Here is a 72,089-nt window from a genome sequence, read left to right as displayed (position 1 = left end):
TTGGTATATTGTGGTATAATAGGGTTCACCTTTTTTTCTTCAACTAGTTAACCAATTTCCTTGATGGTGTTTACTAAGTAGCCTAACTAGCTTTTCCTTTCTTTGTGATGCTAGCTTTATTGCACAGCTTGTACACATGTATGAAATCTATTTCTTTGCTTGCGATTCTGAGCTCTCATATTTCATTGCCCTGGTTTTTCTGTTACCCAGAGGGAGTAACAGTCCTTAATTAATAACTTTGTAGTTTGGAAATATATCTTAGTTGTTGATTGCATAAGTCATCTGCATTTTTTACTTAGTTGAAAAAATAGCTTTTGTGGGATTTACTTTTATAAAATTATAAATTTAGTATCTCTGTTGCCTTCACAATTAATTCCAAAATAGATCACCAAACTCTATTCAAAGGCTGAAAGGAAAGTTTAAATCCTAGAACTGGAGAGATGGCTCAGTGGGTGAAGGCTGCCGTGCAAACATGAGGACCTGGATTTCAACTCCTGTCACCAGGTCAAAAACTAGGCATTGCGGTATGCACTTGTAATCTCAGGGTTAGGGGAGGCAGAGGAAAGAGGCTCCTTGGAGCTCCGTATCAGTCAGTATAGCCAAAATGGTGAGCTCAAGGCTTAATGAGAGATTCTGTCTCAAAAGAGAAGGTGGAGGAGTGATTGGAGAAGGCACTTAATATTGACTTAATCTTACCTATATATGCACACGCACACACGCAAACACATGCAAACACACACACACACACACACACCATTTAAGATTTGCTCATTAAAGACATCAATAACAAACTAAGGGAAGAACCACAGGAACTGCAAAATAGATACCTGAAAAGGAATGGAATTTAAGATATGCAAAGAAAGCCTAGTTTTAATAATAAAGAGCAAACAACCTTTAAAATGGGACATATTTGGAAAGATTCAGTTATCAAGATGCACCTGGAAAATGCTCTATATAATGATTCATCAGGGAAATGCAAATTCAAAGTACAGCCATCAGAATGGCCAGAATTAGGATAATTGACTATAAAAATATCAGTTAGGATGTTGACCAGCTGTGGACTGTTGGTGGTAAAATAAACCATTCTAGAAACTCTCTGACAGTTTCTCATAAACCAAGTTTCCAACCAAATGTTTAATCCTATAATATAGCAGTTTAACTCCTAAGTATTCACACAAAATTACTTGAAATGTACCTTCACAGGAAGACTTACAAAAATGTCCAAACTGCAAATGGCATAAATGACCCCATGGGTATGAGAATTGGTAGTGAGACTGAGATGTTTTTGTATAACAGAATACTGTTGAACAATAAAAAGGAACAAGTTATGTATATAAACACAATAAGGATAATTATAAGAGCATTATTAAAAGAATTTTTGTACTGTAACATGTATATGGCACACTTCTGTTTATATAGTTCTAGAATGTGCAAACATTCTCCACAGCAGGAAAATATCAGGCAGTGATTAGTAGTGGTAAAGGGAAGCGTTGGCTAAAATGCATCATATTCTTATCTTAATAAAGGTTTGAAATGCAAACACATATGTCTTTGTCAAGCTTGGTTGTTTTGCTTTTAAAATTTGCGCATTTCATTACGTGCATAAAACATACACATATTTATTTTTGCCCCCATGGAAAATCTCTGAAAATCAATAATAATAAGTCTATCAATAAGTCTAGTTAATAATATGCATGCTGCTGTATTAACAGGGTGGGGGAATTGCAAAGATGTTTGCAGCTTACTTTGAAATACAGTGCAAAAGTAAGACAAGTTGATGGATGGAGAACTTTGGATAGATCATCTGATAGAATGACTTTAGTCCAATGTCCGTGGCAGGAGCTAGGTGGAGATTCTATGGGTACTTGCTGTACTTCCATTATGGTATTGTAAGCATTTATTTCTCTTGAATTTTCTGTGAAATTGATAATATAATTTCCAAATAATGGATGCCTATCTTCTCCTCTCCCTGTCTCAGAGCACCAGCAACACAGTGTTAAACAATGGCAAATCAGCAGGTGTGGTGGATGCTCTGCATTCGCTTGTAGAGCGTCTCTCCCAGCCTCATTCTTGCATGTTCATTTGGGGAGTGCACCAAGTTAATCAGGCATTCTGCTGGTGCAGACTGTAGAAGAGAAGAGAGATAGCCTGGTCAGAAGGTCACTGTGGATGCAGGGGTTCCTGCTTCAGCGGGTGCTTTGTAGGTCATTGTTATCTCTCCTCTCATTTAGCCGAAAAAGTTGTTACCTGATAGTTGATATGAACAAAATGATAAGTTGTTTTGAAAAGACTCATTTTATTTTTATTTCTGTGCATCTGTGTTTGTCGGTGTGTCTGCACATACATTTGCAGGTACTCGTGGAAACCAAAAGGCAGTATCTCCCCTTGAGCTGAGTTCCAGGAGGTTATGAGCAGCCTGATATAGGTTCTAAGAACCAACTTGGGTCCTCTATAAGATCAGCAAATGCACTTAACTCCTGAGCTGACTCTCCAGACTCAACAAAATAATAAATGTGTTGTATATTATAGAAGTCATGGATGTGTAAGAAATTAACCATGGGGAGGGGAGAAGCAGGGAGGGGAGCAGAGAAAAATGTAGAGCTCAATAAAAATCAATTAAAAGAAAAAGAAATTAACCACTAACCATTTGTCCTATACCCACAGCCCAATGTAAGAATTAGAATTGTTTATATATTTTTATATTGTGTGTGTGTGTATATATATATATATACATATATATAGTTCAATTTTTCATATAAAATTTCTTGCTGGGTTTTATTATTAATATTTTCCCAGAGCTAAAACTCAGCATCTTTTGTATGCTAAGCCAGTGCTTTGCTATCAGCTATATTCCCAGTCCCTTTACTTATTTTATTGATGCCATTCTAGTCCATGTGGATATTTGATTATTCCTGGAATTAAATAATTGATATATTTGTGTGCTCTGTTGCTTTCATTCAGTGCATCTGAATGTATCTTTCTGTGTTCAGCCTCCTAGTTATTTCTTTTATTTTCAACATTGTTTCAGAGATTCATTACTGCATATACCTATAGTTCACCAACTGTTTTTGAGACTATCATTATGTAGACCAGGGTGGTCTTGAACACTTGACTTTCCTGAGTGCTGAGATAGTTATTTGTTTTAGGAATTCTTTTCTGTCATTGGATCCTAAAGATATTCTGTGAGTACAAACATCGTTTTCACATTTCCTCTCAGTTTGGGTGGCAAAGTTATTCTGCCTTCACAGAATGCCGGAGAATCACACTTCGTCTTTTAGCCTCTGGGAGAGGCTGTGTAGTTTAGAACAATATGTTCTTTGAAAATCTGAGAGAACCCTACTGAAAAAGACCTTGCCTCTGGGAACATTTTTAATCACTGTCTCTGCTTCCTCAACACAGGTACTGTTTCCTCCTGAATCAAAATTATTATATTTTTCAGGGAAATTATTATTTTTTTCTGTTGTCAAATTCATTAGCATACAAATTGTTCATAACATCATTGTTTTATCTCTTTGGAATTTATCCTTGTATCTTTATTTCGATTTCTAATATTGTTTATTCGAGTCCCCTCCTTTGCTTGGAGTTTGTCTGTTGGCGCGTTGATATTGATCATCTTTCTACCGCTCTATTTTGTCTTCTTCTGTTACATTTTAGTTGTTTTGTTGTGTTCTTTGAAATGTCTGAGTCAGACATGCAGCAAAATTAATTCCTAGCACCACCCTGTGCATGGCAGCAACGTTTAAAGTGGGAATTCTGGCCCAGTAGGATGGCTCACAGCACAAAAAGCCCCCAGGATTCCATGGTGGGAGAAGCAGTGGACTCCCTCCACCACATGCACGCGCAATGGAAGCCCTCCACCACACGCACGCCTCTCGTGCATGCTCTTTCACAGATGGTCAGAGAGTTTCAGTTCTTTACTGTTCCAAGCTTTCAAGCTATATAGTCCTCTGTAATGCCTGCTTTTGCAGTTTGCTGCAAATTTAGTAGATTTTCACATTCCAGATTCTCACTGTGTGTGTAAAGAGCAGATAAAGTCCTCGGTGATTTTTGGAAGAGCCCTGGAAACACTCCTATTTCCTCACCTCCACAGTGGGTTGGCAACAGTTAAGGCGTTCAGTTCTGGCAGGCTTCAGCTCTTGCATACATTTCAAAGGTCAGGGTCAGGTACATTCCAGGAGGTCTTTCGAACTGCCTTCCAGGTTGGGCAAAGCATACAAGTGCTGTTTCTTGTATCCCCCGTGGCTGCGGCTTCAAAGCATCGTCTGCAACCTCCGATTTCTGTTTTGGAGGTGACCGGTCACAGTGACAAGCATGAAGATTAAAATCACAACAGGACACAGCAGAAAGAAACACAGGGCCCTGCTTATGTCATAAGGATGCAGGTCCTATTCGTTCTGGATTTTCTTCTCTTTAAGAGGGCTGCATACATCCTTTTCCAATTTCCATTGCCAAATACAGTTCTCAACTGTGAGCATTGGCAGAGTACATCACTCTAAGGCCAGCCCAAGGGGTCCACTAGCTTAGAAGATCACAGCAGTGGCCATTCCAGGGTCCCAGGATGTGGTGTGAACTAGACTATGCTCAGAAAAACACTCAGTGTGGACACATAGATGGTTTTTCTATGACCTTTTCCTTCAGGCCTTCTAGAAGGTCAGGTCCCTTTACTGGGGTGAAGGTTAGAGTTTGAACTGAGAGTGCCCGGTGTGGGAAATCCTTCTGTATATGTGTTGCTTTTATTAGTTAATGACTAAAGAATATGCCTTGGCCTGTGATCAAATGGAATAGAGCTAAGCAGGGAAAACTAAATTGAATGCTGGGAAAAAGAAGGCAGAGTCAGAGAAATGCCATGTAGCCACCAGAGGGGAAAGACATGATCTGCCAGCTGGAACGTTGCCAGTTGGCCACAAGCATCGTGGTAAAATATAAAATAATGAAAATGGGTTAAATTAAGATGTAAAAGCTAGCCCATAAGAAGCTAGAGCCAATAGACCAAGCAGTGATTTAATTAATACAGTTTCTGTGTGGTTATTTCGGGAGTCTGGGCAGCTGGGAAACAAACAAGCAGCCTCATACTATAAATACCTGAAAATCCTACAAGAGCAGAAGTCACCTTGCAAAGAAAAACAGGGCTGGGCATTGAGACACACACCTACGAAGGTAGCACTGGAGAGCTGGAGATCAGAAGATCAGGAGTTCAAGGCCATCTTGGCAACACTGTGAATCTGAGGCCAACCTAGGCTGCATGAAAGTCTGTTTCAGTAAAGAAAACGAGCACGAGAACTGATTGACACATGACAGTTTGAACTCTTGTCCCACCCCTCAAGGTGAGGTTGCACCTGAGCATGTCTGAGCACCCATGGGTGGCCTTGTGATGGAGGAAGGTCATTGGCTAATAGAGGCACTGCCCTGGCCCATTTTATTGGTTAGAGGATAGGTGGGAGGAGAAAAACAGGACAGAACGCTGGGAGGAAGAGGAAGTGAGGTCAGAGACTCCACAGCTCTGCTCTCTCGGGAGCAGATGCCTGAGAGAGAGACGCCATGCCCCGCTCCCGGGATGAAGCTCTGACCCAGGATGGACTAGGCTAGAATCTTCCCGGTAAGACCGGTGCTCACAGATTATTAGAGATGGGTTGATCGGGATGTGAGAATTAGCCTGTAAGGGCTAGGGCTAAAGGGCCAAGCAGTGATTAAAAGAATACAGTGTCTGTGTAATTATTTCGGGGCATAAGCTAGCCGGGAAGGCGGCTGGGGTGTTGGGGACGCAGCCCCGCCGCCGCCCTTATTACTTCAGCCTTGGAGAAAGCCAATGGGCAATTTTGATTGGCTAACCCTCAGGATATTTTAATTTTGGTCCCCTGTAATTTCCTGTTTGCTCATGTCTAAGCAATGGTAGTTCAGCTCCCATGAATGAAGGAACTTACATACACAGCCGTAACTGAAGACTTCACTGTCTTTTCTGTGTGAGAAACGGTTGTGCTCATCCTGTTGGCTGGAATTATGTATGCTACTGTTTCCTTGCAGTCATCCTGTCAATAAAACAGCGGTCTCCATCTTTCAAGGGGAGCGAGAGTGCTAGCATTGATTTCTAAATAAAAGAGAGAAATGTATGAAAGCTTTCTAAGTAAAAATCCTCCAGACATCTAAATATGAAGAGTGAGGTTTCCAAATTTATCTCTTTATGGACGGTGGTTAAAAGGGGGCAAGGGCAAACCTCTCTGTTCGTTAAAAGGAACAGAAGAAATACTGAATGAGAATGTATTTCTCTGCGGCCTGCTCACACTGCAGCAGGCTGATTTGGGGGGCACGGAAATCCTCTGTCACTCCCATGACCACTAATTGCGACGTTATTGCGCTGCCCCTCAAAGATAGAATCTAGAGACTACAGTTTAATCCTTCGACACTCTTTCTGTTGAGAACTGTTCCTACCCAACTCTGACCAAATTCTAGGTTAGTGAGCAGAATGTAATTTTTTTAATAATTAAAAGTTACTTGAAACAATTATTATGAGTTGGTGTGTGGGTAGAAACAAACAACTGGAATATTGCCCTTAGTAGAATGTGGAGGAAAGAAAGTTGTGCTAGTGTAGGTTCTATAGAAAGGCACTGGGGGTGCTCGGGGGAGGACACACCAGTCAGTACAGTGTTTGCCTTTCAAGGAACACATAAGCTCAATCTCCAGACCCTATGTAAAAATGTCAGGTATGGTGGTATGTGCTTGTGATCCCAGCACTTGGGAGAGAGACAGTCAGATCACTGGGGCTCTCTGACTGGCTACCCTGCCTCCGTGGCAAATTCCAGGCTAGTGAGAGACCCTGTCTCAAAGAAAAAAGGATGGAATGCGCCTGAGGCATAACAGCTGAAGCTGACTTCTGGTTCGCACACATGTACACACACACACATACACACACACCACAAAAACACCCAATATACACACAGACCTTGGGGATTTCTCTTCGCTCTTGCTTTGGCATTATTGTGTGGCCCTTCTGCTCATTGATCCAGCCCGCAGTCAGCTTACACCTAGATGTGTGAGGCCATTCTAGATCAAGCTGCCCCACCTCTTGATCACTAATGCATGAGCAAGCTGGTGAAGAGCATCAAGCTGGCCCAGACTAGAGCATTTTGGGAGTTTCTCCAACTGCAGCAGTAGTGGTCTCTATCACTACTGGCTTGTGGAGAAATGAGAGGAAACACCACCAAGCCCATCTTTCCCCATTTTATAACAAGTTAGAAACAATTGTCAACCATCACACATGACTGTTAGGGAGTTAGCATTAATGACTTTGAAGCATATATAAAGAGAGATGACACATTAAGAAAAAATATATTTTGGGATAGTGCCTTGAAGTGTTAACTGAAAATAACTACCGATTCAAGAGTAACATTTTAAAATAGAATATGCAGGGCTGGAGAGATGGCTTAGACAGTAAAGTGTTGGCTATGTAAGCATGAGAACCTGAGCTTGATTGCTAGAATCCATGTAAAAATGTGAGGCTCAGTGACCCATGAAGTTCTGGGGAGATGGGGGACCCCTGGGATTCACTGACCAGATAGTCTATATTCTCCAAGTTGGTGAAGTGGGAGACCCCATCTCAAAGAAAAAAGGGTGAATGGCACCCTTGGAAAAAGTTGGATGACACCAGAAGATATACCCAAGGTTGTCTCTTGTCATACAAACACATGTACACACACACACAAACACACACACACACACACACACACACACATCGTCACACATATAAACATGCACTCAAGAATAAACAGACAAGGATACACTGAAGGTGAGTGAATTAAGGCTATATGCATATATATAAAAAATCTCTTGTTGAAAAGAAAACAATGGCTCAAGTAACAACTGAAATGCTTTCTTTTTAGGCACTGGATGTTTCTCAGCACAGGGTTATGGACTGGACACTGATGTTTGCTAAGCTGCTCAGAAAGAAGTGACCACAGACATTATTCGGTGCTCATCCCAGGCTCTATCAGTTATACATGATCTATCCCAAGACAAAGCCCACAACCACTGATCTTCATTTGAGACTTTAGGAAGAGTGAGTGCTCTGAAGGGCAGTACAGAGCAGGTGTACTTTGTGAAGTTGTCAGAGGAAAGGTAACAATGATTTTAAAAGCAGACTTGACAGCATCTGCTCACCAGTGTTCACTACTTTTAAGGGGTGGTGCAAGGAGTGCTTCCTGTCATATGGGACAGGTAGAGCAAGCTCGTTCTGATTGGTTTTTCCTAAAAACTGATCTGCTTGGAGGCTTAGCTATTTCTGTTTACTTATTTGTTTGCTTTGTTTATTTATTGAGTGTGGTGGTTTGACAGAAAGCGTCACCCAAAGGGAGTGACACTATTAGGAGGGGTGGCCTTGTTAGAGGAAGTGTGTCACTGTGGGGGGTCTACTTTGCTCAAGCTTCACTCAGTGTGACAGTCATGCCATTCATTCTGTTGCCTGAAGGATGGAGGACTCTCGGCTCCTTCTCCAGCACCATGTCTGCCTGCATGGCACCAGGTCCCACCATGATGAGAATGGACTAAACCTCTGAAACTGTAAGTTTCACCCCAATGAAAGGTTTTCCTTATAAGAATTGTCATGGTCATAGTGTCTCTTCACAGCAATAGAAACCCAAACTAAAATAGGTAGGTAGGTAGGTAGTTAGTTAGTTTTCTGAGGCAGGGTTTCTCTGTGTAGCTCAGGCTGGCCTTGAACTCACAGAGATCCTCCTGCCTCTGCCTCCCAAGTGCTAGGATTAAAGGTGTGTACCACTACACCTGGGGACTTAGCTGGCTTTAAAGCTTTCCTTTTGGTGACGCAACTCCCATGTGACTTGGATGCTCTGCCGTGGCCCAGGGTAGGAACTTGATTCATAGCACTAGCTTTCCCTCTTTTGCTGGATCACAGCTCTTTGAAAGATTGATCAAAAATTTGTGGTAGGGAAGATGGTTCCACGGGCAAAAGAGCTGCTGAGCTATTCTGAGGACCTGAGCTTGGATTCCCCAAATCCACATGAAGCTGAGCATGGTAGCGTGTGTCTACAATCTCCGTTTCTACACCAAGTGGGGAGGAAGAGGCAGAAAATCCTTAGAAGTTCATGCACACAGCACTAAACAACACAGAGACCCTGCTCACAATAGAAGCCAAGAATGTACCAGCTAGCCTGGTGTGCACAGCAATGAACAACATAGACTCCAGTCATGGTGGAATGCAAGGGCCAACATGCAAGGTTATCCTCTGGCCTTCCCAAGCATACCATGGCATGCGCATGACCATACTCATACACATGAACATTTAGATACACACACACACAAATACACACAAATCCAAATAAAAATGTGCAAGTGTTTATATGGCAATAATATCTCCACTTAATGAATCACCTTGCATAACAAGCTGCTGTGTTTTCATTCTGGTCAACAATGGGGTGTATTGTATGTAGGTATCTCAGTGATGCAAGACTTCAGCTTTTTTTTTTCAGTTTTAAGAAACAGGAAAGGAAAGCAAACACCCAGAATTTGGTCATAACAAAGACTTCCAGAAGATTTATTTGTTACATTACTAATGTATGTGGTCCCCTGTTTCCATGCGCTCAGGGATGGCATGTAGGAGATTATTTATTTTCTCTCTGTCAGGTCTCGGGGGCACTGAAATGCCATAGGGTATGCACCTAATTATTTGAATATGTCCTGAAGTCTGCATTCTGGGGACATCTACAGAGCTTAGAGATGCATCCTTGTCTACTGATGAGCCATTTCTGACACTGACCTTTGAGTATTTATGGGCATGGGCCTGTGTGTGGTGCCTGTGGGGACTAACGATGAACCTGGGCATCATTTCTTGGAACCATCCACCTTGGTTTTAAGCCAGGCCAATTCTATGAGGCTGACCACTGGCAAGACTAAGATCATCCTGGCTCTGTCTCTCCTATGCTGGATTATAAGACTATGCCCACTTCTTCCAGCTTCTAGCTGGGTGCTGGGCATCAAACTAATGTTCAGAAACTTGTGCAGCAAGCACTTTATCAAATTGCCTGTCTTCTTCTTGGCCTGAGACTGTGAACTTCCCTGGGGCAGACAGGGAGGGACTTCAAGGACTGCAATCACTTCCTATCAGGGAGTTTCACACTGGGGAACCAGTCTACCTCTTCTGGTCTTCTTGCACCTCTGCCCTCTGATGGGGTGCTGCACCAGACTCTGCTGTGCAGCTGACTGTGGCTGTAGGTCAGAGGTAAAACTTCCTTCTCTGCAGGTCAGCTCTTCCTGTCCAGCGGTGTTTGCATCTCTCTCCTCTAGCCTGGGGCTTAGATCAGTGATGAGTTTTGGTCAATAGGAAGCCATCAAGCGTGTCACAAGCTCAGGGTGATTTGTATGGTTGGATTGATTCTTTAGTTCTTTGGTTATTGAAGAACTTGTCGAGATGGCCTCTGTCTGGTTCAGAACTGCAATTGACCTACTCATGTCTACAGCCCAGCTACCTGAGATGATGGTTCACACCCTTGAGAGAGAAACATAAATGTTTAAATATCACCTAAAGGCTAGTGGAAACAGCCCAGCCTGACTAATATAAATTTCAAGTTGGAAAACTCAGAGCCGTGCAGTTTCATGCAGTACATAGTATGAGAAAGTTTGGTAAATCCCTTCAACAAATAATTATGACCTATCTATCTTACAGTTTTGAAATAGGTTGACAATATCTGGTAGATCTTGCAGGTTTCCAATTTCCTCTCATAATACAGCTTTTAAAGAAATGAACATTTGGGTCTTTCTTTTGATGGAGTCTGGCATTCTGTTTCTCTCTGATTTTCAAGAGGTAATTTCCAAAAGGGCCACAGGAAAACTCCTGTCCAGATTTGGAGTGAGTGTGTGCCAACCATTCAGCCAGCTTACTAATGTGCAAACAAGTCAGCTAGTGACATGACTTCAGGGCCACAGGAAGGGCGGTTCCTTCTAGCCATTACCAAGAGGAAAGTTAAAGAAGGACTATTAGGATGTTTGCGAAACTGAATAGCGTTCCACAGAAAAATACAAACAAGCTTGGGGGGGGGGCTCTTCTCTGCTGGACTGGGGGATAAAGTGGAAAGCAACCAAATGGGGACAGCTATTGCTGCTCACAGCCTACGACTGTCACTTACAGGTTGAAGCCTGCTCAGGACAGGAGAAGGGGGAAAGAGACCCTTTGGGTATGGCACAGGGAAGCTGTGGACGGCCTATTAGGAAGCGAGGTCTTCCCTGTAATTGGTTAGGGGCATACATTTGAGTTTCTCCCATTGGCTGTACTTGGATCTGTCAGTGACTGATCTCCATTGCTGAGCAGTCATGGGGTTGTTGTTTGGCTTCCTGGATTGTTACCCCAGACAGTGGTCTAGTTTCCTAGAAATCAGCTTGGCTGTATGTCTGAAGCAGGCTGGCCTCCAGGGCTGGACACTCTAGATAATGGGTTGCTTTACTGAACTGATCTCTGCAGGGTCTGGGTCAGAGTAACATTTTTCTACATGGCCTGGCAAACATACATTTGCATATCCCATCTGTCAGTGGTTAGCTCCACCAATTGACAGGAAACTCCAGTGCTTGAGTTCCATTCAAATAAGTGGCAAGCCAAGTACATATTCCAAGGGAAAAGAAATAACCCTCTATATAGATATAGCCAACACTATGAGATATTGAAAAGATGCCCAGCTTCCTCCCTACACTGTTTCTAAGTTCTGTGTAATTTTAAAACACCTCTGTATTAGGAAAGGATAGAAACAGGAAACTGGGAACAATATGTACAATTTCGGACAAAGTAGTAATCGCACAAGACACAGCCTTTCAGTCATGTCAACAACAATTGAATCCAGCAGGAAAGAGCAGGACTCCTAGGGTCTATGCTGGATGCAGGCTGAAGAACACTTTCTAATCTGCTCTACCAAGCATGACATTTGTAGTTTTAAGTCTTTGTCTCATTGACTCCTGCTGTCTGTTTCTCAGTTGGTTCTCGATTGAAAAGTCAGAGAAACAGATCTTGTCTGTTTCTTTCTGCTCGCCTCTTAACACTAATTACTTCTTACAAGATATCATTCAACAAACGGAGAGATAGGATCTATATCCCAGGCTCTTGTGATCATTGAAACAAGAGAGACCGACGCACAGACCTCTTTTGATTCTAAATGCCTTGATTCTTCCCTTGTCAGAGTAGGATCTAGAACAACCATTTCCTGCTCTTAAAATTTTATTTTGAGCAAATGTCTCAAAATCCTCAATTTCGTTATAGTAGATGTCCAAATGTATTGGTAGATGTCCCAGATGTCTTTTCCCAAATCGTAGATGGTAGAATCACATAGCTACTTTTGAGTGTCTTAGAGGTGGTATTACTGTTCTATCTACACTACATACAATGTTGTTAACTTTGGTGGATATCTAATTATGAATCAGTATTTTATAAGATGGCAGGATAGTAGTTACATTTTATATTTATTTTTATTTTATGTGTATGAGTGTTTGCCTTTGTGCATACAGGTATCATATGCATGCAATGCCATCAGAGGAAGAAGAGGGCTGCAGATCCCTCTGGAACTGGATTTACAGATGGTTGGTTGTGCCTGGAACAGAACCTGGGTCCTCTGTAAGAGCAGTCAGTGATCTTATCCAATGTGCATCTCCAGCCCCCGAGATGCTATTTTAACGTGAAAAGTCTCTAAAATATACTACTGACTTCAACATATTTGGATAAACCGGTTTTGATCATAAGACAACAACAAATTCATATTTATGTTTGAAATGTTATTTCTCCTGTACTTTTTCAAGAGTAATTATTAGGTATTTACTGAATTCTGCAGTGACATTTAAGGCCAAATGTCAGCCATAAGGTTGTCCACTAGATGGCACTGCATTCCCACATTGAAAGGATGCCTTTGGCATCCATCTGGTGACAAAAAAAACTGTTCAGGTTACTAGGACAATGTCCCCAAGGATGTTCCCATACAAGAATACCCAGAATTTTTTATCCATGCAAGACAGGCTCAAATTGCTTTGGTCATTGACAGGTGGATGCCCAGAGGCTCTTCATTTCCATAATTTCTTGTTTACCCCTCATTAAGCACGGCAGCTCCTACAGAATGGGTGCAGATAATCAATGCTGTGTTGTACTTTGTTAAGTTAATGGCATAGAATGGAACTCAATGCCAAGGCCATCTGACACACCAATGAATGGGGCTCTTAATCACGTGTTTCATGTTTAATGGCCCCACTGTCAACTGTTGAACATCCAATGACTATCGCCAGATTGTCCTCAATGTTCTAGACTATCAGCCTCTGGAACTCAATGGTAGCCTCAAAATATATTTTAGTGTGTATAAAAGGTGATGCAGAGGGCCTGCCTGGAAAAAGGGAGACACGGAAAGCAAAGGCCAGTGTAAGTGTGTGTGCCCAGAGAGAAAGGAGGCCTTGCACAAGGAGCAGGCCCTGCCCTATGGAAAGCCAATCTTTTGTGCTAGAGGAGAATTCTCAGCTGCTGCTTCTCCTGGGTAAACAGCAATGGGGAAGCTCCACAAAATGCTCCCTGGGTCCTAAGGGAGACCAACCTCAGGCCCTTCAATAGAGACATGATAGTGCTGAAAGTCAAGTCTCCTGTCCCCCAGGAGAGGTTGGCAGTGTGGCAGAACTCTAGATCTAGGGTTCTAGGGTTGTCTCCTAAGGATCACCAGTCTCTTTCTTCCTATCCATGCTTACTCCCCCTCCTGTAGCAAATTTATAGTGTCTTCTCTTAAGACTACAGGAAAGGTTGGAGGAGGGACTAAAACTGAGGCAGGCAGGCACAACATATTCCTAAGAGAACAGTTAGAAGATGGGAAGTTAGCAGCTTGGGCAGTCCCTGGAAGAATACTGGGAGTGTTTCCTGAGTCTTCAGTCAAAGGGCTTAGGATGCAATTGACCCACATTACCTCACCTGGTAGGGTTCTTTCACCAGTCTGAGGTGCAAAGTAAATTCACTTCAAAATGGTTTCTTGAGGCTATAATATATGGATATAAAACTGAACATATAAATGTACCGCTTGATGAACTATCCCAGCATGTGCCCCTTTTATCTCCTAAATATAACAAACATTCATAACCAACCAAATAACCAAAGAACATCTATATCCCCCAACTCTTGAGAACGTGTTTTCTCCAAACTGTTTCCTGCTGTCTGTGGACAAAGTATCTTTAGGGTCCTGAGAAAATTTGAGATAATTGCCAAGTCCTAGAAAGACTTATAATCCATAGCCTCTTGTTTCCTGTGAAAACAAAAGCAAAATCACTTCTACAAAGCAATGTATCTTTTAAGTTCCATTTTACAAATATATATTTTAACTTTTGTTTTAAAGGAGACATTTTTAAAATATTTAGGTTCATATATTTTATCAGTATCTTTTAAAATCGCGTGTCTCTCAGCAGCTGTCTTTTGTTTTTCAGCAACAAAAATGCAAAATCCACACAATACTATCCAGGATCGGCCTCCCCCTGTGTATTTCCCATCTTTATGTGGCTTCTTAAATATTACTTTTACTGTGTCTTTAAAGACTTTATTTTATTTTTAAAGCTATTTCTTTCTTTTGATAACTGCCTATACCCATTTTCTTTCTTTCTTAAGCCTACATACACTTTTTAAACACACGGTGACCCACTTAGAGGTTTCTTTTTGCCTGAATTTATCTTTATTGCATATCTGTAATCTTTTTTTGTCACTGTTTTAAACTGGAAGGCAGGTGTGGCTAGGACCAAAGCGCTTTGGCTGTTGGCTCCACCCAACTTTCCAACACGACCGAGGTACACTTACCACCAACTCTGAGAGCCATGTTTGTCACCCCAAGTTTGAGAAACAGTGGGTCCATGCTGCCACCGAGCAGCTTGTAGCATGCTGCCCACAAACCTTTTCGGTCTGGATGAGTTAAAGCGAAATCTGCCTTGCAGTGTGCTGTGTGACTTGGGGACACCTTTGTGTACTGTAACAGGAATCCACCATGCTGCGCTCAAACTCTTTTTCAAGCTTTCTTCAGTCTTATGTGGAAAGCTGAGAGCTCCATGTTGGGCACCAAATGGAACTGCAAGTTTTCTGTGTCTTGCCCGGTCCCACTGGACCTGTTTCTCTTCCATTCGCTGATCCCCCCGCAACAGCTTATAAAATAATCATTCAGAGGCTTAATATTAATTATAATTGCTTGGCCAACGGCTCAGGCTATGACTGGATAGCTCTTACATATAAATCAACCCATTTTTAATAATCAGAGTATCACTATGTGACTTCACGACATTACCTGGTCTCTAGAACATCTTATTGCTCCAGGGGACTCACTGGCTTCTTCCTAACTCTGCCTTCTTTCTCCCTGTATCTCTGCTTGGATTTCAAATCTAGCTATATTCTGCCTTGCCATAGGCTAAAGCACTTAATCAATCAACCGAGAAGAGCAACACATATTCAGAGCATGCAGAAATGGAGAAGGACATCTCACATAAGAGTCCTTTTTTTTTCTGTGTAACAGCTCCGGGTGTCCTGGAACTCACTCTGTAGACCAGACTGGCCTCAAACTCACAGAGATCCCTCTGTCTCTATCTCCCAAGTGCTGGGATTAAAGGTGCACTACCACCACCCGGCAGACAAATAAGGGTCTTATATTGTCTCCAACTTTGTTGCTGGCTGCTGCTTGAGGTGTCATCTACTGCCATGCATTATACCTGCTTCCTGGCTAAGGTCAAGTAGGAAGCCCCTAGGTTCCCTCTCAAGTATCAAAGAATAAAAGCAAAAAAAGAAAAGAGGAGCCTGGAGCTCTAACCCTAGCAAATTGTTTCTGGTAGTTTCCAGTGTTGGGATGGTGGGTGGTGTGAGTGTGGCGAGCTAGAGGGAGGCAACTCACACATTGTTCTTTATTCTTAGTCATTTTTCAAATGCTCAAAATGTTCTGGGACATACCATTGTGGCATAAAAATGATTCTGAACGACATTTGAAATTCAAGACAGGCAGAATGAAGAAGCTGTGTCTGGTACAGCACCCAGACCTTGACCTTGCCTGTCTAAAGAATGCAATGCTGCCTGAAGGGATTGCATCCCTGCTGAAGGGATGTGCCTCCAGCTGGGAGTTGGGGACAAGAGGGGCAAGGGAGGCTCTGCCATGAGAGATGGCACTTAACACCAACACGAACTAGCCTCCCACTCTCTCTGACCAATTTGTTCTCCCCAAGGTCATTCATTTTTCCAGAAGCATCTTTTCTCTTCCTAAGATGGTAGATGAACATCATAGTCTAGCTGCATTTTCGAGCCTCGTGTTCTGTGAGATAAACCTGACTCTGTGGATGAACCCTGGCTTTTCCCCAGGAAATCTGCCTCTTTGTGTGATGCGTAGGCTCCCAGTTACAGAGCAATAGCAAGTTGAAGACAAGTGTTTCATCTCAGACATTACCTGATTTTTTCTGCCTATTTCAACTGAATAAATAAAGGGTAAGAGGAAAAGTAGACTCTGGTTAACAAAGGTACAGAGTGTCTCATTCAGAACAAGCCAAAGTAAAACAAGAATGGGTTCTCTGCAGATCTGTTGCCCTGTGGGAACTGACAGCTTATTTCTAGTTCCTTACAGCTTGCTTGCAGCTCCTGTCCTCACAGGCTGTAGGTTGTAACATGTGCGTGCCCTCACACTGAGCTCTGTGGCTCCAGGATGCTAAAGTGCTTGTCACACAAGCATAAGACCCGACTTCTCCCTCAGAATGAGCCTGAGAAAGCCAGGTGTGGTAACATATGCTTGAAATACCAATGCCGGTGTGTGTGTGTGTGTGTGTGTGTGTGTGTGTGTGTGTGCAGAAGTGGATCCCTAGAGCTTAACTGCCTTGCCACTCTAGCTCACATGTGAAGGCAGATGCTAAAAAGTAATCCCACACTATCTCGGAATTGAGTATAATAAAGGGTGATTTATTTAGGGGTAGACTCACAGATCACAGTCCACTACACACTCCGCCCATAATCTCTTCTATGTCATGTTTGCCTCGATCTCTTAACTCTTGGTACAGATTAGTGAATTCAAGATTGATAACGTTCAAATGTTTAACCCCCCACCCCAAAGGTGCGTTTTACCAGTGGTGGTGGTGGTGGGTAGAATGAGGAAGGGCCTCCAGTAAAGAGATGAAGGGGAACTCTTGATGTGGGAGTGCCCTCTGTGTGTTGCTTGTATTTGTTAATGAATAAAGAAACTGCCTTGGCCTGATGGGCGGCTGGGACAAACAAGCCCCTCCTCCTACAAAACCTGGTAATCTGTGCCCTGTTCTAGTATCTTCCATGTGACAGTGATGTCACCATTCTGGGCTATGACTTTTTCTTTAGGGCAGTTGTTTCTCCAAAAGTTGAGAGATTATCAGGATCAAAATCTCCCAGGAAAGTTGGTATACCATCTCCACCCTCATATGCCAATCAATAAATCAATACCTTTATGAAACTTACATAGTTAAGTATAAGAAACTAAAATAGAAGTCTAGTCTTCCAAAATAAAAAAAAAAACTGTAGGGGAATAAAGCCAATGTGCTTGAGTCTGGCCACACTGACCGCAATCCTGAGGCCGCCATGCCATGCCAATCTGCATTGTCTACTTCTATAAATACAGTTTCATGCAAGCCAAGGCAGATCCATTGGTTTCCACATCATTCATGGTTGCTTCTGTGTATTGACTGCAGACTTCAAATTGATGGCAGACAGTGTAGCAAGATTTCCCTTCTGGAGTCCTGGAGTTGGCTCAGTGGTAGTGTACTTGTTGCCTGTGATGAGGAACTGAGTTTGGATGCCCAACCCATACATGGCAAGTTGATAGAACCACAGCACAGGAAAGGTGGGTTTAGGTAACTCCCTGAAGCCAGGTGAATCTGTGACCTCCCAGATCAAAGAAAGACTCAGACTCAAACAATCTGGTGAGAGCATGACAGAGGAAGACATCTAACATCAGCCTGTGGCCTCAACAAGCTCACCCACATATATTCAAGCATCAGAGGCACACACACACGTGCACCCATGCACACACACACACTGTGCTCTTATAGAAAAAGCACACCAACAATTGATAAAACTACAAATGAACATAAATATTTCAAGTGCTGTTAGATTTTTCCAGACTTCATCTTCAATGGGATAAATTCGATGGGCATAAAGGATTGCAAACACATTTTAAACTTTATTTTGTTGAATTGCTGTTGTTATGCATATTGGCACAGTTATCTTAAAAGCATTTTACATCTATAGGATGGGAAATTGGATAAGTCATTATGGCAATGTCATTAGGAACCTGGATCATCAGCATGAGGAAGCAAAGACATGAAAAGCAAAGGAGTCAAGGCCCAGTGCAGTGGCTCGGGAGACTGAAGCACGGGGCATGGCACTTAATTTCAAAGCCATTCAGGGTTAGAGTGTGAGACTTTGTCTTAAAAAACAAAACAAAGCAAGGGTTCAGGTAGTCAAACCCATAGGCACAGTGCTTTCTACGTAAGCACGAAAGCCTGAGTTAAGCTCCCACTCCTCACACAATCATCTGGGGTAGGGCTGCAGGATTGGCGAGCTGCCCCAAAACTAATGTGGAAAGCAGTGGAGGAAGAGCACCCTTCATCCTCCATGTGTACATGGATGCATACAGTCAAAGTCCAAGTAAGCGAGTAAATAGAATCAAGGAAGTGAAAGCACTACAAAGTTACTATTTTTCTTACTAACAATGCATTTGCTGTGAGTGTTTTCTGATTAGTCCAATAGTGCTTGGGCTCTAGCATCCCAAGACCTAGGAGAGCAGTTTCTAGGGGTCTCATCACATGAACCAGACCTTGAAAGACGGATTCATCCTCTATTTGGTGTGAACGAAAGGAGCCTGCTGTGTTCTGATGAGTTGTCACTCAGAGAAGAGTATCCAAGGCAAAGATGACCCTGTCAAAGGCCATTGCAATACAAGGTGACAGGTTTTTATTTTTTCAGACAAAGGTAAGAATATTTTTTAAGCATGAGAATGCAAATAAACTAAATTTAAAAATTAAAAAAAAAAACATTTTGGCCCCTGTTAGAAGATAGCAAGGTCAACAGCACCTTAACCTAGTAATTGATAGTCATAGGAAAATTGTCCATATGGTTCATATTTTTGGAAGAAATCCATTGTAGTTACCAAGAAAAAGTTGTTTATTAGAAAACTTGCTAGTACATCGAATACAATATTAGCATTTAAAAAAAAATACTACTACTAGCTCTTTATGAAGTAGCATCTGTACTGGTTGGCTTTAACTATCAATTTGACACAGTTTAAAGTCATCTGAGAGGAGAGTCTTAACTGAAAGGTTACCTGGATTGGATTGACCTGTGGGCATGTCTCTAGAGGACTGTCCTGATTGTTCATTGATGGGGAGGGACCAGCCCACTATGTGGCCTTCCATCCTCAGGTAGACATTTTGAACCATGTAAGAAAGCCAGCTGTGGTGGAGCCAGATGTGAGACCCCAGCACACAGCATCCTCTGTGGCTCCTGCTCTGTGTCTTTGGCTGTGAAGTGAATTGTGTGGTCTGCAGCAATGCTGCCTTTGGGGTTCTGCTTTGAGTTCCTGTCTTTGGGAAGGAACTGTGATTTGTAATTGTTCAATGAACTATTCCCCAAATTGTTTTTGGTAAGGTGTTTTACCACAGCAACAGAAAGGAGACTAGATAGTGCCTAAATCCCTGGAAGACGTAATAGCAGGACTGTTGGCATCAGAAACTCCCCAGGGTCTTGTTGGCAGCAGAAGTGCAATCACAGGTCCTCCTAGGCCAACTCATACAATGCCTGCGGAGTGCACAGAGTCAGCTGTAGACTGGTTACAATGAGTGTACACCAGCCCTCCATCCAAACCAGAGTTTTCCCAAAGCATTAGGGACAGAAGAACAAGTTCATGGCATGACATGAACGTGAACATCCCACAAGGAAGCTTGAGTAGTTTCTTACAAGTCAACTGCTTGGGCCTGCCTCAGTCAGTAAAGTGACTGTCCTGAGCAAATGAGGACTTGAGTTTGACTCCCAGAACCTATGTAAAAAAAATCCACGTGTCATAAATGTTCATGTAATCCCAACACTGAGGAAGTAGGACACAGGTGGATTGTGAGGTCCTCTGTCCAGTAAGGTTAGCCTTCTTGCAGAATTCCAGGTGAGTGAGAGACCATGTCTCAAAAAGAAAATCAAGATGGATAGATAGTGCCTGAGGAAAGAGAGTCCAGGCTTTCCTCTGCTCACCCCACCGATGCGTGCACACATGTGCACACACACACACACCATCAAAGGCATGAAGAAATGCAGCAACTATCAACTGGCAGAAGAATGACAGAATAGAGACAATGTACCACATTATTTGGGGCTTAATCTGGACAAACTATTTACAAAGTTACCTCTGTGATAATTAGGGAGATTTAGATGGATCAGGTGTTTGGTAACAGTGGGAAGAATTGCTAGTTTTGTTAGGATGACAATTAGTGATGAACTATCCAAAAATCATCTTTATGTAACAGAGCTGTTTATGGAAATAGCTCAGTGACAGAGATCCTCCCCAAATCAACAAAATAAAGAAAGGAGGGCATAAGTTCAACAAAATATTGATAATTATAAAATGTGACAGTTGGGCATGTAGGCGTTCATTATACCATTTTCTCTATTTTTATAAACTGTCATTATAAGAAGTTACAAAATTGCCTGATCCCAACAATCAAACTCCTGGGCATAAGCAGTACAGAAATTGCCACTGAGAAAGAGATCTGTTTGTTGATTGCAGCCTGGTTTGGAGTGATTTGTAGTATGGAGGAGTAGGACACAATCTCCTTGTCCATCCCTGGGAGAATGGAAAAGTAAAAGGTGATAAACATATGCTCAGAGGATTATACTAAGTTGCAATTGGAAGCAACAGATTTCACAGGATATGCCCACAGGCAATCTGGCTAGAGCTTCAGGAATAATAAATAGTCTGCTGAGGAACAAAAGGGAAGAAGCAGGAAAATCTTTGTGACATCTTTTGACTATTGGTGTTATATAATATGCATTATACGTTGAACATACTGCATTGTTACTATATTTAAAGATTTATTTTATTATTTATTTGTGTGTGTGTGTGTGTGTGTGTGTGTGTGTGTGTGTGTGGTAGCTGGAAAGAGAATGGATCCCATTGGTTTACATATTTGAATACTCAGTCCCCAGTTGGTGGAACTGTTTGGGAAGGATTAGATGAGGGGTCTTGGAGGAAGTGTGTGAAGGGTAGGCTTAGGTTTCAAAACCCCACTCATTGCCAGTTAGCTCCCTCTGCCCCATATTTGTGTCTCAATATACAAACTCTCAGGTACAGCTCTAATGCCATGTCTACTTGCCTGCTTCCACACTCCCTGCCATTATGGTCATGGACTCTAACCCTCTGAAACTATGAGCCCCAATAAACTCTTCTATGAATTTCCTTGTTACGATGTCTTAGCACAGTAATAGAAAAGTAACTAAGGTGGTGTTTGTCTGTGTGTGCATTTGCCTGTGTGTGTGTGTCTGATACCCCTAGTGACCAGAAGGATGCATTACATCCCCTGGACCTAGAATTATAAGAAGTTGATGTAGGTATCCTGAAAACTGATCTTGGGTCCTCTGCAAAAGCATCAAGAGCTCTTAACTGCTGAAACTCTCCATCCTCTACATTGCTATTTATAACATATAACTTATATACAAATTTACACGAGACATTTTCCAAAGAAAGATAACTTAAAATTCTAGACTACATATCACATGTTGAAGTTGTTGCTTCTGGCAGCAAAAGAGGAAGAAACCAGAAACAGGACTGAGACAGAATCATTGAATGAAACAGAGAAATGTCTTTCCAATTAAAGAACACATCACTGATGCTGCAGCCCAACTGAGCTGCATTATCATCAAAAGACAGAACATCCTGCCATGGCTTTCTGAATAATGGGACATAGGAATGCTGTCATATTGGAGGTTATGGTGGGCACCTCTGGAGGGATTCTAGGTTCTTGAGTCCTAGAACAGGGAACTGGACAGAGACACACAGATAGCAGTGACTGATACTAGGGAATTTATTAACAAAGCACACACTTGGAAGGGAGGCAAGGGGCTAGTGCAGACTGTGTTCAGTAGCTCAAATGGCCCCACTTCACAAAGAATTAGGGCCTTATGGTACATAGTGTGGGACTTTGGAACTTTGTATAGCATGGCCTTTCTTTGGCATGCTTGTTACATGTAGCTCTACACACAACTTTGTATGTATCATATCTCTTGGGCACCTTAAATCTCTGCTGGGGCTGTGTGTTTTAGGACAATATAAGTTGCCTTCTGGCAGGTTGGAATTGTTCCAGTAGGTAGATTTAATAAGTTTGCTTAGATCACAGACCCTCTAGCTGTGTCTTTCTTTTTGTTCCCTGAAATCAAGCCAGGCCCCTTACAGTCTGTCCCTAGGGCAAAGAACTGACTGATGCCTACTGTGACTATTAAAGCACTCAGACATTAAGGGGGAGGGAAGTGAGGCCAGCCCCCTCCCACTAATAACCTGTGTCTCTCCATTCCCAGCTCCCAAACTCTGGCCACTTAGGACTAACACACCTCCGAACTATGTCCCTAGTGTTTTACTATCCTTGATGCTTGGCACATAGGCAAGGCCAGATGAGGTCATATGAGGTAGATGCCCGTGATGCCTGTAAACCTCTAAGAGTTAGAAACTCCATTTGTTCTCCAGATTTGAAGGGGAGGCTCTTTCTCCCTCCAAGGCCCCATTATGGATGGCCATGTTCATGATGCTGTATCTCTCCTCCATCATGTGGACATAGTGGCTGTCTTTTCTAATACAGCCTGGCTGTCCATATTACAAGGCTTTCTCTCCTAATAACATCTCACCTTAAAGGCTATTTATGTGTAGTTACTTTCAATAAACCCAAGTCATTTTTTTTGGTTGTTTGTTTAGTTTTGAGATAAGACCTCACTGTGTAGCCCTGGCTGGCCTAGAACTCTCTATTTGGAGTAGGCTAGCCTCAAACTTACAGAGATTCACAAGCCTCTGACTTCTGAGTGCTGGGTGCTGAAGTCATGCAATAGCACATGGAGGAATTTTGGATAAGTTTTAGCCTGGGATTTTCCAGTCTTTCTCTTCAGCAGCCTCACTTTCTCCATGTAGAAGCCTGTGTGCCTTCCTGCCCCAGAAAGAGTATAATTCTCCATTTTTAAAAGTCCTCTGAAATGATTCAAAGACTAAACAACTGATGTGTCTTAAAGCCACCTGCTCCAGGGACCAGAACAGCAGAATATAAACTCTGCCAAAGAAAACAGAATAGAAGGTAGTTTAAAATGAGCCAAATATAAATGACCATGGTCCAGGAATGAATTCAGGTTGCTTTGAGTGACATATTCTACTGTGGAAGGTGTGACATGAACCTTTGTAGTAAGAGAACAAAATGAAGTTCAAAGAACCAACATGTTTAACAAATAAATGAATAGAGGCAGGCAGTTCATGACTGCGTAGGAAAAATGATCTTTTTACAGTTTTCAAACGCAATGTGAATGCCTGCTTTGGTGAAAATGGGGGTCTGCTAAAGCTGTAGAATCTGAAAGTCTTCCTGTTAGGACCCTTGGAGGCCATTGAGGAGGGACCTCAGAATCAAATTTGGATACCATAGTGGTATCCCTAGCAACATTAGAAAGGGAAACATCAGCTGTGTTCCTCCGGAAAGTTTAAAATATCACCTGAGAAGGGAGAGGTAAGAATAGAATCTGAGTCCCACCTCTGGCCCTGGGTGGAGGTATGACACTCTAATCTACCCCCAGCATTACATGCTACTGTCTCCTTCCTGAAGAGCCAATCCAATTTGGCCTGTCAATCACCTGGTCGGGAGACTGTCCCTTAGGCAGACTGCAGTCACCTGATTCTGTTGCTGATGTGCTAAGGATATGGGAGGAATAATCATCCCCTTCATGAGATGTTGTCCTTGTAGCTAGCTCCTCCCTTCCCTGAAGCAGGTGCTTGCAGATCCTCTCACTGAGAAACCTGCTCACATCTCTCAATTCTAACTCAAAGGAGCATAACTGGTTTTTCTTTCTTTCCATCTTTTTCCCAGATGCCAGCTACAAACGTAAGCATGCTTTCCCTGACCCCTGTTCATCTTGCCTTTTTCTGAATCCTCAACCCCGAGGCAGCTCCTTGCTGTCCGGCATGCTGACCTTGCTTGCTTTCTTGGACCCTAACTCCAAAGGTACAGATAACACTCTTCTCCATCCCCCTCCTTCTAATGGCTGCTGGGATTTTTTTTTTTTGCCTTGCCTTCCATTGTTATCTCTCAAACTATAATGAGATGGTCCTTGAACTTCCTTCTAAGTCTATTTCTAAATTTTCTCATCAGTAAGACAGACAACCCACCTCAGAAAAATCTCAAGTCCCTGGTAATATTTCCCAAGAGCCACAAAAATTCTAGGACAGCTGCAGGCTGGTCATAAAGGCAATATTTTGTGTGTCCACAGTTGCTGAATTATAGTCATTCTGTCATCCACAGAATCTTTGACACAGGGGCAGCTTTTTCAGATAACTTCTGTTCACAGCTCCCAGGAAGGACCTGCACGATTTCAAATTTTTGTTTGTGAACAAATGTGAGTTAGTTAAGGCTGTATTACCTCTGAGAGGGAGAGCTATATAAATGCTAATTACCCCTGGGCAAAGTTAATCTCCTATTTACCACTTAGGGAATTTCCTTTTCAATCTATCTGTAAGGGAGAGGAAGGAGCCTATTGTTATTCTGACCTATGTTAATTGTAATGAGTTAGACAAAACACAAAATTGAAAGAAGGAAAAATGAGGTGCCATGTTGTTGGGGGGCTGGGGAAATAGACAGTCCCTAGGTGATGAGAGTAGAAATGGGCATGGCCAGCATCATACCTCTAAATCCCCTATACAGGATTTATCCTCCAGAAACACAATGCCAGGTCTTGAATAAGTACAGAGAAGAGGTTATAGAAACTGGCCAGGCAGTTCAGGAGAGTTAAAAACATTCTTGGGCAGAGATCAGAAAAGCCAGGAAGGCACTCTGGTTCCTGCCCTGCTTTCTTAATATCTTTCTTTTTCTTCTCATTCAGATTCAACAGCCTCCCTCCCAGAAGTGGCAAGCAAGGCTGTGGCCAATACTGAGAGGCACCTGGCTAACTCATGGGTGGGCTGGTGGGATTGACAACCTTCTTCCCCATTTCCCACCCATGTTTCTCCATCAGTCCTATGAAAAAGCCCTGAACTCACGGCTCCGTGGCATACCATTTTCGAGATCTGTTTCTGCTATATAGAAGCCTTGCTTCTTGTTCTCTTATGTTTGTGCCTATAACCATATAATAATATTTCTAGTTAGAGAGAAGGCTCAGCGGTTCAGGGATTATACTGCTCTTGCAGAAGTCCTAAGATTGGTTCCCATTGCTAATCACCCCTGATCTGAGGGATCTGTCATTTCTGGTTTCCATGGACACCTACTTGTATATACTCACACATAAAAAAAATAAAATAAATATTTAAAGCCTCCTTCCAAATTCACTTTTCTATCATTTACTTTTTGAGTCCAAAAGACAAAGGACCCAGAAATTGATGACTTGGGTCGTTCTGGTTGTTATGATCTGCTGGGTGGTCTGTTACCTGGGTACATTGTCCTTTTAAGAGACAAGCCCCGCCCACTCCCTCCCTTCCACCAAGGCAAGCGGATCTTCCTTCTGCTTCTAGCCTGTGAGCTCCCTCTTTTCCATCTCTCTCCTAAAGAGGTAGCTTCTCTCCTCTCCCCCCGCCATTTCTCTCTCTCTCTCTCTGCTCTTTCCCCTTCTCCCTTCCCCCTTTCCCTAACCCACTAAATAAATATCTAACCTCACTCTGCATAGTGTGACTATTCATCTTTATCTCTCACCTGCTGCAGTTTCTTGTGGGACTGGTTGATCATCCAAGGTCTCTCATCCACCACAAGGCTCCATGCCTGGGACCTGCTGCCCTCATGACCAAATGCTCCTCGTGGCCAACTGTCCCTTGAGGCCTACTGCCTGTTCCCACCCCTCAAGGAATAGCAACTTTTTTTTTTTTACCATTATATTGGTGCCTGTGACTCGTCCAGACTCTCTCCACATTCCCACCTGCCCACAGGCAGACTGGCTGAGGATACATGGAACCCTGTACTTGGGAACCAGGTTTCTTTACAACAGCCCCATGTTCTATTCGCCTGAGTGCCAAACTCTATGTATACCAGCAGCTTTGATGGTGAGTTTTCCGCTTCTGTCAGCTAAACTGTTTCTCTGAACCCAAGGAATTGATTGTTGAGCTCCTGGCAATCCTATGGTGTTTCTAGAAACAAGGGGATTGCCCCCACCCACAGCCTTCATGACTACAGTTGAGCCCTTCACTGACATTCATCTCTGGTTGCTTCCCATAGCTAAAAATGTGATCAGACGTCCCAGGGTTAGTCCTTCTGCACTAATGCTGCACACACTGAGCAGTGTGTTTGCTTTGGGACTTGGGGTCCCTCAGATTTTTCTTTCTCTTATCTTTTGGACTGCTCTCAAGTTGTCCACACTATGAGAGACTGTCCAGGATGGTCTAGAGGCTTCATTAACACCCTGCCTACAGAGAGAAGACGTTCTTCTACAGGCCTTGTAATGTTCATTTGCTTTTTCACAGGTTTTCATGTTTTCAGCTAAAGAATATACACCCTCAAACTATCAGCCAACTGCCTATGAACACTCGGCCGGTGTCCCACCAGCTCTGCTTTTTCTCAAACTATCCCTGCCACTGCTACTGTTGGTCCCATAGAAACCAACAAAATTAGTCAGATCCATGAGGCAACTGTTTTCAATTCCAGCCTTTGTTCCCTGCAACTGCTTGCAGTGGCCTGGTGACAGAGTAGATCATGCCTCTAGGTGTTATTATGTTTACAATTCTGGCAACTTAAAAAACGTGGCTTCTTCATATAACACGTGACCGCTGCCATTTTGATTGAGGTCAGGTGACCTTACTGCCATCTTAACTGAGGTCAGGTAACTTCACCACCATCTTGACTGAGGGCCAGATCAGGTGATCAAGTCCCACCATCTTTACTGAGGTATTCCTTGCCTGGGCCCTAGTCTGACTTCATTGCATGTGTGTTTTGTGCAGTGGCATGCCTTTGGTAGGGTCCACCAAAAGCATCCACTTCGTCCAATTCCTGTTCGCTCTGTGTGTGTGTGTGTGTGTGTGTGTATACATGTAACTTAAATGTACCTGTGTTTACTGTTAAATGTTATGATTGTCTGGTCATTGTATCTTATTCCAGACTTATAAAAAGAATAAGTCTCATATTTTAATTGGTATGTACTTTTAAGTCTTTTACAAAATATGATATAATATATATTAAGCTGTTCTCTACTATTGTCAGTTCTGCTATTAACCTTCTATTGCAAGCAGTTTTTTCTTCTTTCTGTCTTTTTACAAGTATAAATCTTATTTCTTAAGTTGAGAGTCAGTACAGTCAAGCTCAGACCCAGCTCTCCAGGCAGGTATAACTGTAGTTATACCTGATAAACAGCCCTCAATTGCTCAGAGATCTGGGTAATGTGGTATTTAAATATTTAATTATTGAAAGACTTTTCATAACAAAAAGAGACAGGTAGGCTCCTAGCAGAAGCACTCTCTTTCCTCCAAAAAAGATAGAAAACAGAAGTCAGATGAGCACAAAGCAACATACATCCATAATTTGCTTCAACTGCCAAGTGCTGATCATGGAGCAAAACTGCCTTTCATCTAAACTGAAAATTCCCAGACAGTGGACAGAATCACTGGAACTGATAGTTTAGCTGCTCAGGTCAAGATTGTCTTGTCTTCCTACATATTTCTTAGCCCACAGTATCTTCTGGAGCCTGGCAGGCCCTGCACTAAACAGCAAAAGAAAAATACCACCCTCAGAAATCATGGAGAACCCTGAAGAGGGGCTCTAGGTCCCAACCAAGTTAGTTCTCTGTCATTTATTAGTCAATAACTCAAGTAAAATTTTATTCTTCTCAAAGATCTCTGATGTAGTTTGACAGCTGACAGGTTTTGTCAGTTTAAAAGGACAACCTCACCAAACAATACAAATACAATAAAATATAAATACAAGTTATTAAGGGGTACCTGCAAGTTATAAAGGTGTGAGGACAAATGCAAGTTATCAAATTTCTTTCTCACACTGCCTTCCATGGTCTTAAATATACTTTTCATTGTGCAAAAACATCTGTCACAGTCATGATGACATAAATATGCTACTGTTTATACAATATATATGTCTAAAACTTATGTTTTCACAAACCCAAAGAATTCTTGTGAGTTCCAGGGAGCTGAATTAGAGAATCCAGCTTAAACAGGTCAGATATACCCTTCTCAACTCCCTGGTCCTGAATTTTTTTTCCTAAACTTAACTTTGTCCTCTGTTCTACCAATATCTTAAACAGGTATAAGAGGCACCAGACATTTCCATACCACAAATGCCAGACAGGAGCAAAGAGACCAGCTATGTCAGGATGTGACCAGCACCTAGCTTCCTCAGGTTCCCCTCCCACAAGATGATGCCCACAAATAAGCAGGAAGCCATCTTGAGAATCCACTGTCCCAATTTCTTTAACCTTTTGTGCCTAACCTCCTGCCTTTTTATTATAAAAAAGAGATGGGAATGTTATGATCTGCTTGCCTGGTCTGTCACCTGGGTATATTGTCCCTTTAAGAGACAAGTCCCGTCCACTTTCCTCCCTTTCCACCAAGGCAAATGGACCTTCCTTCCACTTCCAGCCTACGGTCTCTCTTTTCTGTCTTTTTCTCTGAAGAGGTCACTTCTCTCCTCTCCCTCTTTCTGTTTCTGTTTCTCTTTCTCTGCCCCTCTCTGTACTTCCCCCCTCTCCCCTTTCCCCTTTTCCTTTCTCCTCCATAACTTACTAAATAAATATCCAACCTCACTCTGCACGGCGTGCCTATCCATCTATCTCTGTCTCTCACCCACCTCAGCTCCTTGTGGGACCGGCTGACCCACCAAGGTCTCTCACCTGCCATGTGACTCTCTGCCTGGGACCTGCTGCCCCTCATGGCCCACTGTCCCTTGTGGCCTGTGGCCGGCTGCCTGCTGCTGCCCCTTGGGAAACAGCACCATTTATTTTTACCATTACACTGATAACGGTTGATTTGTATTATGTCAGGGCACGACAGTGCAGAGTTCTTCTGTCTTGTTGATTCTTCTTGATGGAGAATCCTTTGGAAAATTGCCAAACTCTACTCTAGGAACCCAAGGTTAAGCTGCCCCAGCTAACTTATCTTCTGTTAAACTGCCTGCTTGGGCAGGACCTCCTGCAGCTAGCTGCTTATCTTGACTTCCCTTTAATTGCTTGCTTGTTCTAAGCTCCCCCAGCAGCTGCTGAGCTAGATGGAGATGGTTTCTGACCCCCAAATCCCATGCTCTAGATACTCCATGCTTTACTTAGGACTGTAGGAGCCAGCCATGATAAGCTAAATAGAAACAGAGGAAATTCTTTATTTCTAACCACTATCACCTGCCAGTGTAGGACTCAGCCATCCAAAAGTTTAATGCAGGCCTGAGTCTCAGTAGTTTACCCTGAAGTAATACCTAGTTGCAGGAAGGACCATAAACTGATATTAACTGAATATCACCCAAGAACAGACCGTCCAAAGAAAATGCCTAATGATCCAACCATGGTAGATAGGATCACCTACCAGCATACTCACCAGGACACCAGTAGACAAATGTCAGTCAATCAGGGGTCCTAAACCTTAGAAATTCCTCACCCCCACCTCTACTACTATAAAAACCCAACTCTAACTGAGCTTGGGGCTCTCTGATCACTCCAATACATTGGATATATGGAGAGACCGAGTTTGCAAATTTGTAAAATATAAAGGCTTTTTGCTTTTATATATGGGACTTGGTCTCCTTGTTGGTTATTGGGGGACTTTGCATATCTGGACATAACATTTGAAGGCTCTTGACCTGAATACCTGAGTATAGTCCGAAATGACAGAAATACAGACTTTCAATTGACTATAAGCTGTATCTGAGTGGTCATCTCATTATACTCAGATCATGAGGTCCCCCCAAAACTACCACGGAGTCCAAACTCATATGCAAAGGCAAAGAGTCTTTGTTCAAGCTGGAATTTGGACCCTCCATGCCTCAGACACAGGGGTGAAGGGATTTTCAAGGTTCAGGATCCCGGATTGGCTAACATTTGTCTAGGTTTGTCTTGGTGAAAGGGGATGGGTGTGTGCTGAGCTAAGGGACATCTGGTGATCTCACCAGCAATGATTAGAACATTAAGTATTTCTTTTAAAACATTAGCTGTTTTTTTTCCCTTGGATGCTGATTGGTCCATTCCTGGGTGATGCCTGGGTGGTCTCAGTTTGTGGTTTTTCCTGGAAACAGATATTACCTTAGGGTAAACTGAAATTTAAGTCTACTCTTTGACTGGTTTCTACTGAGCCTGTCATGGCGGCCATAGAGTCAAGTTGCCTTGGGCCCCACAATCTCTGGTAAGCTTCCCATAACAGTACCCCAGTTATGCTCAGTTAGGCAAATGGAAAAGTCTCCATCATTCCAAGGGACCTCATTTTAACATGCATTATTATTGAGAAAAGAAAGGAAGCAACCCAGACATCCTTCATTTTGGAAATAATTGGACATATTATGGTAAACCAGTAACTGTTCAGGGAAATGAAAATCTATACATACTCATGCAGAAACAGCTTTCCAAAATGAAGTGTTTCCAAGAAATCCTGCTAGGAGAGGGGAAAAAAGCATATGGAAGAACCGTGTGTATAATGTGACACCAATTTTGCTTTTTAAAAAAGGAAATGAAAATAAAATATGTTAGCATGTATGGAAAAGCAAAGTTGATCCATTAGCAATGATTATCTCCAGGGCATGAGCCCGGGACTTCCTATTTACATATGTTATATGTATTGATGGCTGTATGTCAAATAATTATATTATATTTATAACTAGAGGGAAAACAGTAATGATTCATTGGCCCCCTACCAAATTAAGGAGACAGAAGTCTAAGAAGATGGGTCCTCTACTGTGTTTTACAGGATTTGAAGAAATATACTGTGAGAACATGTCTCGATCAAGTAGATATATTGTCATTAAGGAAGTTATTGGCAAGGCCACCAAGAGGACTCAATGGGGAGACCCAGCCTAAGTAGCTTTTATAGAAGACACACTCTTTAGGTAACCCATTGTTAACCCACTGTTAATCATACTATGCAGGGCCTAAGTCTGCTCTTTAAAGCCCCTCCCATCCCACCTTTAGTATTGTTACTGTTGGTTAAAATTGGGATAGGGTGTTTCCAGGTTCTTGTACTCTTATTCGAAAAACTAAAATAAAGTCCACACTGATTTGCAAAGAAACTTGATTTCAATATCAGAATACATTGCGAGGGAGAAGCAGGGCAGAGGAATGAAGATATCCAGGGATGCTGGCCACTGTCTGTGGCTTCCTCTTATGGGTTTTGGTTAGTAAGAAGCATAGATACAATGGTTCTCTATTTTGATTAATAGGTTAGGTCATATAATAACTTTTCTATTGCATGTGTCTCTTCCCATAATGCATCTGCCCTGAATCATAGGCACACCCAGTTAGTCAGATGGAAGCTTTACCTCAGCTCTTGTTGTCCATATGCCCAAAGAGTCTGGGATCTTTGGGTGAAGGCTTTATCTTAGCCCCTGGTATCCATATATCCAAAGAGTCGTTTGTAATGTTTTGGTAGAAGTTCTACCCCAAGCCCCCTCCCCTGGTAGTTGCCTCAGTCCAGACTCCACCCCTGAGAAAGCCCACCAAATGATGAGCCCTCCCCAAAGATACCCAAGACCACTCCCAAGGGTATTTAAACTGCCTGCCCAGAGAACAAATACATGATTTTCTGGTTTTCTTTTCTCATCTGCCCTCTGGGGGGCTGGAAAGCCATCCATGAGCCTTTGTACCCATTAAACCTGGGCTTTTTCTAATTTGATTTGATTTGGTCTGATTTGGATTATTGCATCGGCAGAGAGGCTTATGGGGTGAAGAAGCCTTTCTCCAGTTCTGCACAGGTGTATGATGGTAAATAAGAGAGTCTTCCTGAAAGTTTAGTTGAGTACACATTTTTTCCCTTACTCCAAACTTGTTCAGACCTGAATGGCCCCCCATAATTAGCACTTGGGTGTAATAATGTCGATACATTTAAACAGAAACTATCTTAATTTGATGATAGTTATAGAGAGGAGAAAGGTATCCCATTGTTCAGAGAGGGAAGTACACATTGTCTGACTCAGGTGGGCATCCTAGGTTTTTAAACGCATTGTTCAGAGAGAGGAAGGTCCATGCCGATCAAGGAGCTGGGTTGCCAGGTGCATTGTTTGAAGAGTGAGCTATGCATAACTGAAACCAAGTAGAGTCCCCGGTTATTAAACCAAGTAGAGTCCCCGGTTATTAAACCGCTCCCACACACTTGCCTGCCTAATTTCTCATAGTGGAATCACATTTCAACACGTACTGCAAGAGAATGAAGCCAATTCAGGCCATGGGGTCTTAGGCATTGTTCTCACAGGGCTCTGTCTATTAGCCAAGTCAGCTCTTCGGGGTGTGAGGGTGGTACACAGAGAAGTGAAGACCAGAAGTTGAAAGTTGTGGAGACGTGTGAAAGCCTAGCTACCACAGAACTCAAGTCTTCCTTGGACCGAGTGCAAGCACGGTTCTCACTTTGGTCAGGATTTCATTTGATTCAGCCATGGGCCTGTTGCTAGACAGTGAGATCATGCCAGAAGAGGGAAAGCCAAGAAACACATCACTCTGCTTGCATCTGAGATGATTTTAATCTGGTAGAGAAAACAGATGTGAATGCAACCAACCAGGACAGGGAAAGGAGCTTGGAAATCACGGGGATGGTTAATCCAGATTGACAAGCACCAAGGACATCATTGATGGCTTCCCGTGGGTGTGTCTGAGAGATAATTCCCAGAAAGGAGTACTCCAGTGATGGAAGATGTGCCCTGCTATGGGGCAGCGCCATGCCATGGACTGGGAGCCCAGATGGAATAAAGGATAAAAGGAGAAACTCTTTGAACATGGGTGTGTCCTTTCTCTGCCTCCTGGCTGCTGTGACTGGCCACACCACACTCTCTTCTGTGGTGGGCTCACAGCTCTGGGATTGTGAGACAAACGAATCTTTCCCCTTTTCAGTTATTTTGCTCAGGTTTTTTTTTTTTATCACAGTGACCAATATCTCACTAATAGTGTTTTATTTCTTGGGTAGATGATAAATAATCATAATTAGACAACATATATTATCTGTGTGCTCGATGCTGACCTCAAGGTCTCAATTCAGGAGCATCCATGATCCATGCAACCATTCAGCAAGAATGTTCGTTTTGTAAACCATTCGAGACAGACAAGTTAGTACCAGATCAAGGGTCACAGATGGTAAAACCAGAACAAACTTCTCTTCAGATAGTTAGCCATAGGCTCCAGTCCTTATTTTTGATTGCTACAAGCATGTGCCTTGGTTTTTATCAGAAAGGAAGGTTCTCTAAATGTATTGTGGAAGAAGAAACTGATTGCAAATAACAGACCTTGCCTAGCTGTGGGGAAAAGTAGAGAAGTAGGGTCCTTAAAAGTTGAAGGGTAAGAGAAAGAGCATGTCTTAAAATAACAAATTCCCAAACATTAGGGACTTTGGTCATTCCTCAAGTCCACACTCACAGTTTGGCTGAACTTAGTGCCAGGTCAAGGCACTGACTGGGATGGTTCTTTCTATGACTTCTTCCCCTGGTTTCTCGTTGACTTTCAGATGTTCACACCATGGGTTGCAGTCCCATTCCAAGATTCCGGAATTCCGACTTCAGCATATGAACGTTGAACATTAGCAGCAAGCATCCAGTCCTTAGGAGGGTCCTCTCCAGTGAGCGAGTCAAACTACCAGGGACTGGTCACCTCAGGCATTGGAGGGGAAGCACAGAGGGGTTGGCAGAGCTGATGCTGGGGGTCATGGGCTGTATGTGACAGGACCTGATGAGTTCACAGTAGCAGTAGGCCTGGAAGCCAAGTGCTGCAAGTCAAGAAAGGCAAGTTAGGAAGGAAAGCTACATGGAGGAGGGCAAGAAGACCTCTGAGAGCCCCCCAGCATCTCAGTATCACCTCCCAAAACCTCTTGTCAGCAATGAACCTCATATCAGAATGACAACCACCTCACTTTTAGGTCCCAGATCTTACCCAACTCCACTGTTGGCATCTCTGGCACATATCATAGAAGAATGAGGAATTCTGGGAAATGTAGTTCCAAGAATACCTAAGAAGATACTGAAATACCCCACTTCTGGGTATTGGGGGGAAATACAGCATCGGTTCTGAGTCCGTGGATGTGCATCTCAAGAAATCTTGCAACCCATTTGGCTCAATGAGCTCCTGGCCACCAGGACGGAAAAAAAATGATCAGTCTGTGACGGCAGGGTGTTAGGGGAAATAACTTTTATTAAATGTTTATTGTATGTCGGGCATGATGCTGCGATCTTGAGTGTATTGTGCCATTTATTCTAATAGCTGGCCTTAACAGCATTACTGACATACCCGATTTGGAAATGAGAAAACGCAGACCCAGAGGGACAAGGTGTTTTTCTCACAATTGCCAGTTAGTAATAATAAGAGGCACGGCTGACTTTCACTGAATGCTTGCTAAGTGTCTGACACCGTGATTTAAAAGGCCATCATCAATTCTTATTACCACAATACTCAATTTGGAGGCTGTTATTGTTCCTGCTATACCATGGAGAAAACCGAAACACAGGATATTTCAATAGCTGTCCAAGGTCGTGTGGCAACTCAGGGCACACGTGTGGTTGAAACAGAGCTAACTATTTATTTCCTTTCCAGTTAGTTGTGGTCATGTGACGACCTCTGGACCATGGGAGGGCAGGAGTGATGTGTCACTACTGGGTCCATTCTTTCTTTTCTCGCTATGGGGCCTTAAGGCGCTCTCTGCACTGGTGCCTCCTTCAGCCAGGATTTCTGGATCCCTGAGAGCATTACAACCAGCTACTCTGCTGATGGTGTTGAATGCAGATGTAAGAAAACATTAACCTTTGTTTCATAGAAACAGAAGTGTTCTGCTAGAGCACCCTGCTTAGTTTGCTATTGTGTTCTGGGTCCCCGAGTTTGCTATTGTACTGCTGGGCTACACCACATTCCCCAAATGACAACATGGAATGATAAGCTATGGGTGAAGTCATATACATGGTTGCCTGTCACAAATCAGTAAGACAGGAAGATATCATGGAAGGGATCATGAAGGGTCATCGCAGTTGTCAACTTGATGGAATTTAGAGCCATCACTGAAGCAGACCTCTGGGTATGTCTCTGAAGGAGTAGTAGGAAAACTCACACCAGCTGTGGGTCCTAGACTACTTTAAAAGAAGAAATGAACTGAGTACCAATGTCTCTCTCTCCTTCCTGACCACAGATGCAATAACCAGATGCCTCAAGCTCCTGTTGCCATGACTTCCCAGCCACAACGGACTGCCCCTCCAACTGTGAGTCAAAACACATCCTTTCTTACACTGTTTTTCCCAGGTATTTTTTAAAAATAGTTTTATTTTATGTGTATGTGCTTTCTGTGTGTATGTTTGTCTGTGTTCCATGTGCATGCCTGGTGCCTGTGGAAGCCAGAAGATGGCATGGGAGCATCCTGGAACTGGAGTTACAGTTGGTTCTGAACTGTCCTGTGGGTGCTGGGAATTGAATCCAGTTCCTGGAAGAGCAGCCAGTGCTCTTAACCACCAGCCCATCTCTCTAGACATTGTCAGGTATTTGTGACAGCGACAAGAAAAGTCACTAATACAGAGTCCAGTGCCCACGAGGACTGGACTCTCTGGGGTTAGCTACATCAATTATTGATGATTCTTCTTGTGGGGATTTTAAGAAATAAATTTTAAATTCCCATAAAGTAGCAACAGGAAAGGCAAAAGAGTAAGACTATCTGGAGCTAGGGTCAGTAAGCCATGGGGCTACCAAATGTTTTTGTGACCATGTTTCAGTGGAACACAGCCAGACTCTACTTATTTTCTCATCCAATTATGTTTTGTTTATAGCTAATTTTGAGCTGCAACAGCCGACCCGAGTATCTGCAACAGAAAGCATACGACATACAAGGTCCAAAATATTTGCTCTCTGGCTCTTGGCAGAGAAAGTTTGCTAACCTTTGACCTAAAGGTACTGGAGTGTAACATAGAGGCACAATGCTGTTCCTTGGAGACACAGCCCTGAAAGACCCTCAGAGCCACCTAAGTGCTCGGTCCTGCCCTGACAGTTCTTTTCTTCATCACCCTTTCAGGTTGAATTAAGGCCTTAAAGGAGCAGAGAGAGCCACAATTAGATTATCTGCTAACTCATTACCCCTATTAGTACCTTGAGGAGAATTCCTGTGGCAGTCCTGTCTATCTCTGGGAGTCTACAGCAGGAGGGTGAACAGCGGCTGGGTAGAGAGAAAAAAGAAAAGAGATGCATGAGCTAGGAACAGTGTAGGGAGGGTTTTTACAAAGTCACTGGTCAACATGGTACACAGTGGCTATCATCTTCTCCAGAATCTGAGCTCCTTTTAGGTATTTAGAACTCAGAGGTCTGCTCTGTAGATGTGTTCACTAAATTGCTAGGATAGTATCAGGAGGGAATTCCAATGAGTATTAAAATTTGCCCGCGTTTAATTTCCAACTGCTTAAAATACCCCTGACCCCAAAAGGTAAGAAAAAATCTCCATTAACATGATACACGGAAATGAGCAGACCAATTGAAGGTCGAGGGCTACACACAACCTTGGTTAAACATTCTATTGCTAGAACAAAACAAGTCACACTCACACCCTAGACCAAAACATTCTGTAGGCAAACCACTCCCTGGGCAAGGTCTGGCTATTAGGCACACCTGTTAACAATAACCTTGAGCAAGCAGAACTCTCTGACCTACCCCTAGGTGAGACTTTTGTTTGAGGTAGGAGCACAATAACCTTGAAGGAACTAGAAGTTCCCAACTCTAAGTAAGTTCCTGATACTATCCTATATGTTTCTCCATTTTATTATTTTCATTCATGTCTTTATATTATTTGCTACATTCTTAAATCCTCATGTCCCTACCTTGGCAAGAGGTGTTTTTGTCGAGGCTGGTCCCAACAAATGGCTTAACAGCCATTCCTTTTTTTTTTTTTTTTTGGTTTTTCGAGTCAGGGTTTCGCTGTGGTTTTGGAGCCTGTCCTGGAACTAGCTCTTGTAGACCAGGCTGGTCTCGAACTCACAGAGATCCGCCTGCCTCTGCCTCCCGAGTGCTGGGATTAAAGGCGTGCGCCACCACCGCCATTCCTAAGAGTAAGGTTCTTCTGCCTGGTACCCTATGCCCTCTGCTCTAAATCCTGATTGGCTGAGCATTGTGCACATGTTAAAGCTCAGTCTCAATTGGCTGTACTTTATGTACCTGTCAAAGCTCCTTTTAGGCTCATCTGTTCCAGGAAGCTTCCCTTCAGGGCCCAAGTGTAGACTGACTGTTTACTATGCCCTGCACTTAATCCCCATTACCAAGGCTTCCTAGGCAACTGGGACTCTCACCCTGGTCCCTCATTGTTAAAGACGACACCCTTTGTGGACTCAATCCTCCTATGTGGTAAAGAGTCCTCCCTGCTCCTGGATCATTGAGTAAGCAGAGCCTTGATATTCTGAGCCCTGATTGTAAATGGAGTATGTGCTTTCATTTCCCAGCCACCTCGACCTGAATAACCACACAGAAACTATATTAATTAGAACACTGTTCAATAGCTCAGGTGTATTCTTAGCTAGCTCTTATATCTTAAATTAACCCATTTCTATTCATCTGTATAGCACCACAAAATTGTGACTTACCAATAAGGTTCTGGCATCTTTCTTCTTTGGCAGCTACATGGGGTTTATCTGACTCCACCTTCTTTTTTCCTCTGTCTCTGCTTGGATTTCCTGCCTTGCTATATTCTTCCCTGCCATAGGTCAAAGCAGCTTCTTTATTAACTAGTGGTAATAAAACATATTCACAGCAAACAGAGGTGAATCCCACATCACCTGGTGGCCTTAAGCGGTCATCTAAGTGCCTTTGGAGGCAGGTTACTTGGTCCCTGGAGTGTCGTGGTCCAACCCCAACTTAAAACATTTCTCATACCAGCATGGAGGCGTGGGACAAATGAAGGCACAATTCACCCTACAGTATCTGGAGGGAGTTTCCAGGATCATTCAAATCCTGAAATCACCTGTGTTTATTTTTCAGATAGCTTTTATATCAAATGTAAACTGGGGGGGAGGTAACACAAACTTCATTAGCATTGTGTCCTAGGTAGCGGGGATGACTTATGTCACATAAACTGAAAACACCTCTTCCCCAAATGACCTCATAATTTACAATAGAAGGAGCAGAGAAACATTAGCATATCCTGACACCATTTGAGGTGGCACTGTGTTTGATTTACTTCAAAAAAGCCAGACGATCCCCTCCTGTGTGGAAGGTGCAAATCGTACCTTGTAAGTTGCTCAGATTCTCTGACTGCCAGGCAATGTGGAATATGGGCCTGCATATTTCGGCCCCCACACTGGAGGTGCCAGAAGTAGGACTTTTTGTTGTTGTTGTTATAGAACTCTGGCAAATCTACAATGTTATCTTAACCCCAATGTCAGTGATAGGATGGAATTGGGACAAAGGAGTCTTCCCATTCTTGACTTTTTGAACTTCCAGGAGTCACAGTACAGAGCAGCACCCTGAGAGAGATTACAAGGGTCTCAGAGCAGCACCCTGAGAGCAACTGTGTGGGTCTCAGAGCAGCACCCCAAGAGATATTGTATGGGTCGGTGGTCCTCAACGATGGACTGTGGCCTGGAAGTCTGAGTCAAATAAACCTTTTCCTCTCAAACTTAGTTTTGAATACCCACAGGTCTATCTCTCAGCCACAGAATCATTGTTTCCTGCAAAAATAAATCATAGAAAATAAAAGAGCAGTGTTTTCCCATATAGCATCTCCACTCCTAAGAAAGAAACTTTGGAGAATATATTTATAGAATTCTCTACATATAAATAAAAACAAAAACCAAATACTTATACCTTTTAGACAAATAGAATGAAATTGGACATTTTTATATCTCATTTGGTTCACTCTAAAAATATGACATGGACTTTTATCCCAGTTATAGGTAGAATATTCATTTGAATGGTTACAGAATATTCTCTAATACTGTAATCTTAATTTAATGATCAGTTGGGTCCTCTCCGTTTGTTTTTCTCCTTTCATTTTTATTATACACATGGCATCCAATAGCATCCAATAAGCAGACACACACACACAGGAACATACATGCCTGTCTCTTTGCACAAGCAAGCACATCACTTTAGGACAGATTCCCAGAATTACAACTGCCAAAACTGCTGAATCCTTGAATACTGTCTTGCTAAATAGGGCAAAAATGATCTTCCTCAAAGTTATATGAATGCCCTCCACTTTCGGCAAGCAGAGGAGGCTCATTTTTATAAACTCTCACCAAAAATAAATGTTGCCAGTACTTTCAAGCTTTGAAAGTTTGTTAAAGCTGCATTTTACTGTTGTGTTTTTCTTAGTTCTCTTATTTACTGGTGAGTCCAGATGTCTTAGTTTTCATTTTTATTTCTTCTCTTGTCAGTTATTTGTCTTCTTTGCTCAGTTTTATATTGAGCTGTTCACTCTAAAGCTCAGCGAATAGGAGCTATTTAAAACATATTTGGCCATTAGCCTACAATGTGATTCTCCCATAGTAAGCCTCAAATCAATTTAAAAAAAATAATATTATGCTTAGCTACACAAAATGTCTACAAAACAGAACTTCCCAGGGCATGGCTTCGTGCTGTGGCTAAAACTGCTGTCCACACCTTCAAACACAAAAGCATCGCCTTACATTTTTGTAGTATTTTCTCTTTTCTCTTTTACATTTAGGCATTTTCATGTGTGTGTGTGTGTGTGTGTGTGTGTGTGTGTGTTTTTACCTAACTAGAAACTGTTTATGTGTGTTTGATGTTCTGAGATGAGGCAGAAACGTTTTCATGTAGAACCTCATTTCTTTCAACGTTGCTTATAACAGTAAAAATAGGAAACAAGCTAAATATTCATTTCTGTAAGATTTTTTGGGGGGAGGTAAATCTATACCATAAACATCGCACAAGCCACTCATGTTTGTGTGTAGTAATTGGCAGCGGCGGGCTGCTTCCCACCATCCGGCTCCTGCCACTGGCTAGCTTTACCCCAAATAACAACACACAAATTGTATTCTTTTAAACACTGCTTGGCCCATTAGTTCCAATCTCTTATTGGCTAGCTCTTACATATTGATCTAACCCATTTCTAATAATCTGTGTAGCCCACGAGGTGGCTTACCAGGGAAGATCTTAACCTGCGGCTGTGTCAGGTGGGAGAATCATGGTGACTCACTGACTCGGCTTCTTTTCCCCAGCATTCTGTTCTGTCTACTCTGCCTACCTAATTTTCTGTCCTATCAGGGCCAAGCAGTTTTCTTTACTAGTTAACCAATAAAAGCAACAGATAAGATACAAGACCCACCTCCATCATTTGTGTCATTTAAAAAAGCCCTTGAAACCATTTTAGTGCTACAGAAGAATTCTTGAATGTGGTATTCTCCTTAACTTTGCAATAATGCTCCCCTATGCTTAGCTCAATTCTTTGTGGACCTTTGTTTATTCCAGATTTTAGGGTCGTGTCATGATAAGACCTACATGTGACTTTCTGCTAGGATTTTCATGAGGACCACATGCCTGTCTCTAAGGGTCCAGTGCTCTGAAAACTGTAACGCTTATGGAGCTGCAAGGCATTTTAATAAAAAGGGGAAACTTGGGTAACATAGACAACCCAAAACCACAAAAATCAACATCAAAGAGACAGCATCATCCGGGTCACATGAAAACTGTCACGGAGACATCGTCAAATAAGGGACTGGCTACAGGAGCAGCAATGAGGTGTGTGTACATTATCCCTCAGGTTATTGTCACCAACTCCAGCCTGTCATTAAGCTCAGAGAGTTGGTATGAGGATTGCTACTGTCACAATTAGGGAGCAAACTGACTACTTTATAACACTTTTTCAACATTAAATGCTTCTCAGCTAGGAGTGTTACAGGAGGCGCTGGCCATAAAGCTTGACACTGGTCTGAACACTTGACTGAAATAGGAGGAAATGCAATGATATACAGAGAAAGAGAAAAATTCCCAGTTCCCATGTGCCCATAGTATTATTACAATGCGTAAAAATATTAAATAAATCCAGAACATATGTATGGGGATGCTTTTTACCTTTTGGAAGATGAGTCTTTATTTCAACGTCAGGTACACTGGGTGCCAATATGTAGGAGGGATGGCTGAATGTTTGTCCCAGCCACTGGGCTAGCTTAAACCCGAAATAACCACACCGAAACTGTATTAATTCAATCATTACTTGGCCCATTAGCTCTAACTTCTTATTAACTCTTACATCTTAATTTAACCCATTTCTATCAATCTGTATATCACCATGAGGTTGTGGCCTACCAGCAAAGTTTCAGTACGTCTATCTCTGGCAGTGGATCCATGACATCTTCTCACTCCGCCCTTTTTTCTCCCAGCATTCAGTCCAGTTTTCCTTGCCTACCTAAGTTCTGCCCTACCAACAGGCCAAGGCAGTTTCTTTATTTATTAACAGTAATCACAACGCACAGAGGGGACTCCCACATCATGTATCCTCACAGGGTGGTCCTCAGTACAGCGTCTTGCCTTTCACTTCCTGTGGTTCTCTTTCTCTACTTTCTGGATGCCATGATGCGAACTATTTGGCTCCATCACAACATTCAGTCACAGAGAAGAACACAGAGAAGCATGAAGTTGCCATGTTACCAATGTGCCTGGTGAGCACCAGAGACTTTAGCAAATTGCCTGAGTGTTGAATTCATTCTCCACTTTTTCTGCTTCTAGATTAATATACTCATTACTGTGAGTCATGTCAAGTCACATTGAGGCTTTGTTTTGTTTTGGTTTTGGTTTTTGTTCCAAGACAAGGTTTCTTTGTGTATCAGCTCTGGCTGTCCTGGAACTCATTCTGTAGACCAGGCTGGTCTCAAACTCACAGAGACCCACTTGCCTCTGCTTCCCAAGTCCTGAGATTAAAGACATGCACTACCATCTCCTAAAGAGTTTCTGTTTGTTATTGTTCTGTTGACTATTTTATTACAACTCATCCACACTCATTCATTTACATAGCATTTATGCCTCTTTCTCCCTACAATTGTAGAGCTGACCAGTCCTGACAGAAAGTCTGGCCTCCAAACTTGAACTACAACAAAATATTGTTGATGCCCCCTCTGGACCAAAGGAACTATAAAGGCAGAGACCTGTCTTGCTTATTTTTGTGTCCCCACCATCAACACCTTACACATTGCTTAGAAGAGTCTAATAAATAATTTTTAAAGGATTGAATATACTTGAGAAGATAAAAACCCAATGCTCTTTTCAATATGGAAGTCTGATACTGTCAGAAATATCTTTATTGTCGATGTTAGAAGTTAGGTTTTTTCCTCTTTTGGAGCAGGAAGTGTGAAGTATGGCCAGGTGGTGGTGGAGATGGCAGGAAACCGTGGGTGGATGTGGGAAAGGTAGGAAGAAATTCCTGGGTGAGAAATGAAAGAGGAACTTGGACGGGAAGCCAGATCCCAGTGGATTTGTTTGGCTTTCATGCACCCAGGGTGTCCTCCAGGCAAAGATGCTTGGCGCTCACTTAGCTTCCTTGCCTCAGTGGTTGACAGGGATAAGAACGCTAACTTGGCCAAACTCAGAAGGGTTTTGTGGTACACGACTGGCACGATGGTGTGCCACGTTCTCAAAGCTACCCAGGGCAGTGCAGATAAAGGGATGGTTTTGTAGGTGGGCATTGCTTTCAAAATTGTTATGGAGCATCTGCTGGGCTGGCCAAACCCATGGTCTATTTGTGCTCTCCTAAGAGGTCTGGAAATGTGTTCAGCTGGGGCTGGAAAGATGACTCAACAGTTATGAGTGCATTCTGCTCATGCAGATGGCCCAGGATTGGTTCTGCATGCTCACATCTGGTGGCAAAACAAAACACCACCTGGAACTTCAGTTCTGGGGAATCTGACACCTCCCTCTGATCTCCACATGTACTGCATACACTTGGCACACAAACAGACACGCAGGCACACATATATACACATAGGAAAAAAGTACATAGCATTTAAAAAGTGAACTTTGTAGGATCAGTCAGAAGATGGACCAAACTGTACCTCGTGATGCCTTGGGGTGGGGTGTTGGTGACAAGGGTTGTCTTCTAGAAACCTTCCAAGTTTTCCATTTTACCCTGGCAGCAGGATTCTGTCTTTAATAGAACCACTTGTGATTTGCCAACAGCCTTTAGGTAGCTTATTGATTTAACGTTTCTTCAGAGATGCTAAGAAATACATGGTGTGTTGACAGAAACAATGAGCCCTGCCTTTAAAGGGGGGATCTGAGGTTGCACCCAGCTGTCCTGGCTCAGGACCTCCCCAATCAACTGTTTGCTATAAGATGTTTTAAATAGTTTGTGTTGCATTTCCAGCATCCGTTGTTCTTGTCCACCTCTCCCAGCAATGAATGGAGACCGCAGTGTCTTAGCATGGCATCTAACAAACTCCAGCTGAATGGGGTCATTTCATGGTGAAATAAACCTAAATGGAAGAGCAATCCGCCTTGGTGAAGTGCAGCTGTCCACTGTGCTAAAGCAATCAGGTTCCCCAGGCAACTTGTGAAGCATTTGTGTATTGATTCAGAGCCCAGAGACAAAGAAGAATCTGTCGAGATGGCCCTCAGTCCAGTTAGAAGGCAGGACAAGATGGGAGTCACACTTATTGCTCTTCTGGAGGATACAAGTTCAGTTCCAAGCTCCCATTGTTAGCTATTGTTTTCCAGGGATCCTCCGTGGGTACCAGCACACATATGGCATGCGTTCACACACACAAACACACATGCACAAAAGAGTTCGTGTTGGGTGGAGGATGTGGCTCATGGCTCAGTTGGTAGAGTTCTTGTTTGACAAACATGAAGTCCTGGGTTCAATGCCCCAGCACAGCATAAGATCTGGTGTGGTCACCATAGGCCTGAAATTCTAACAGTGAGTTAGAGACAGGAGGATCAAAAATTTAAGGTCATTCTCAGCCCCAAATGAGTTTGAAGTAAGCTTCTTGGGATTATGAGATCCTTCTTCAATAAGCAAAGAAACAGAAAGAACGGGGTTCCTTTGAGTTTGAAAGACACTCTACAAAGAGTTCTCTTTCTGTCTACTCCATTTAGAGTTCTCTGTTTGCAAGGGAGAGTGATTCCTTCTCTAACTAGCCTGTGTTTTATTTATCCATGGGGCCAGTGTAGCTTCCAGCTCACCAGGGGCTTAAATTTTTCTCCCTTCTATTGTTTAATCACTTCAAAATTACATTCCAAATTGGCTTCTCTTCCTTGCCTTTGTTCCCTCCTTCTGCACTCCCTGAAAAGCAGGGGTGAAGGGCAAACTTGGTTTCTGCTAGGTAGCTCAGGAAATGATTCTTAACATCTGTGCTTCATGGACCCTGAGGTTAGGGACCTGGGGAGCAGAGAGAGAGGGCCCAAGGACTGGTGGAGATAAAAGAAGGGGATTGAAAAATAAAACAGGCCAGTTCTCCGAAGCAGAGTGGCTGTTTATCAGTTGAGTGGATATTTATCCAGACCAACAGTGTTGCCATCCCATGTAGTGTGGGGCTCTGTGCCAGGATCTGGAGACACAAAGGTAGGTGACTATATTACTCACTTCTTTCCTGCGACCATTGGACAACACCTGGCAAAGGCACACTAGGAAAAACTTATTTTGGTCTATAGTTTGAAGAGAGACGATAATCCCTCTTGGTAGTGCATACATGGTGACAGCCAACACCATAGTAACAGAACACGAAGCTGTGTCTCTTCACATCTTGGGAGGATGAGAAACGGAGAAGAGCCTGGAAGCAGGTCTGAGTTATGAACCTCAACACACACACACTCCAGTAACCAATTTTTTCCAGATAGGCCCACCTCCCAAAGGTGCACAGCCTTCCCAGGCACCCCCTCAGCTATGACCAAAGGTTCAAACAAAGCACCCATGTGGGACATTTTATATGCACCCCAACACTGAGAGTTCTGTTCCCATGGTGTGCCGGGTTTGGCATTTTCTCTTCCATTAACTCAACTGTGCTGTTCCGCTGTTCCCTTCTAGGAATGTTGTGCAAGAAGTTGGGACCAAGCACAGCCCGCTCAGGATCGTTGGATGGGAAGGGGAGGTACTCTGCTTTCTGATGCTGGGATGTATGTTTGTCACCTAGCACACATGGACAACAATCTCTCAAACAGTCAGTTCCAGTGTGGTCTCAGTCAACGCCCCCCTCCCCCGCCCATCCAGCAGGCACAGAATTCAGTTGCTTTAAGAAAAGTCAACTGTTGTTTTTCCATCTCTTCAGGGGTCATCATAGATACTGAATGTTCTCTCTCTTTCTCTTTCTCTTCCTTCCTTTCTCTCTTTCTTTGTCTCCCCTCAACTCTAAGCTTAGTTATCATTGTTTTATAACTTGACTTTACAAATATCCCAAAATTTGAGTTCTTTTGAGAAAGTGCTAATCCTGACTAGTTCTGGCCCGCCTCTTTGACTAGCACAACATTGCAGAGTTGAGTAGGACCATTTCCTTTGGCGAGGGCAAGTGGCGTGGCTGCAGGCACATCCCACAGCATCTGACTTACATTGGAACAGCAGAGATGGCCTTCTAGCCCTCTCTAATCCTTTCTCATTCACATCGTCTTCAGGAGCTTTTGGGCTCTGGACTTGAGTATGAAATCCCATCACCCTCTCTGGTAGTCATGATTCCCATCTTCCCTTTTGGCTTTCCCACACCTTTCATGTCCCTCATTTGCTAAGACTGTATGCAGAACTGTCTATCACTGTGTATATACAACCTTAACAGATACACAGCCAAATGATTACATAGTGTCCATTTCGGCACACTTCTCAGCCTTAGTGGGTACTGGGAACTTTACTCAGGTCTACGCAGGAGCAGTACACCTGAGCCATCTTTCCAACCCCAAACTATGCTTCTTATACTTGGGAAACTGAGGCACAGAAAGAGAAGGAATATAGAAAGCTATTACTATGGTTATCACTTATTCATGTAGTCCTTTCTTTGCTTAGTCCATCATGCTATGTAACCCTTTAGCCTTCTGTTGTGTGACAGTGAGAAGGCATGTGTGTATATGTGTGCATGTATGTGTATGTATGTTGTACATGTGTGTATTTTTATGTGCATACATATGTGTGCATGTTATATGTGTATATGTATCTGTACAAGTGCATATTTTGTGTGATGTGTGTATGTGTTTGCATATGTTCATATGTATGTATATATGTGTGTACACCTGTGGATGTATGTGTATGTGTTTGCATATGATCATATGTATGTATATATGTGTGTACACCTGTGGATGTATGTGTATGTGTTTGCATATGATCATATGTATGTATATATGTGTGTACACCTGTGGATGTATGTGTATGTGTTTGCATATGATCATATGTATGTATATATGTGTGTACACCTGTGGATGTATGTGTATGTGTTTGCATATGTTCATATGTATGTATATATGTGTGTACAGCTGTGGATGTATGTGCATGTGTTTGCATATGATCATATGCATATATATATGTACACCTGTGGATGTATGTGTATGTGTTTGCATATGTTCATATGTATGTATATATGTGTGTACACCTGTGGATGTGTGTGTATGTGTTTGCATATGTTCATATGTATGTATATATGTGTGTATACCTGTGGATGTATGCATATGTTCATATGTATGTATATATGTGTGTACACCTGTGGATGTATGCATATGTTGCATTTCTTCTTTATCAGGTTCCAAATAGTGGCTCTGATCCTTCTGCAGTTGATTTAATTAGTTCAGTTAATTTATTCTTCATGTTAGGGGTGTACAAAATATAAACAAATGAATGCTAATCTGTGAATTAATATTTTCAGCTAAAGCTTTTTGCTCTTTCAAAGGGGAGCATGTTTTAATGGTCGGAACTGAAGCATAGATGCTTTCTCCGCTCTCTTAAGCCGGCTAGGTTTCCGCATGGCTAGGAGTTTCTGAAGTCTTGAATGCTTCTGCCCCAGCTCCGTTTGAACCCTTGGCAGTGTTTACGAGGCATTGGCAGTGCTGCTTCTTGCTTTCCCCTCATGACTGCCTTGGTCCCAGGTGACAATCCATGAGCAACTTGGCTGCCCTTTCTTTTCTGCTGTATCTTTCCTTCCTTCCTCCTGGGTCTTGTACATAGTCGGGACAGCACCAAGAGAGAAGTGCCTGGAAGGCTGTGTGTCCTGCTATTCCTTCTTTCTGCCATGGTATCTGTTAGTGGCAGGTCCTGGGAGACCCTTATGGAGAGCAACAAAACAGGAAATTTTGTTTGACACCAATAGCAATAGGGCCAGAGTGCCAGCATGATGTGCTATTGTGGGATTGAGGCATGGAGGTCTTGTCTTAACAAAGAGGCTCGCTGTGAAGTTCTCCCTGTGTGCTCAGAATTCTTCCACACTGTAGTATTCTGGGAGAGAGGGAGAGAAGAAAGGGAGGGAACATGCTGTGTCTGCTTCCAAGGATTTGTATTCTGAACTCTATGCACAAATATTATATATATATATATAATATATATATATATATATTAAATTAAATATATAATTGTAACATGTGGGCCTGCTTGTTGGGGTTTCTATCCTGCCCAGTTCCCATAGCCACTAAGCCCCAAAGAAAGTCACACAGAGGTCTCCATATGTTATAAACTGATTGGTCCATTAGCTCAGGTTTTGTATTAGCTCTTATAACTTATATTAACCCATTATTCTTATCTATGTTAGCCACATTGCTCGGTACCTTTTTCAGTGGGGTAGGTCACATCCTGCTTCTTCTGTGATCTGGGCAGGACTGGTGAGAAATGGGCTTCCTCCTTCCCAGCATTCTTCTGTTCTCATTGTCCTGCCTCTACTTTCTGTCTGGTTGATCCGCCTATACTTCCTGCCTGGCCAATCAGTGTTTATTTAAAACATAATTGACAGAATACAGACAATTCTCCCTTCTGCACCATGTAATATTTTGTTGGAGAAAGCCTGCTTGTTTGCTCCTAGCTGCTTCATTTGCTTAGATGCTAAATAACCACACAGAAATTTTATTAATTAAATCACTGCTTGGTCCATTAGTTCTAGTTTCTTATTGGCTAACTCTTACATCTTAGTTTAACCCATCTCCATTAACCTGTGTATCACCATGAGATCGTGGCCTATCAGCAAAGTTTTACCATGTCTATCTACGGCGGTGGCTCCATAATGTCCCTCACTCTGCCCTTCTTTCTCCAAGCATTCAGTTCCATCTTCCCTGCCTACCTAAGTTCTGCCCTATCAACAGGCCAAGGCAATTTCTTTATTCATTAATGGTAATCAAAGCACACAGAGGGGACTCTAACATCAGTATTTTCCTTTTTTTTTTTCAAGACAGTGTCTCTCTGTGTAGCTCTGGCTGTCCTGGAACTCAATTTCTAGACCAGACTGGCCTCAAACTTACAGAGATCCACCTGTATTGCCTCCCAAGTGCTAGAATTAAAGGTGTGTGCCACCACTGCTTGGCCACAGGTTTTTTTATACTCTGGACTTGGAGCATTGGTGCCTTGGTTCCCACAGATCTTCCCTTCCTCCTCTGTGGTCCTGTATACAGCACGTTGCTGGGTATCCTATGACTTTTGCCACCCTCTGTCTGAATCTGCTTACCTGGAAGAATGAACATCACTCATCTTTCAATGTCCTGCTCAAGCAGCACCCTTTATAAAAACCTAACAGGAAACAGTGTAAACAGGCTTTAATAATTCTCCCTTTCTTGGCCGTGCTGTTTTTGGTTAGAGCTAATCATATGCTATTCTGTAATTATCATCATTTAATTCATTTGTCTTTAAACAAACATCAGTTAACAAAGAAATAACTTTCAGTTTTGTAAATGTTCTTCAAACTCAGTGAAATAGTTCATGTGTACACTGAACTTTTCATTATCCAAGTAAAAATAATATGGCTTAGAGTACATGCTTCTTCTCATTTGAAAACCTTTGAGCACAAATGAAAACTCCAAGTGTTCACATAGTAATAAAACTCAAATGACCAAAATTCTGCTTCTTCACATTTATGGTTAATGTACTAGTGTTGTTCATGAAGAATCTATGATCCAAACTTAGAAATGCATGTGACTGGAGATGTAGAAGACATCAGAGAAAGGCAGGCACAAAGCACACAACTATGAAGAACTTGCTTGTCACAAGAGCTCACAATCAAATTTAGGTGTGCTGGGTGCCAGAGTATAATTGAGATCTTCCTAAAACTTCTGCATTAGTCTTCTTGTATCATGGCAACAGAGCATCTGATATGAAATACTTGTGAAGTGAAAACAGCATTAGTTTGTATAGCTTTCCTGTCCTGCGGCTACTTCCAAATAACCACTCTGTGGCTTACATTAATTGTAGATGCTCAACCAATAACTCAGGCTTGTTACTAGCTAACTCTCACATATAAGCTTATATTTCTTTTTATGCTTTGCCACATAGATCATGACTTATTAGCTCATTTTCTGCATGTTCTGCTTGCTTGGTGGCTATCCGGCATCTCCTTCGACTCCCCTGACTCTGACCTTCCCCCTTCTAGTATTCTCTCTATGTCAGGCTGTCTTGCCCAATCTCTTCTTGCCCTGCTATTGGAATATCATTTCTTTCATTAACAATGAGCATAATCCACAGCAGTTTGACTTATGAATCTGGAGGGTTAAATGCAAGTTTGGTTGTTTCAATGAGGTTGAGGCTCTGAAGAGGGAGGATGTTCACAATGGGAGTGGGTAGCAGAGCAAACATTCACACCTCAGAGACAGGAAGCAGAAGGACAGATAAGGATGAGGACAGAGTTCCCTAATCTCTTTTAGGGGCTGACCCTCAATAACCTAAGGACCTCATCCTCCACTCCACCTCTTAAAGATCTATAACACTTCTCATCACCACCATTTTGGGGACCACATTTGTGATGATTGGCCTTGTCAACTTGTCAAGATTCAGAATTACCTGGAAGATACATTTCTGAGCTTGTTTGAATAGAAGGGTGTTTCTAGAGGAGACTTAGGGGAAGACTCACCCTGAATATGAGGTGTCATCAATCAAAGAAGCTTTGAGTTCTTTGTCTTTCCAACTTTTATTCCTAACCAGTGACTCTCCAGGAAGCCTCTCGGCTGGACAGAGACAGCAGGGACATACATGTCCCAGAGTGAGTAGTACCAGGATCTCAGCCTCTCCTGCATACACAGAGCCATAACTGGACTATACTTCCCTACTTATGTCAGTCAGCCTAATAATGCCCCCTTCACACACACACACACACACACACACACACACACACACACACACACACAAGCATATGAATAAGGAAAATGAATGGCGAAGTAGCTGGTGGCCCCTTTGGTATTCCCTGTTCTTTCTTGTGATTACTGTGCGTGGATTTTGCTTGATAATAAATGATAAAGTAATACATTGACCCTCCTTCATCACACATACATATATATGCACATTCAATTGGTTCTGTTCTCCTAGAGAATCCTGCCTGTTATACATGGGGCTTTGGGTGCATCTGACATCCAAGCTACAGCATTTGCCATGCAGGATAAGATGTTTAGTAAAGGTTAGTCAGGAAAACATCCTAATTGAACCTTGCATATGTAACTTAAAACTTGTCAGTGACAACAGAAATTTACGAAACAGAGTCTTTGGTTGATACATATTTTACAGCTTTTTTGTCCCGCTGAACACAGTGATAATAAAGGGCATATATTTGTTTCTAGACTGTTCTACTATTGTTAATCTCTCTACATACACTGTCACTGAGGTGTAGAGTAGACAGCACAGCAGACAGAAACCCCCAAAACCATCTCTTAGAATACTAGTGCTGGCCTTGTGTCTAAGGTAAAAAGATTTTTTTTCCTTAGATTTCTTGTCGCTATGACTAAATATCTGAGAAGATAGAAGAAGGCTTTACCGTGGCTCACAGTTGGAGTGTGCAGCCAATGAGACTAAAGAGCTGGGGAAATCACAGCAGCAGGGCATGAAATGGATGACCACATCACATCCACAGCCAGGAAGGTGAGATTAATGAATACAGGGACTCAATTTGTTTTCTCATTATTATTTAATTCCTGACCCCAGTCTATGGAATGATGCTGGCCATGATTAGGCTATATCTCCCTACCTCAATTAACTCAATCTAGAAATCCCCTCAGACATGCCCAGAGGTTTGTCTCCTAGGTAACAGGTCTTGTCATGTTGACAGTATTAAACATTACAAAAATCAAAAGTCAAGAATAAGAAAGAGGACACTGAGAGCTTCGTCTATAAGAAAATGGTGGTTTTGGAAAACACAGGTAAGATCTCACGTCGGACAGCGATGACAACCTGGGGTCTTAGCATAGCATAGGCTGTCTGGGAAGCAGGCTACATCCTTATATCCCTATATAAAAGTTTACACACAACCTGCAAAGGATGCAGTGACTTGAACATCTAACACAAAGTATGTTTATAACTCAGGGATTGACAGCCAAGAGAAAAAGTCATAGAGAATGGGTTTGTCATCACAGAGGTCCACAAGACCTACTGTGCAAACAGCAGCAGCTCCGCAATTGGGCGGTGAACAGACAGAGTCAAGCTTATTAATAAATAAAGAAAGAAAGAAATACTTCTAAGTTGATGAGAAAATAGGAGCTAAAGAAACCTCTTAGTCTGAAGAGCTGTGAAAAATGTTTGGGTCTCAGGCAGTCTTATTGAAGAGAAAGCAATATAACTGAGTATGTCCTGATAAAATCGCTGCCCTTAAAGGGCGAAGAGAAAAAAAAAACTATAAATTTCAAGATAGAAAAAAAAATTATTGATGTTGAAACAACAACAGTAGCAAAGGATCCCTTTGTTGTTTGAGCTTTATTTTGACAGCAGGATGGACTAGAAGATGCCGGAATCATATCACTATGAACCTCCAAGAGGAAGCACATGTCTGGAATACTTTATATGCAACCAAAGTACTGTTCATATGCTGGGGTGAATAAACATGACATTCATGGATCTGTGACAAGTCAGAGCACGTGTGTACCTGGCTCTCCATGTACTGTGAGAATCAAATACTTGAAGGGAGATCTTAAATAAACAGATATCAGAGTGGCGAGCGGCAGCCAATGTTGACATCAGCAGCGCCATGCAGCCTAGAGGTAGTGAAGACTGGTGTTTAAGGGGTGCTATCCATCGAACTGGGGGCAAGCAGGGGTCTTGGAGTGCTGTGGAGACTTTCTGATATCAGGTGAGAGTAATTCAAGATGCTAAGTGTACTAGATGATCACAGGCCACCAAGGTCATGCCTGGCCAGTGGCTTCCAGATTGCTAGTCTCATGAACTTGATTTTATTTTATAAATAGCAGAAGGGTGAGTCTTAGAAAGCCATCTCATCCCAGAGGTAAGTTTAAGGGAAACTCTTAGTGCAAGAAGCCGACAAGCAGAGCTCCCGTGGGAGGAGTCCCTTGGAGATTGTACTGAGGAGCTTTGTCTTGGGGTTCACAAGGCTTACTGCACTAAAATAGCAGGAGGGAAGGTGGTCTGTTTTGTCCAGTTGACCCACCCACAGGCCCAAATGGTACACTCTTGTGCCTCCTTCCATCACCGTTGTCTGAGCCTGGAGTTTCAGTGAACATCTTCAAGGGCCGATGAAATACATGATCATACAGGGTTTCAAGGCAATGGTGCTCATGAGATGAGGTTGCTACCCCTTCTTCCCTGCATCCCTCCTCTGTGTGTGTATGTGTGTGTGTGTGTGTGTGTGTGTGTGTGTGTGTTTATACAACAAAGCTATTCCAAACTACAATTTCAAATAAAATCTCTTAGAAAGAGGCTTCTTTTATTAACCGAGGGCATTAGTGCCGGCATCAGTCTGTGTGTGGGTTTGTGCACATGAGTGCCGGTGCTCAAGGAATCCAGAGGAGGGCGCCTTATCGCCTGCAGCTGGAGCTACAGGTACTTGTGAGCTTCCAGATGTGGTCCTCTAGGGCTACACAGTTAGGGCCTTTCTCAAAATAAAAATGAACTATGGGGCTGGAGAGATGGTTCAGAGGTTGAAAGCACTGCTGCTCTTCGAGATGATCCAGGTTAGAGTCCATGTACCCACATGGTGGCTCATAACCTTGTATACCTGGTAACAGAAGAAGCCCAATGAGGGCAATGGATCCCTGGAACTGAACTTAAAGAAGTTTGTGTGCCATTATGCGAGTGCTGGATATAGAATCAGAGTTTCTGGAAGGGATGCCAGTGCTCTTAAGAGCTGAGCCCTCTCTTCAGCCCATGTTTGCTGGAATCTTGTGTCTTATAATCTTTCACAGCACTGGACACAAGATCTGGTAGGTTCTAAAGCAACCATCATTTAAGACAGCAGTGAGTGACAGTTTGATGTATCTACAACCTCAATGGACACGCAGACATCTCTAAAAAATGTGAACGAATTACTGAGAATCCTGTAGACATAACCTATACTCAAAAGAGAAGGAAATGTCACATTCTGATTAAAACTAGAATAAAAATACTGATTTCCTACCAAAAGACACCGAAGGTTGACATCCCCTGCCTTCATTAAGCCTAATGAAACTGCCTAGCCAATTCTCTCCCTAAATATATTTTCATTATGTTACTTCTTTTTCAACTTTCTCTGGCTATTTACTGGTCATTGAAAAAAAATCATATCCCCAGGCTTGAGTTCTTCCTACTGATATTGGAACATTGGGTGTCTTTGAACATGGGGAACCCTTTCGGTGGGGGTAGAACCCTGGAAACTCAATGGTCACTAAGGCTGCTCTGAGTCTTTTTTCCTGAACTCGAAGTATCAAATTCATAGACCTTAGAGGATGAGTTTTTGAGAGATATTTATTATAGGTCCATTATTCTGAGCTGGGGGGAGGGGAAGCTCCCGTACTGGTGACAGTCTGGGGGTGGTGTGAAGTAGGACACATTGATCTATTAATCTCTCTAAAAAGATCTGTGGTTGAAGATGAAGTGAGGTATGGGGAAAGGGGTGGCTTCTCAGGCCAGTTGACACAACCAGGTGACCTGGAGTCGAGGTTCCTAGGTTCTGAGGTGCCCAGGTATTCAGGTTCTCAGGTTCTGAGGTGCCCAGGTATTCAGGTTCCCAGGTCCTGAGGTGCCCAGGTGTTCAGGCCCAGGTCCTGTGGTTCCCAGGTATACAGGCAGCTTCCCAGGTTCTAAGGTTTCCAGGTGTTCAGGTTCTGAGGTGCCCATGTGCCCAGGTCTCCAGGTGCCTCCTTTTGGTCTCAATCATGTCGTCATGTAGAACCTAAGCAGAGGTACTCATTTAGGAGATGACTAAGAATCAGGAATCAGAATTCTCTCTAGCATTCCGCCCTCCAGCAAGGCTGTCCTAGCCAATGCTGGTTTGGAGTCCCTGACCTGTCTGAGAATTGTCTTTCTCTTGTTTTCTCATCTCTGCCCCTCTAGACTTGCAGGACCACCCTTCCCTGGATTTGGTTCTGTGCTGAGTTCCTTGCTGTCAGGTCACAGCAAGCACCTACCTGCACGTCCTGTTTGGGGCCCACAGCATTTGCTAGTGAAAAAAACTTGAGACACTGAAGTAAACATGGATTCAACATGAGCAACCCAGGAGAGCACAGGATGCTTTGCAGTATCTCTCTACGTCTCTCAGCTCCTATTCCTGCTTTACCATTGACTTCAGGCAGGGTGTTCATTATTCTAGAACTTTCTAGAAAACTTTCCACTCCATCTCCTTTCCCCAGAGAAATTTCACATGATGATGTGTCTATAGGAATGTAAAATAGGTACATGTCAAACATTTCCTGGCAGTAAATCACACCGAGACTTCTAAAGTAGCACTCAGTATACACATCATTTTACCATCTATTAAAAATGAAAGCAAATTTGCATATTAATGAGATGGATGTGCTTGTGTGTTTTCCATAAAAAATTAAACCTTGGCTGAAATTTGGTTCTGCAGGACATAGATCATCTTCAGTATTTTTCAGAGTTGATCAATATTCCGATTTTATAATCCTTGATGCTGCTGAGCATGCCACTTTACCTAAATGCTTGGTACAACATGGCAGAAGTGTTTCTAAATCCATTTCAGAAATTACTGGATTTCTATCCTAATCCCAAGTCAAAGTTCACTGAATGATTTCTTTTTATTAAAGGCAAGTCGGCAACTCAAATAACAATTTAAAAATGTATATTTATTTTCATTAGTTTATGTGTACACGTGTTTTGTCTGCATGCATGTCTGTGCAGTAATGCATGCCTGCTGCTCATGAAGGTCAGAAGAGGGTGTTGAATCCCCTGGAACTGGAGTTACAGTTGTGAGTGGCCATGTGGGTGCTGGGAATCGAACCTTACATGCTGAGGAATGACCGTAGGCAGATAGAAGAGTCTTTGTTTTCGGTAGTTAAAGCAGTATGTTTCATGAGAGCAGAACAATTCTTGTATGTACAGTGAACACACCACATTCTTATCACATGGCAATCCGGGCTGAGGTGTTTGGGGGATTGTTAGTGCTGCACGGTGCGATGCCATGCATCGTGCAAAGGACATGTGCTGTACATTCAGAACCAAGGCTACAGGCTGCAGTGAAGACAGGCATGCAAAACTGCATGGGCGAACTCTGCCAGAAACGTGGCAGATGCATCTCATGTTTAATTTTGAAATTATCTTTGAACATTCACTGTTGCTGAATTTGTGGCTACTTCCCTGCATTCTGTTATGGAATTCCACATGTGCTTGCGACCCACAGGTTAAGGAGTGAGCCTTGTCCTGTCAGAGCAGTACCAAGAGTCCAGGCTTTGTGGCTTTTTTTCAACTCACTGATCCAAGGAAAAGAGAAACTCATTATAAATGGTGCAAGCACAGCCCTCGGAATTCCTCATTAGTGTAAAATGTAGCATCTGGTTCTTTCCTTGTTGAAACTCCACCAAACACAGAAAAAAATGTAGGGAGTGACCAGACTTAAGTAATGTACCCAGTCTCGGAGGTGGGGCTGGGTCATCTTACTCATAGGCGGTGCAGAAAGAGGTGAGGCCAGAAGCAAAATCAGGTACCCATGAGGGCAACCACCAGATGCCTCTTCCCTTGAGACTTGGTTTCAGTCCCTTCCAGGAGCTGTTCTTCCCCCTAATATTTCCCTTAGCTCTCAGGGCATTTCAGGGTAATACTGGATGTTTTCAGCTACAGGGTTAATTTAGGGTTCCAACCTGCCAATGTGGCAATATGATTCAATTCATTTCTCTGTGATCAAATTACGTTTGCTTCTTGTTGGTAAGTTATTTATCAAGATAATCTAGAATCTTCTGCTTAAAACTCCATTTCTTTTAGAATCAATAATCAATTCAGGCTTTAAAGTGAATTAATTCTCAGCCACAGCTCTCTATCTAGGCTGGCCTCCCTTCTTTGGGCTTCCTGGCCTCTTTCTTTTTTGCTCTAGGAAAAGGCCTGGATACCAAGGGCAGTATACAGGGTCTTATAGATGACGTGACAAGGTGTGTCCCACTGGGTGGGTAGCCTTGCCCACTACAGTATGCTCATGCAGTGTGCTCTATGGACCAAGCCACCAACTGAAATCTGTGTGCTTGATACCTAGACCCCTCCCAGGGCTCAGACACTGTCTATTCCTCTCTGGGTTTTAGCACCAGGATGTCAGGAGCTGTGGATATCTGGGGGAAGCACCAAGGCTATCTCAAATTCTCTCACTGTTGACATGCCCCTAGTCTCCATTTATGCATTATCTTCCTGCCTCCCTGTGCTCTGAGGGCTTCCTCCTCCTACCATTGAAAGTTAAAGTTGTTAGTGTGATGGTCAGCATTGCCAACTTGACAGGTTCTGGAATTACCCTAGGAGACAAATCTCTGGGCATGGCCACAAGGTGGGTTTTAGATTGAATTTATTTGAGGTGGGGAATCCTTGATCCCCCAATTGTGGATGATGCCATTCTATGGGTAAAATAACAAGAGAAAGTGAGCTGGGCACCAGAACTCATTTCTTTCTGCTTCTTGACTGTGGGTGTGCCGTGACCCACCACTGTAGTATGGAGGACCAGCAGGCTGCTTCCCGCCACTCAGCTGGCTTAACCCCTGAAATAACTACACACAGAAATTGTATTAATTAAATTGCTGCCTGGCCCATTATCTCTAGCCTCTTATTGGCTAACTCTCACATCTTAATTAACCCATTTTTATTAATGTGTTTTGCCACTTGACTGAGGCTTACCAGAATGAGTCTAACCAGCATCTGTCTTGAGCAGGAGAATCATGGTATCTGCCACACTTCCTTCTTCCCAGCATTCTGTTCTGTCTACTCCGCCCACTTAAGGGCTTCCCTATCAAAATGCCAAGGCAGTCTTTTTATTCAAACAATGAAAGCAACACGTAGAAAGAAGATCCTCCTACACCATTTCCCCTTTTTCTGTTTAAACAAAAAGGAAGCCTTTAACTTTAACATAGTAAAATTATATATAACAAAACAGTTATCAAGCAAGAATTATAGTTACAATATTTGTATCTATTTTGTCTTTTAACATAACAAAGGAAAACTATAACTATCCATTCTTTAACACCATCAAAGACTCCAGAGGTATATAATAAACAAGAAGTAAGCAACTTCCTAAACTCTAGAAATGACAGAGAAATCTCACTGCCTGGACAGTCACCCAAAGTTTTTATGTACTGTTGGGGCATCCATCTTTGGCCTTCAGGTCCATAGTATCCAGCAGACTTTTCCATGAAGCAGCAAATTTTAAAGACAGTTTAGTCACTTTCTTTTGTATCTTGTAGAATGTCCCACAGACTCTTCCATGAAGTAGGAACCCCGAAGGATCATCTCACCTTTAGGCAAGTTCAGCAGTCCTCTCTCTGCGGGTTCTTTATGTCCAGGTTATGCAATAGTCCAGGCAAGAGCAGTTTCTTGCCCAAATGGCTAACCAACTCCATAAGGTGCCTCTTCAATGCCCATCTTCCTCTTGAAGTAGCTGGTGCTGCCAGGAGCAGACAAGTCTCATTGTCATGAAAAGCCCTAAGTTATTAAAACATTTTAAATGTCATATTCCGTAGTCTTTGAAAGATATGAATAATGCCTATCTAACTGAAATATATCTCTACATATCTTAAAATTTAACTAAATGACTACAAACTTGACTATTATCAATGATTATCCATTAACAACCTATATTTCCTAATTATATATTACATTTTTAAATGAGCTACACAATCACAATACCTTAATCAAGATCAGAAATACATATACATATAACAAAATTGACCTTAAACTTGTATCAATAAGTCAAGATTTATACCAATGCAAATTATTCATACCTATATCATATCCCCCTTTAAATATAAAAGAACATTTATAAACAATATTTGGGACACCACCTCACATTGGCGCCTTCCCTTCCACAGTAGACTCTGTCTTTGAACTGTGAGCCCCAACAAGCCCTTCTTTCCTTAAGTTTCTCTTGTTGGATTTTTTTTTCCACAATGAGTAGAAAAGGAACTGACACTGTCGGTGTCAGCTTGCATGTCCTCAATTCAATCGATCTGATTTTCTCACTAGCCCACATACCTCTTTCTGTCTGTTTTCTCCTAAGGTCTGGGAGGACCGCATCTTCCCTTTCATCTTCTCGTCCATTCCTCTAGGCCATCCCCTAGGATTTTACCCTCTCCCCATCTGGTGCCTGAACTCTCAGGGTGCATTTTTGTTCTCTTGCCTCTGATCTTCGGACATTCCAAGCTTTCAGATCTTTGGAACCAGCAAGCCCCCTGCTTCTCTCTCAAAATATCCCAGCTCTTGAAAAATGAAAGTTACAGTCTTCACAGCCACTGTCGCCAAGCAAACCCAGTTTGCATGCAAAGCAGAGCACCCAATGTTTAGCTTTTCTCTGCGTTTTGCTTTTTCTGAAGCCAAGGTGCCTCTATGGCTGCTCAGCAGTGGTCAGCAACGCCCCTGTGGTGATGTATTGGCACACAGGGCAAATGTTTGGGCTCTATTCTGTGTTTTGTAGAACTAACTCATCCAAGTGACTTTTATCAGGCAGCATCAAGGTGTTGGGAAGGTTGCTCACTTTTCGAGACTCTTAAGTGAATCTGTCCTTTGCCTGTGCCTGCTTCTGGGAGCTGTCTGCATCCCCTGGCTCTCAGATCAGCACCGTTCAGATTTCTGTTCCTGTGGACAGGCAAATGTGATGGGGAAAGACAAAGGGTTTCTCAGGGAAGCCAGTAGAGGGAACGCTAAAATAGGAGGCTGGTTCAGAGTCACTTCAAAAGTGGAGAAGGGATTTTACTTAGTGGATGACTGGCCGCCCAGGACAGAGGTGAATTAACAGTGATTGCCCTCAGTAAGCATGTCTCCTCTCAACTGCTGCCCTGAGCTGCACAGGTGACAGGCTGTTATCTGTCGGGGCTGCTCATTTCCTCAAGTGTGGTGGTGCACGCTACATCATGCTGTCTGCCTCCATCTGAGATGCAGTGCAATGCTGAGTGACAGATGCTGTCTAGACATGTTTTCTTCCCTCACTTCCAAGAGGAGATGGGTAAGGATGCAGGTGCTGGGGCTGACTAAGCCTGGTGCAGACCCCGTGGTTCTGTGGCCTCAAGCAAGCCTCCTTTCCCTCATCTTTCGTACATGGAGAGATCACCGTGTTTCATGAATTTAAAGACAGGATGCTTTGGTGAGGTGATGCATGTCGATGTGCTTACAGCATGTGACACCCCTGTAAGTGACTTGGAAATGGTGGCCTTGTTCCTAAGAAGGCAGAGTGAACTGACTCACCGAGTCTGGGAGGAGGGTTGGGAGAAGAGCATTCGTACGGTGAAAAATCACATACTATCTAAGTGTACAGAAGGATGCATCTTGCTAAATATCCTTCTGTGTCTATCTTCATTTGCTTTCCCATCCCAATCCCCAGCCTTATATCTCCCACATCCCATCCCCATGTCTACACCATCTCAATGTCTATCCTGTCCCCATAACCACAGCTCTACTTTATGTCCACACAGAACTCCATTCTCATCTCGCTCATCTCTGTCTCTGTTCTCATCTCAGTGCCATTACCACCCCACCCTCATCTCTATCCCTGTCCTCTTCTGTCTCTACTCCCATCCCAGTACCATTCCCCTCCCATCCTTGTCTCCATCCCTATCCTCTTCTCTATCTCTGTCTCTATTCCCATCCCAGTGCCATTCCCTCCCCATCTTCATCTCCATCCCTATCCTCTTCTCTATTTCTATTCTACCCCGCTCTCATGCCCATCTCAACTCCAACCTCACGTCTATATCCATGCCATTCCCATTTTTACCGCCATCTCTACCCCTATTTCCACACTCAACTCCATCCTGTGTCACTCATCCCAGTCTCCACCTCTATCCACATAGCATCCTCATCACATTCACATCTCTATCTTCATCCCATCACATCCCACCCACCCCATCTCATCCCACCCCATCCCACCCCATCCCTATCCCATCCCACCCACCCACCCCATCTCATCCCACTCCCACTCCACCCCACCCCATCCCACCCCATCCCACCCCATCCCATCTCATCCCACTCCCACCCCACCCCACCCCATCCCACCCCATCCCTATCCCATCCCACCCACCCCATCTCATCCCACTCCCACTCCACCCCACCCCATCCCTATCCCATCCCATTCTCATTCCTCTCCCCATCTCTGTCCTCATCCCACCCCACCCCATCTTTATCCCTATCCTGCCTCCATTCCTGTCCCCTGCTCCATTCCATCTCCATCTTCACCTGCAATCTTCTTGTGTTTCTGAGACTCAGAAACACAGTTGTTCTTCATGGGGTAGAAAGCAAGGATCAGGACTGAGGATAGAGAAGTAAGTCCTCAGTTCCAGACATACTTTCTTTTTCATTACTAGACATTGTTTAAGTTTCTATTTTATTCTTTGCTATAGATATCCATCCCTTGCTTTATGGTGGTTTTAGGTCAACAAATAGATCTATTTTCTGGCTTTTCAAAAGACTCCCAAGTACAATGCGTTTCATATGAAAGCCGCCTACCACCCACCATCTCGCTTTCATGCTTGTCATCACAGATAATAGTCCTGGGGATGCACAGCTCTGTGTCCCAGCCCAGAGTCGATGAGGTGGAATCCACAGACAGGCACCTGTGCGGTAGCAGAGTGGGGTTAAAGGGGATGCACACCCATCGCCCTTTTCATCCTTTTCTGAGGTCAGGGCTGCTTCTGTGCTTACAAAGGGCCTGCCCACAGAGCAGCACTTCAGAGCACGCGTTTAGCTCCGAATTGGCCGGGCTGTCTCTAAGGGGACCACCCCTGAACTGCATGAATACACTTTTGAAGGTTTATAGTGCCCTCCTGGCCTGCTCAGCCTCCCAGGCTTCTATTTGGCAGAGGGCTGTGTGGCTCCTGGCTCTTAGGCTCAGCCCAGACACCACTGGAGCTAAGCTACATTTGACGTCCTAGGACTAAGCCTGAGGTTTCTGAAGCTTGACTGAAGTCTGCAAAGGCTGCTGTAACTAGGGAATCCAGGGTTCCCTGATGGTTCTTAGTCTCATTAGTAAAAGAATTTAAAGGCAGACTCAAAAAGAACTCAAGGATAATTGTACTAACAATTGAGAGAAAAACAGGGCAGGCAAGCTGCTCGCCTCACAGCTGCCAAGAGGAGGGAGGTGAAGAAGAGGAAGACAGAATGCTGAGTCTTTTGGCAGTCAGGTAGTATAGGAGGGGCAACCAAAACAGGAGAATTCTGGGAAGAGGAAAGGCAGAGAGTCAGTTTCCACCCAGACACAGAGGAATCAAGATGAGAATGCCTTACTGAGAAAAGGTACCAAGCCACATTGCCTTGCCTAATCTCTTCTTCATTAGAATGGCAGACTCTGACCCCCACCTCCCACCACAGAGGTGAAACCACTTCAGGGTCTAGTGGTGCCCATATGTGGTATTCTAGAACAGGATTCTGTGCTTTGAAAAGGAATCACTTACCAGTGAGTGGAGGCCTCTGTGTGTGCCCCAACGTAACACGTGAGACAGGAGGCTAAAGCACACATGTTTATATTTCTTTATTTAACCTGACCTCAAGTGTGTTAGCCAAGTGCTACCACTGGGCCACATCTCCAACCAGGGACTGATTTCCTTAACAACAGAGACCAGAACACTGACTTGCTGGAGATGGGAAAGTCTGTTTCCTAAGACACTGCTTGGCTCGTGACACACTTGTCATGGTGTGAGTATTCCTTGTGTCCTTTTGGAAGTTTCTGAAAAACTACTGAATGGGAGGTACCTGATGCAGAGTCTTCTGGTGTTGAAATAGGAGTGGCGGGGCTGCGTCCCCAGCACCTCGGCAGCCTGGCTAGCTTATACCCTGAAATAACAACACACAAATTGTATTCTTTTAAACACTGCTTGGCCCATTAACTCTAGCCCTTACAGGCTAATTCTCATATCCCAATCAACCCATCTCCAATAATCTGTATAGCATCAGTCTTACCAGGAAATATTCAGCATGTCTGACCTGGCAGCTTGCTTCATGGCATCTGCCTGGGAGAGGGGAGCATGGCCTCCTCTTCCTCCCAGCATTCTGTTCTGTTTACTCCTCCCACCTATGTTTTAACCTATGAGGGCCAGCCAAGCAGTTTCTTTATTTTTTTCACCGATGACCTTCCTCCATCATTCTGGGACAGGAAGAATTTGAGGTGTATTGCTACAGCAGGTACTAGTGGTGTCTCCACCCTTCACCAGGCTGAGTGCCCACCCTCATATACCATATTGTGTGCTGCCAATTCTCCTGAAAGGCTCTATCCTCACTGAGGCCTCTTGCCCAGAGATGGTGGCATGACTGTGTCTTCTGGCTACCCCACCTCCACCAGGCAGCCTGTGGCTATTGCATGATTTACTGAGGGGACAGGAGTCCAGAACTCTTGTTTTTTCTGGGCATCTTCCCAGAGTTTTTAGGGCCCTGGCATTCCAAACAAGCTTGGTGACCTGTCCTTAACAGGACACTTGAACAGACAAGTAACAGTGGAAAACTATGAAAAGGAGATTTATTCAGAGAGGCGATATAGGGAGGTCTAAGGAGCCCCATGTCTATTGTAGGGATGCAAAGTCAGAACGTAGCTACAGTTGAGGACACAACAGCTTGCAGAAGTGTTTCTTCTTTCACAGTTACCAACAGGCATCTACGAAACTACTGTGTGTTCCTAGCCCAGCATCTCTCACCTGGAAAGTGTGCAAATAGCAAAGTTTCAGTCATTCCTGTTCTACTCTCACTTCCATGCCTCCTGATCCCAATCAGAGAGCCTGGCTATAGGTTTGTACTGTGAATCCCTTACAACCCCATCCTCAAAAAGGCCTAAGAAGAGATGCAAGTGAGCTGATTCCTCTTCTTGGAGCCCCTACTATGCTATCTGTCCCTGGTGCTGGGATCTGAAATCTTCTTAGATACCCTGCCACACTGTTGGCTGTCTGCCTGTCTGTTAATAAATGCTGTGGATTCAGGAACAGCCTCTGTCTCAATGTCCCCTATTGTATCTAAGAATTTTCATCCATATTCAAGGTCCAGACATGAAGCTTAGGTTTAATTAGTTACTTAATTAAAATTTAAAATATCTTTATTTCTGACAACTTAATACATGCATACAATATATCTTATGGTCTCCCCTAGGCCTTCCTACTCCTCTTAGACATCCCCAACATGCTCCCTTACCTCCTTCACGTCCTTTCCTTTTCTATGGAAACCCACCAAGTCCCATTAGTGCCTCCCTGTGGAATGCTGATGGCTCTGTAGGGTTGCTCTTGTACAGGTCACCACAGATCCCAGATGAGTTCCTGACTGTCATGTCCACAGCACACATTCCTCCCCGTGTTTGCAGCTTACATTCTTTCTGCCCCCTCTTCCGCGATGTTGTCCCTAGGGGAATGGGTGGTTGAAATGATGAACCAGTTAGAGCTGAGCCCTCACAGTCACTTACTCTCAGTACCAACTGGTTGAGTCTCTGCAGAAAGGGGCTTCCCTGACCCACGCTGAAAGCACCTCTGATATGGAGTAGTTTGACAACATGTCCATTTAGCATAACAGCAGAGGCAGGTTCTCCCACAGGGTCTATGATCCCCCACAGGATGGGCTTTCTGTCCCGTTTATAGTACCAAGCATAGGTTCCCTTCTGTGATGCAGATCTCAGATCCAATAAGTAAGCAGTTGGTTGCTTTCACCGTCACCATCCCTATTGTATGGCGGCCTTATCTTGAGGCTTAGGTTGAACTAGGAAGTAAGAGATGTGCATAATTCAGCAGTCCTGGTCCATCAGAGGCCTATCACTGGCTCTTTGCAAAGTGGTCAGACCACCCATCAGAACTAGATGAAATCTTATCTTTTGTGAGGCCAGCTTCCCCTATGGCTGGTGCCAAGGTTCTGTCTTTTTCCTTCTCCCAGCAGGACATTTCCTTGGGGAAATTCAATTCCTTGGGAATTGTTTCAATAGTGGAGGGGAAGAATATCTTTAGAAAGTCTTCACCCCATCCAGGATGCTTATAGGCAGGATGATTCTGAAGGGCCCTATGGGATTGAAGTAAGACCTTCACCTAAAGCTTCATCTTATTACCATTATCTTTCTGGTTCCTACTTTGTTCATCCTCTTAAAGGTGTCATCCAATGGCCTGGGGATGATGCTGGGCACTGGGTTAACTATCTCCATTCTGTTCCCCTGTAGCTTTTATTATTATTTTCTTTTCAATTAATCTCTTTCCTTAGGTCTCTCCTTCACTCACCTTGCCTTACAGGAATAAAGGGGAGGGGGGTCAATAAACATCTTTATCACAAGGAGCTAAAAATATTTCCAAGCAACAGGTCAGGATAGACAATACTCCAGATTAAGGCCATTATCATCAAGATAAAACTGTACTGTGTAGCAGAAGTGATCACTCTATAGGAACTAGATTGCTCCCCTCAAGGGATCAAACACTAACCACTCCTTGTTGCACCGCTTTGTAGACCCAGAGCTGAGATCCAGATCTTGGCCCTGCCCTGATATTTCCTCTACTTAAATCTAGTCTTTAGGTTTGTAAGTGGAAGGTAGGGCTCAGAGTCACTAGACCCCTTCACCCGGTTTCTCCAAATGGCCGCATTGATTAATTCTCCTCTCTCTTCATTTTGCTGTCACTACCCTTTCTAATTAGCATATCATATCAGGATGAATGACCAACCTACTCATCTGGGGCCCCAGGAGCTGGCATTTTTGTCTAAAATTGATAGTAACAGGCCTTGATTATCGCCAGACTTCAGGGGTCAGCCCATGCCTCAGCAAGCCAGGTTCAGCCACCCTTTCTTGATAAGCCAATTAAAAGTACCAAATTCAGAACGAAAGTGGAAAAAGGCAGTATAACCAATGCATGCACATTGGAAAAAGAACAAAGAGGTCTAGTGACACCAAGTCATATTTAGAATGAGGTTGAAATGTATGTAGTCACCAGAATTATGCATATAGAAACACTTTTGGTCAAGGCATCCATCGCCACCTCACTCTTGTTTTAGACCTATTCTCTTGCAAGATGGTCTGATGAGTTTCAAATCTCCTTTTGGGAGGAGAAAAAAAAGTCTGGATTGCTTAGACTTTGAGTTTTTCTTCTCCCTGTACCAGAGTCCAGGGTGGGGTTCCAATTTCTTGGAACCCATTCTTGCGATAATCTGATAGCCAAAGAGAGAAACATAAATGTCCCTTACGAATATTTTCATTCCGCCATGCAGGTTACACCCTCCTCACTAACACATGTGTGAGAATCCCTTCTTGGGGCTCTCATGGACCTGGCTCACAGAAGAAGCAATGGGACAGTAGGCTGACTTCTCTTGGAGGCAATGCCTGAAACAGCCTGCCTTTCTCCTGACCACCCCACCATTCAGGTAAGTTTAGACTTACTTGTAGGGATGGAAAAATCTCTTCACAGGATGTGACATTTTAGTTGTCTATGCATAAACTGCTTAAGTTAAAGAAACAAAACAAAACATGTTGGGGCTCCAGAGAGGTTTTAGCTGTTGGAGTGCAAACTTCTCTTGCAGAGGACCAGAATGTGGTCCAGCCCTCACTTCAGGGGGCTCACACTCCTGTAAGTCCAACTCTAAGGGATTTGATGACACCTTCCCTCTTCTGGCCTCTGAAGGCATTGTTCTCTCTTTCTCTCTCTCCCCCACCTATTCCCCTCTCCCTTTCTCCCAAACACACAGACACGCATAAACACACACAGACAGCCACACATACACAGACACATGCACACAGACACACAAATACACACACAGACACACAGGCACACACACAGATACACACATAGACACACACAGACACACACAGATACATTCACAGAGATACACACAGACACACAGATACACACACAGGCACACAGACACAGATACACACACACAGAGACACACAGAGATACAAATACACACACACAGACACAGAGATACAAATACACCCCCCATCCTCCTACCCCCCACACACAATCTTTCCTGAGTTCTATTAAAGTTTTAAGAATTTCTTCAGTGTGGCCTGGGAATCCTAGACGTTTTCCACTAATTGGAAAGTGACTTTCTTCTCCAATCACTTTCACAATTGCTGAAGAAAATTATAATTTAGATTTTCATTCTACGTGTTTCAGTTCTTTTTGCCAAAACCATGACTTCGAAATGCTTGAGTTTCCTCTTAGAACTAATTAGCTGTAAGTTTATTAAAATGCCCCTTTCCTTCCAAAAAAAATTCTAACAAACATTCCGAAAAGAGAAAGATTTCTGCTTCTCGCTCGGGCTTTCATTCTGAGTGGATTAATTGAAACCCAGTAGGAGGGAGAGAGAATGCATGAATGGGTGGTTGTGTAAGAAATGAGGCGTTCTCCACTGTTATTTGCCCCAATGTTTTATTCTATTTCCCACTGGAAAGGGATTATCTCCTGCTACAACTGTCCTGGCAGCAATGGAGATATTCTCAAGAGGTCCTTGTGGCCTTCCCCTTTGGATACCAGACTATTAAAGCAACGAACCCCAAGAAATTGGAATTTTCCCGGGAGTCTGTCTGTGGGACAGAGGAGGAGCTTGTCTCCCAGAAATAGATTTTCTACAGTTCTGACAACATGGTAGGCCCCTTTGGAGGACAGTCTGGAGCTCAAACAGTGACAAGTGGGACCGCACCCTGATCAAACAGGATTGCTTGGCTACCCATATCTCTTGCCATTTAAGTCCTCGTCTCTTGTCAGGACTCTGCAGACGGACTTATGGGGCTCAGTTGGCATCTGTGTTCCTCCTCTCAATGTGGCTACATTGAAAAACTCTCCTTTTCTTGATTTTCCTATGGATGGCTGAGTGTTGCTTGCTTGAGCTGCCAGGGCTCAGGCTGAACCTAATAACTCAAGTATCACCCGTGGGTTACTTGAAATCCATCCTGAGTTGAGTCACCTGTGCAGGGGCTCCATGAGGGAGTCTGGGAAACCAGTGAGGGAGTGGGACAGCGGGAGGAAATAAAGCAAGTCAGCAGTCACAGGGGTGAGCCAGAGAGGGTGGCTTTGGTCTACTGAAGGAGGGCTGGCATGTAAATGCGATCCCAGAGACATCTCCTTTGAAGGGAAGAGACTGGCCAAGTTACAAACAAGCACCCTCATGTCCCACTGCCACAGGGAGGAGCTGGTCCCACTGCCACAGGGAGGAGCTGGTCCCACTGCCACAGGGAGGAGCTGGTCCCACTGCCACAGGGAGGAGCTGGTCCCACTGCCTTGCATCCTCCTTCGGCACCTACCAGTCAAGGCTCACCCATCTCACCACGAGGAGGGAGGAGCTGGCTTGTTTGCTGTGTTTTAGAGCAGGTGAGGCAGCTCCAAGGGGCCAGAGATGACGTCGTTCATCGTGGTCACAGGTGCAGCTTGTTCAAAGTCCAACCCGACAGAAGCTGGGAGATGGGGAAAAACGGGAGCATAGAAAGGGACCTGAGGAGTCTGGAACTATCGCAGTCCTCTGTAAGAGACGATAAGAGGAGAGCGTGTAGAAGACAGGGTGCTTGATCTAAACCCTTTTGAATGTGAGGCTTTCAGTTCAAAGAATGCAAGTCAGGCAGCAACATCAGCATCTTGCTTCATGGGTCCCTCAGCAGCTCCCCTAATTCTACGGAGGTGGAGGTCGTTCTGAGTCCTGCTTTCTATCGAGGCCGATTTTTAAGGCTTCCGTTGGAGTCTATCGTCAGGCAGCTTCCAGGAGAATTCAGCTTTAGTATTGTTGGTTGGAGTTGAACAAATTAAATTTATTAGGGGGACAAATGCTCATCATTGCAGATGTGAGTTCTGAGATGCTGGGGAGCCCGAGGCTCTGGGTACAGGCAGAAAAACCTGTACATCAGCATCTCCTGGAAGTGCTTGGGGCTTCACAGAGAAGCTGTCATCAGCAGGCAGAAGTGCCCTGAAGAGGACAGTGAGCCATAGCTTGACCGGCAGAGGAAAGATACCCAGGAAATCTGGCTGGGTCACCAAGCGGGTGGGCACAGTGAGTGGCCTTGGCAGTCAAATGGGATACCATGGAAATAAACCAAACGTAGGGGCTGGAGAGACAGTTCAGTGATGAAGAACACATACTGCTTTTGCAGAGGACCTGAGTTTGGTTCCCACCACAGCTATGTGGAACTCTTGTTTGAGGAACACAATGCCCTTTTCTGGCCTCTGAGGCCCCTGTACTCAGATGCTAAACCCACACACCGAAACACACATCTGCATGTAATTAAAACTAAAAATATTAGCCAGGTGGTGATAACGCATGCCTTTAATCCCAGCACTAAGGGAGTAGGGGTAGGTGGATCCCTGTGAGTTCAAAGCCAGCCTGGTCTATAGAGTAAGTTCTGGAACAGCCAAAGATACACAGAGAAACCCTGTCTCTAAATACATAAAAAATCTTAAAACCACATTTCAGAAGATACCAGTAGGCATTTTTCCTTTGGAACGGAATGTTGCCTTACACCAGACTGTAAACAAGGGCACCTCTGTACAGTAACTGAATACCTTAGACTGGGTATTTCATAAATGAAAAAAGCAGTCACTTCCCCTATCACCTGTGAGTGTAGATTCAGCACCAAATCTGGTAGGTACAGGGTATGGGGGTATGGAAAGTTCTAGAGTGGACAGATTGAAATTGAAAACTCATGCAGGCCAATTTCAATATGGAAAATTGAGGAAATAGTTTGAAGTTCTTCTAGGAAGTGACTAAGAGACAGAAGATTGATGTGAGATTGCCCTCTGTATGCTGTGAATACCACTGGTTAATAAAGAAGCTGGCTTGGCTTGATAGGGTAGGACAGAGCCTGGTGGGGAGGACTGAACTGAATGCTGGGAGGAAGGAGGTAGAGGGAGAAGCCATGGATCCACCAAAGACAGACAAGGTAATGAAACTTTGCTGGTAGGCCACAACCTCGTGCTTATGCACAGATTAATAGAAATGGGTTAAATTAATATATAAGAGCTAACCATTAAGAATCTAGAACTAATAGGCCAAGCAGTGATTTAAATAATATGGTTTCTGTGTGATTATTTCGGGGCTGAGCAGCTGGGAACCAACAAGCAGTCCTTCATACAACAGAAGATTTGACAAAGCAGGGGTAGAAGCTGAGATGGGGAAAACCTTTTATGTCTGTACTCTGATGAGGAGAACTGCCCAAGAAGCTAGTCCTATGTAGTAGATAGAATGTGAGAAAGGGCGTATTGAATTGGGTGCCTAGCTGGCTGCTCATGCAAACATTTATCTGGATGGACACCTGGTCTGCAAAGGCAGCTTGGGGAGTATGAAACTACACAGCTGAGTCCAAACAGGGAAGGTGGGTGTGTTGGTACACGCTTGTAATCCCAGGACTCAAGAGGCTGAGGCAGGAGGGTTATTAGGAGTTCAAGGTCATCAGGAACTACAAAATGAGTCAGTGGGGGACTACACAGCAGGGCGCTGTCTCAGAGCCGGGGTGAGGAATATCTCAGTCTATAAAGTGCTTGCCTTACAAGCCTGGGGACCTGAGTTCAGTCCCTCAGAGCCAGTGTAAAATTAAGCCCAGCATGCTAGCATGTACTTGTAATCAAAGCCCTGGGGAGGCAGAGACTGGAAGACTAATGGGGCCCACTGGCCAGCTGGCCAAGCTGAATAGGTCAGACTCAGATCAACAAATAAGTGACCATGTTTCAGAAAACAAGGCAGATAATACCTGAGGAAAGACATCTGAGGATGACCTCTGACCTCCACATGCACTAGCATAGGTACACACACAAACACCCACACCCACACACACACACACACACACACACACACACACACCAATGAATGTTTAAGTCATTATCACTTAACCATGTATGATCTTGGGGCAATTCTTGCTTACATCTTACCCAGATGGGAACACACCTATACACAGATCCATTCCAGCAAGAGTGCCATTGCGAGATGGAGTCCACGACGCTCTTTCTATTCACACTGCAATATTGCCAGGTAAAGTTCCTCTGTGGAGCCTCAGCTGACATTTGCACTGACGGTGTACCAGGCAGGGATGGACCAGATTCATATTTCCCCGCTTGCAACTACCCCGTGGGATTTTAGTGTGATGAGAACTTGCCAGTGTCAGTAGAACGTGAAGACCTGCCCACAAGGGGCTACTTGGCAACAGATCTGATGAAGAGAGCAGGCTCCAATTTTCCATTCTCCATTCCAGCCAACACTCTTTTCTCTGGGCCTTTCTCCACACCCCGCACCCACCCTCAACCGTGTCCGACACAGTGTGTGGCTTCTCTTGCTGCTGCAGTCACTTGTCAGAGGCATGTTTCCAGCTCTCTAATCCATGGCTTTGCTAAGATAATCACATGACTCTCCCAAATCAGCACCGCTGGAGCCAGCCCTTCCTTGTCTACCAGGGCCACTCGCTGCAGTTAAAGTGGATGATTGTAAGTGAGATCGCAGAATGAAGTCCAGAGGCTGTGTTTTAAAAGTCACAATTCCTCAGGTCTTATTAGGTGTTGATGTTGAAAGCAAGGCTTATTCTTGGCTTAGTCTCTTATTCTTGTGTAACATCGTTAGGTAGGGTGCTCTTCAGAGAAAATTATAGTTAAATGACTTTTATCTTCCATAGCTTTGTGACCTTGAGAAAATCCTCTAACCTCCCAGCATCTTCTTTTTTTTAAATATTTATTTTATTTATTATGTATACAATATTCTGTCAGTGTGTATGCCTGTAGGCCAGAAGACCCCATTACAGATGGTTGTGAGCCACCATATGGTTGCTGGGAATTGAACTCAGGACCTTTGGAAGAGCAGGCAATGCTCTTTTCCCAGCATCTTCTTGATGTCATATTTAAAGAGGATAAGAATAGCATCTACCTTATAATCAGCATGAAATCGAGGACCTTCTATGTCTCTCGGTCTAGGTCTGGGCCTATTTAGAGGTTTGTATATAAGTCTGTCTCCTTTCTTTAATTTTTAAAAGCTGTTGTGTGTCTGTGTGTGTCTCTGTGAGTGTGTGCCATGTGTGTACAGGTGCCCGCGGAGGTCAGAAGACAGTGTCAGATGCCCTGGGGCTTAGGATTTAGTTAACAGTAGTTGGAAGCTATTCTCAGGGGCTGGGAACTAAACTCGGATGCTCTTAACCACTGAGCCACGTCCGCAGCCCCCAGAGAACTCTCCACAGATGTGGTCATCAGTGCTACTATTGTGCCCAGTTTCTGAGATCATATGCAGCACAGGAGTGCACATAAGTGTAAAGAAGAATTAATTGTCCTGTAATTGTTTGTGATCACTATGTGACTTTGGGGAAGAGAAATGACTTCTCTCAGCCTGAGTGATCAGCAGGCCTATGGGGCCAATCCTGGGATAGAATGTCCCATAGAAAGGGGAATGGGATGA

Source organism: Microtus oregoni, unplaced genomic scaffold (genome assembly GCF_018167655.1).
Source record: "Microtus oregoni isolate MIOR12 unplaced genomic scaffold, Mior012 000028F_ref0000031, whole genome shotgun sequence".
In the NCBI taxonomy this organism is placed as follows: domain Eukaryota; kingdom Metazoa; phylum Chordata; class Mammalia; order Rodentia; family Cricetidae; genus Microtus; species Microtus oregoni.
Note: the sequence above shows the minus strand (reverse complement) of the source record.